Source organism: Pleuronectes platessa, chromosome 9 (genome assembly GCF_947347685.1).
Source record: "Pleuronectes platessa chromosome 9, fPlePla1.1, whole genome shotgun sequence".
In the NCBI taxonomy this organism is placed as follows: Eukaryota; Metazoa; Chordata; class Actinopteri; order Pleuronectiformes; family Pleuronectidae; genus Pleuronectes; species Pleuronectes platessa.
In genome coordinates, this window is record NC_070634.1 from 11,820,190 (window position 1) to 11,880,654 (window position 60,465).

Below are 60,465 nucleotides of genomic sequence, written 5' to 3' on the forward strand. Positions count from 1 at the left end.
GGGAAACGTGAGGGATTCAAATGTTTCTTTTTCAATTCGTATTTTGAACAAAAACGAGAAGTGAGGATTGAACCGTGGGAACCTGCTGCCGCCTACAGGACATCTACGTCACTACAGCCCTCAGTAATAGTAAATAAATTACAACACTGACAGGTCCATTGAACAGGAATGGAAAACAACTTAAAAACGCTATTAAACACACCTGTGTCATTTATATTTCTAAGAAATGACGGCTGTATTTCTTCTAAAAAGAGAAAAAAAACATATTTCATGCATTTGTCAATGGGAAAAGTACTAAAATACCTCCTGTGTGTTACATTCAGGGCCTCACTACCTCTGCACAACCCATGAATTACTCTCAATAACAGAAAACAACAGTTTCAGATTTTCATAAATAAGGATTTTAAAGAATTTTATTGAAACAAAGATCAATTTCAGTCCCAGTCCCTTATGGTTTTCAAAAAGCGTGCTTTGGGTTTTAGCGCCAACATTTCACGGCTCTTCTCCCTCTTTGCTTATACAGCAGCATGTATATACTCAGAGAAATGGGGAAAAAAAACCCTATACAACAGGTCATTTTGGCACAACTCATACAGCGGGTACTCCTGTGCTGGCATTTCGTTACGTTCACAACAGTTAGGTCTCCATCGGAGCAAAAGATGAACTCATTCACAATGGATTTTGACCATAAAGGAGGCGTAATACAGTAATCATGTCAGAGTTTAAAAAAAAAAAAAAAAAAAAAGATACGGTAAGATTCAATGAGAAGTGTCTTTCTTGTTAAAGGGTTGCAGTACCGGGCTAGTGTTGATCCTAGTGACAAAAACACTGACGTCTCCTCCTGCTCAGACGTCATCAGTTCTCAGATTCAGTCTCGACCATCGCAGCGTTGTCAAAGTGAGCACTGGCTTTAATGCATCGTTTGAAATCAGAAATAAATATAATCTGACTCTTGACATTAAAAACACTTAAGCCCAGTCATGCAAACCTTATCTGAAGTTCAAGGAGCCTCCTCGGACTTCCCACAAGAAAAACATTCAGAGACTTTCCACGGTATGATATGGACAAAAGAAATGAGAATAGGAACCAGAGAATACTGCGACATGTTCCTTAGCCAACATGTGGTAGAGCGCCACGTTGGATCAGACTCAGTAAACACTTTGGTATACATGCTGATCAGATCCATGTCTCATGATTACATCAACTCAGTTGGACTCGCCTTTGCTTGAATTCTAACCCCCCCGCCAAGTAAAGACACAAAGACTGTTCATTGTAACACATTCATAAAGCATGCACTCCGATGGACAAAGAGAAAAGTGTCATTTTGGACTAACCCCCCCACCCCCAGGTAACAGCGAGATCAGGCGGAAAAAGTGCAGATTTTTCATGTTCACATAAAAAGATTGATATAAGAAATGCAGCAGTTGACTGAACTCAACTTCTGATGCAGCATTTCTTCATTTGTCTTCGGCTCCGTCTCGATGCAACACTTCTGAGAGGAGAGCTGATCCAGGAGATTAGATTATCGCTTCGTCCTCCACTGAATAATCTGACATCACATTTGAAAAGGCAAAAAGTGGTCGCACGTGAGCGTTGCTTCTCTGAGCAGGAGGGCCGCTCAGAAGATGATCAAGGATGGCTTCATCTTAACAGTCGTCGTGAATGGACTACATTATACTTTGATGAGTAGATCAAAAAAACCTGATCCGATAGGACAATGCAAACACTATTGTTATAAAATAACTTAAATTGCCAATAATAGTAACTAAAGAGATTTCAGATCTGTGGATCAAATAAAAACATTTTGAACACAATGAAGATGAAAGAAAAAGCCTGCAGATCTGAATCCCCCATCCGCATCATCTTACAATTACAGGATTCTTCCATAGCATGATGAAGAGTAGAGCTGGCCACGAACTCTTCAGACAACTGCTGGTAAATCTACTGCTACAAAAAGCCATCACAAACAATACTGGAAAGACACCCACTTTAGATCTTAGAATAAGGTGAGAACATAATAAAGGACCACTGCTGTGAACGAGCATCCTGTCATGAGAGAGGAGACTGTGTCCGCGGAAAATCTACAGCTTCGGTCTGACTGGAAAACTTTCACACGTCCCCATTGTTAAGACATCTGCACATGATTTTAGAAAAGAAGAGCCAAGCGCACAAACCTGCCACTGACCCGTGTGCATTTGGAGGCATCTTTTTGATTTAATCAAGAAGTAATATCTGCGTCTCTTTAAAAGAGGAAAAAATGATGAAAGCCAACAGGTTGACAATAAGGTGGGCAAGGCAGCTTCTGAATTAAAAAAAGAAAGAAAAAAAAAAAAACTGTCTGACATTCAAAATGTGAGGACAAAAAAAAGAAAAATAAGAGGGATTTTAAGTAAGTACTGGTCTTGAGGAGTGTCGAACAGATTCATTCCCCAGCAGTTAAGTGTTCAAAATAAATACAAAAGGAAGACAGAAAAATAAAGGTCACAACATTTGTTTCAGAATAAGGGGTAAACTGAAGCATTATTAACTTAAATCTTTCTTTACACGAAAACGAAAATTAGTTGCTTTTGGCGTACAATCAGCAGTATTCATCTCAGTGTCGCCCTTCCCTCACTCCAGTTTCAAAAGGAGGAACAAATATTTCCCCCAAGAAACTGTCATTGTTTTTGACTCGTTCAGACCTCTGTGCACAGTAAGCAGGCTGGGCTGTTGAGATCAAACACAGCCACACAACTTGTCATTCTTTCTGAACTCATTGTAACTACACAGATGGACCTGGCCACACCAGACGCAGCCCCGTTTTCAAAAAGGAGGGGGAAAAAAACAAATCAAAGGAAAGAGAGAAAAAGAGATCACATGTCCTGCTAAGTCCTCTCTAGAGCCTTTGGCCCCGATGAGGGAAATACTCCCTTCATGGCATCTTTCATAATACATTTTTTTTGCACAAGCGGAATCCAAAGTTTTCCTGTATCTGCTTGGTTTCCAGAGATAACAGGGAAACAGTGTCTAATAACTACTTTTAAAGTTGCTGTTGATCGTACTCTGCAATATGTCTCTTTATATGTGCCAGTTTGTTGTGTAGATATTCACAGCGGTTCTTGTCTTGGCTATAGTTTGGATTAGTCTGCAGGGAAAATAAAATCACAGGGTCAGAGACAGATAGATACCTTAATATACACATCAGATATACTCAGATACTTGTACCACAGAAATCAGTTAAGGGAGGAAAGTTCACCTTTTTTATTTTATGATATTCTTGAAGTATCTGATTGTGGATTGTCTGCAAAGAGAGGGAATAAATTAGTACGTATTTTAAATAACCCAAGATACTTTTTGACAAAAACTGCACGTGTGTTGTTCAGGAAACTCACCTTGTACTTGTCTGTGCCTTGCTGCAGTTGCTTGAGCTCATTGTCGAGCACCGTGAACTGCCGGGTGATGCCCTCTATCCGAGCATGCAGGCCCCGGTACTCACTGTACTCGGTGTTGAAATCGTTTTTATACCTCTGACGCTGCTCTGGAGAGGCAATAACTTTGTACTTTCTGAGAGAGGAATGAGGGGAGAAGTTAGTGAAATACCCAAACCACTAAGAACAGAGTGCAAACACTAAAGGCCCTATATTGTAGAGAGTGAGATTTCTGAATAACACACAAGGTTTTAATCCTGAAGCAGGTGCTGTAAAATTTTTGAAGTGTAAAATGCTCACAGCCTTTATTTAGAGACTGTGCCTTCAGTAATTTTGTGATGTCTCAATCTGTCAGTCATCACTTTCAGCCATATCACCAGCACTGGTCATGATCAGCACCTGGGCCGAATATCCAAACTTGGGATTTGGCTTCTCTGAGCACATGATATTAGCTATAGCTTCATTCAATATCTTTCTCGTGAATGTTTTGTTAAACCTCTTGTTAAATTACTTTTAATAGCGTTTTACTTTTTTCCTAAAAAAATCTTATTAGACACGGGTCCATCTTTAAGTGGCCATTTCTCCAAACCGAGACACAATGAAAGTTAACAACACTAAATCAATGAATTTTTTCACAAGAAGTTTTCAAGTTGAAACAATTTCATTTAGTTTAGTAAAGTGTGATAAAATAAGCATCCCAAATGTATGTTTGCAATGAACCCGTTGCATTACAGACAATCAACACTGATTCATATAGATACAGGTATAGAACATAACGATTTTTCAGATATACAAGCGTTTATTCATAATGGACATCAGAAACACTAACACTCTCACAAAGTCATACTAAACATGAAAATATGGGAAACGTGTCTGGGTGCTCAGTTTTGACTCAGTTTTGAATGTTGATGTTAACTTGTAATCAGGCACCGCTAGTTTTAAAGAACTGACAGCAACTGCACTAACTGTATGCGATAGAAAAATTATGTAACCAACTTCCATTGTTTTTTTGGACATGCAACTGCTCCTTGCATCACCCCCCAGGCTCTCCCTTCAACTCTACCACATTAACTAACATCATCACTTTTGATCTACAGAGACCTTCATGTAAAACCTATACTCACAATAAGTAGTCTGCCACCACAGGTGATGATGAAGGAATACTGGTACTGTTGCACATCCCGTTCAGACCTGAAACAAGATCAAACAGAACTATTAACGTTATTAATGGTATTTGTGTTGTCCCAGCTGTAGTGCGACTGGAAAGGAAACACCACAAAAGGTCATTCACTATTATAAGTTATTGTTGTTAAAAATGAATCTCTTAAACATGCTATCCGCTAATGATGATATCTGCCAGTTGGAGTCTATTTGAGGTAACTGAATGCATAACGGTGAACAGCAGGGGTCTCCGATTAATCAGTGAGTCACAGACTGGTCACATGATGGATCACCTACACACAGTGATGACTAAGTACTGCCTGTCCGCATGTGAAGAGCTCCTGTTATTCAGAAATCTCTTACCTGAAGCGAGCTGTGAAACAGATTTTGAGTAAATAAAGATGATTAGGGAGAGGAAAAAAAGTTGTGCGTCTGTTGCTCTCACCTGTGCTTTTCTGTGGAATACTGTTGCTTTTGAGGTTTCCTGGGCTCATCTCACAGGCTCTATTAGGCTCAGGCCCACGTTGCTCACGACTCTTCCTCTCCTTCTCCTTCTCCTTCCCTTGCTCCTTATCCCTCACCCTGTCTTTGCTCTTCTCCTTATGCTTTTTCGACTTCTTCTTGGATTTGCTGTTGGAAGATGAGAGGCTCTTGTCCCGAATTCCGTCCAGGACTGAGTGTCCGGGAGATGATGTGCTGAAGCTGGGCACAGTGAGCGCCGTTGACATGGTAGCAGCAATGACCAAAGGAGGCCATTCTGATACCACAGTTTCTTGAGAGTCACATTCTCTCCCATTGTGGCTGGAGTCATTGCTGACGTCCGACAGCGCTTCGAAGGGACGAGGGATGTCCAGCACAGGGAGCTGCTGTGAGCTGGATGTCACGCCACCTTCTGCCGTGGAAACCACCTCAGCTTGCGCTCCTCCAGCCTCTCCTCTCCCATTGGAGGAGCTGATCTTGCCATTAACAGGTGCTGTCGTAGCTTTGCTAGCGAGATGGGATATCCTGGGCTTTTTGTTGGCCAGAGGGTCTGTGAAGTCAGCAGCGGGCCGTTTCTGGCAGGAAGAAAAATACATTTTAGAGGCAGAACCTGTATTAGGGTTCAATATGAATTCAGTTCACCTTAGATTGAGCCGGAGGGGAAACTGCGAACCAGGTCAGAACAAATGAAAATTGTCTGAACTGAGGAGTGAGTGTACACACGGGAGGATTCTAGTACGAGCATAGAAAGTGGGGTCAAACGGTCTGAGGGTGGAAAAGTGGTCTAAGACTTGTGAAAACCATTGTAGATGGAGACAGGAACACAAAGTAAACAGAGTATAATAGGACGAGTATTCTCAGAAGTACTGTGACGTCTTCACAATACCAGGGATAACATTACAGGCAGGGCTCTGTTTGACCCAGCATGCGCTACTGTCTTTGGGAGTGGCCGACCCAATCACTGTGTGACCCGACAGAAGACTGGTATTCTCAAACTACAGGAGGAACCTGCAACCCAGTGATTGCAACAAGCTAAGCAGTTATTACAATGTCCATCTTCATTTTGGGCCAACAGCCAGATTACTTAATAATGTTTTTCTTCAGAGATAACATTTGTGGGAGGTAGCAGTTATGAAAACTTGTGTTTTTCTGCTCAAGAATGACAGGAGAGATTTTCACTTATGCATTTAAATGGAAAACAACTGGAAATGAATTGCTAGCATGGACTGGTTATGGTAGTGGTTATGGTAGTTTGAATCCATTTTAGTGCGGACGCGGTTTTTCTCCCTTTGCCTAGCGGCACTACCTGATTCATCAGATGTTTATGCACAGCTTTTATTTGTTTTCACCTCAGAATCTAAAAATGTTCTCAGGGTATCGTGTTCGCTCGTGTGTTTGTGTGCTGTGTTTACTGAGGGAGTGAGTGGAAAGCAAGGGGCATTCAGTAGGTGTCTGCCGGAGAAGAACCTGAGAGGAAGGAGCTATTAATAAAATAGTTCCCTCGACCTAATGGAAGAGTAAACAAAGAATAAACTGGCCTGGTCAGACTGAAAAAGAGCAGCAGGGTAAGGAATGTGAAAAATATGAATTAGGTGAAGAGTGAAAAAGAGTGCAACTATCATGAATTGTAAAGTGGATGAAATTTCCGTGCTGGTTTAGAAACAGTGCTGTGGTACCAATTCAGAATAAATCTGATGAAACTGAAATTCACCTAAAAAGGGAAACAAATCAGTTTAGAGGGAGAAAGAACTGAGAAAAAACTCTCCATGGGAAAAAACTGAAATCCCCAGACAGCAGGGAGAACCCAGACAGGAGGGTGTAGTGTCTGGTAAAAATAACTTGGTAGATATTTTTTGTGAAATGATGTGTATTGGACAATTAAAGATGTGTATATTTCCTATTATATAATTTCTACTGGATCAGCTGGAACAACTGAAGGCAAAGTAACTCTGTGACTCAGTCTATTTGCACTCTGTGGAAGAAACATCAAGCAGTTCCCAAGTCTCAAAACTGAAATGTCATTATAAAAGTAGTCACGATTAAACTGTCTGACCACGGTAAAAAATCCCTAACTTTAGTTTTAAGGTTAGCTTCTGTGGAATCAATCAAAAATCACTTATGAACATACCTGTGTAAATTTAGATTTTCGTGCACCAGATCTGTCTCTGTGTACTTTACATTAATGCATTCTTTTATTTAGAATGTATATTTTCAGTTTTTTCATTTCAAATCCTTTGGCCCCATCAAAAGATCTGTGACTCTTGCCTGGGAAAAGTACACAGATAAACCTAACTTATTTACACATATTAAACACTATTCTATAGACTTTTTTATAATTTTAACTTATCTTCTGTGTCTTTTTCTTTTCTGCTGATATTGTCTGTCATTGTCTCATCTTTTTTCAATGCTTGTGTTGCATACCTTCGCCATGATTGTAAAGCTCTTTAGCTTAACTCCTGTAGTTTTTTAGCTATGTAAAGAAATCTGACTTAACTATGTACACATATATGTATACATTTGTTTGATTTCCATGTTATATCAATGCATTTGGCTCATCTCTTTCTGGGATTATTAAACCTCCCTAATTTACTAAACCCACATCTTAGTCCAGTATTATGTGAACAGAACTTGTGAAGAAAAAAAAAAAAGGAGAATATAAATGACATAACTGGAAAGAATATAAAACTCACCTGGGAGGGCGAGCTGCTGGCCGGCTCTTTGGGCGGGCTCTCTGGTGGAGGGGCAGAGCTGTTCTGTTTCCTAACAGAGTAAACACACAGGCAAACATATATAAGAAAAAGCTTGATATGAAAATAATCTTGCACACTTGGCGTGGCAGGGACCCAACTTTATCTATCCAGTAAAGATTGGATATTTAGATCTGATCGTTCTTCTATTTCAAATGTTGCAAGCTTGTTCTTTCTAGTTTAAGCTTAAAATGCTCTATTCCAAGAAGTGACACTCAGACGAAAGATCCAAACTATGAAGCTGTCATTTTTGCAGAGCTAATTCTACAGATGCATGAGGGCATTAAAAACAAGTTACAACAGTCTCTTTGTGAGGCTGAGACGGTCGCTATGACAACTGAGTGAAGGAGGAGCTACTTGACAGAGCCGCATTTTATAATAACACTTTACACGCATGGACGAGGCAATTAAATCATTATTTAAATCCGTGCAAATTTTTCCAGCAGTTTAAAAGTCTACAGTGTTTGTCATAGAATATCTCGCATATAATTCAGCCATCTTTCTTTCTCCAAAGAAGAAAATGTGTAATCTCACAGTTCACCTCATGGTTCCTTAAGTGACAAAGTGGTATGACTCCAGTGAGAGAGTAATAGAGAGAGAATATGGGCCTGCAGCTCACGTGGGGAATTTGGAAGGTTTTGTAAAACCTGTACTTATGTATGGTTTTCAAAAGGGGATCTAGGACGTACGTACTTTGTTTGTTTCAACTCCATGACTCGTTACTAACTGTAGTATTCAGGCCTGTATTTGGACTTGTCCAGTCGTGAACACATCAGCCAGGAACTATTCCCGTGTCAGATGAGAACAGATCCTCGGATGTATTATGATGCATGAAACTGATCTCATTATGTGTCAGATAAATCTGTCACATGGCAGCAGTGTCAAAACAAAGAGTCGCGGCAATATACAGCAATCCAACCAGGATAAACAGTGTTTAACTTACAGCCAAGACAAAGTTTACTCAGTTTACAGTCACATATTGATCCAGTCTCTCTCTTTAAAGGATCATTGTGTAGAATTTAGTGACATCGAGTGGTGAATTTGTATGTTGTAGCCGAATTCCTTTCCCCTCAGTGGTCTTAAACTCAAAAAGGTTATAGTTTGTTTGCTGTAAATATATAAAGGGCCCATTCTAGGGTCAAGAAAATAACAATTAGTACAATTAAGATGATTACACACTCGTGAAAGCAACACTAAGACTATTTTATACAACAATTCTGCCAATAGATCGCTTTCAACTAATTCTTACACACTGAACATTGAATTCATTCCATGACTAACATGACATTTGATTCTGAATGTAAAAGAGCAGTTTGAACATGCACAGTTCCTGCTGCCACGGCTGATGTCACTATCAGTAGGGGGCAGTTGGATGCAACATGTCTTGTCAATGCCCCACCCTATAGTTCCAACAGGCCGTGTGTGTGTGTGTGTGTGTGTGTGTGTGTGTGTGTGTGTGTGTGTGTGTGTGAATCTGTGGTGGGGACAGTCAGATAGACAGGTGGTGGGAGCTAGGAGTGAGACAGCGGGCCAAGCGGTACAGCTAACCTTGGACCGGTGCCACCTCACACATAGATCAGCATGTGCTAGAACAGTGTTGCATCACGTGCGCTACAATCATGTAGCTGCGCTGCTGCGTGACTGAGTGTATTAGCTCAAAACTCTGGAGGAGCCGGGGAGGGGGGAGGCGGTATTAGGTGGGAGGCTATGATTGTTAGTCAGTTGATAAACTCCCAAACAAAGCTCAAAGTACAGTAAAAACACAGACTCACACATGCCTGTACAAACAAAATACAAGCACGTACGTACACAACAGAAAAGACACAGAGTGGCCAGAATAACAGAACTCCATATACACTAATGCAATACAACTTTTAATGTTGTATGTGATACTTATATGACAGAGTATTGGGGCCAACATGACAGGGAAAAAAAGAATAGCTTTACAAGATTTAAGAAAAAAATGGAAAAACAAGGAGAACCAGCTCTTTCAGGATCTCTGCTCCTTCTGAATCCAATATCGTGAACCAATCTCATTGTAAAACTATGAAACCCCTTTGAATAACACACAGATGTATCAATCATTAAACAGTCGACCTCTACCAAACATTTCGAGGCAATAGACACAATCTTGTCCTGATGCTTATGATAATTTAGTGCTGATGAGTCAAAATATATTACATTATTCGTGAAACTTATTCTAAAATAAAATGCAACTCCATGCTCCACATTCCTCATTTTAACGCTGACTGATCTTCTCAGATTCCCCATCTAAAAACTATTGCAGCCTCAAATTATGACTATTTTCACATAATATAATACAGACTTTATTCTCCTCTATTCTGCATCACACGTATTATTTCTTCTACATGGCCCCAAGTCTGTTGCACGTACATGGATAGAATTCTAAAAACCCAGTTCAGTTGTCTAGTAAGCACAAAACATACCATAAAACTATGTGAGCATCAGTCTCAACAAGAGGGTAATTTCAGGTAAGGCATCACCATCTGCTCGAGCAAGTTCTTTCTGTTATTCAATTTGAATGACCCAGCTGCCCTTAGCGTGCACCATAGGTACATTTGAGCTTATCATTGAGTGTAGGAGCCAATCCTGAGTCCACTATGCAAACACAGTTTAAGCTCAGAGCATTGCTGCCTGGTCTATATATAGCTAGCTGGGGGCTTGCTATTCCTTAGCGTCCCAGATCCTGAGAAAACAAATGTTTCTACTAGGAAGAGGGCTAGAAACTTTTACCGTCAACAATTACAACACTTTGACAAAATTAAGTGAAGGGACGACATGGACACCTGCCACTCTCACATAACACAAAAGCTGGTAACCCAAGTTTTGAGCATCCATACTTCGGTACATAAGTCATGACAGTGGGGAGAATACGAGTTTCACATATCTCATATAAACCATTATCTCATAATCGTTTACGTACAAAGATATGGCAGAACTGTAAAGGCAGATTTCCCGACAATGTCTGGCAGCTGTATATTCACCCTGTGGCCTTAACACACCGCAGTCAACACAAACGAGGAAACACAGTATGCAGTGTCACACTTACTCTACAACACACTGAGTTATAGCATAGGAAAGGTCTACCCAGTAAAAGCTAATATAATGAAAGAAGCAGATATACTAAAAACAGCCGTCACTTTAAAAATCAGCTATTGTTGCTCTGAAGCTAAGGGACATAATGCTTCTGGCATGAAACATCTCCTGAAAAGACTTTTCATAAACGTTGCAAAACAACATCCCAACACTGAAACTTAAAATCATCAGTAAAAATGAGAACTATTAATTTCAACTTTTGGCTGATAAAATAATCTTCACATCTAAACAGCAAGAAATCCTCATAACATATATAGCAGCAAGGTGACGTGTGGGTTTTTAAAGTGAGGGTGATCCACATGCTTGACGTACCTAAACAAGATTCTCTTGAGTATCTGCTGATCTTCTTCCGTGTAGCCCGCCCAGTCCTTCTGAATTTCCTTAAACAAAAAGTCCTTCAATGTGAAGGTGCTGTCTTTCCCATTCAGGTTTGCCACCTAGGTAAATACAGAGAAGCGATGGGTGAGTTTACTACTGATGACTGAAGGTGTGTGTGCTATAGTTAAGAGTGTGTGCGTTTGTGTGGTGAGACCTGTTGCAGGAAGCTGTCTAGGGAGTCTTTGTCCATAAGTGAGAGGCCATCTTTTTGCAACCTCAGGATCAGCTCAGGCTTCTTGTAAGGCTTGAGGCCCAGCAGGTGTATGAGACGCTCTCGGAGTGGCCGGTTCTGAATTGCCCCTTTCTTCAGAGCACTGCTGGAGATTATGACGGGCCGAGATGTTCTCCGTGATGGGGCAACGTCTGAGAGGCCAGGTGCCGGTTTCCGTATCTGAACCTTTTTGCCTGAAAGGAGTTACAGGGGAGAAGTTAGAGCATGTAAGGTTGGCACATGGCTGATACCACTGTGATGGCATTGAAATATATTTTCTATTGGAAATCTGAAATTTGTTATTAAATATTTGTCGAACATACAATATTTAGAGGTGCACTTGTATGCACTTGTTATGTATTGAATGTGAATGTGCAAAATTAGAATAACATTTTAAGAAATAACATTCTGGCAGAGTGGAAGAAAACAAGGAGCAAAAGAGAGAAACATTTTGGCTGAATGGTTTTGAGAGGACATAAATCCTTCTCAAGTAAAAACAAGTTAGTACAGATCACTCTACAGTTGAGTTATGAGTTGTGCTCAGAATTTCTGCTAATGGGAAACCTAACTGCTGGAGGAATTGTGTGAAATGAACTACAATCTACCAATGAAACAAACGCTTTGGCTGAAAAAGGACTCAAGTGACTTTGTGGTAGCGAGTCTGGCAATGGAGCAAACTTCTCCTTGACCACTATATGACACTATTCTTATGTTACATGCAGACTTATAAACTTTCCTCTTCCTTTTAACATCACACACTTTTCAGTTTCTTCAAAATAATTCATCTGTAAATGTGAAATTATGAAATACTGTATGTGTTGTTTGACTTACTGCTGAACAGTGAATAGGCTTACAGTGGACGTCTTTCTTTGCAGGCAATGAGGCAGGGTCACTGTGGTGTTTTTAACACTCAACACGATATGTTTTATAGTGCAGCTCACAGAACAAAACAAAAAGGTCAGGAAGTTGACGTGTTCTGCCTGGAGACAGAAAGATGATCAGTGTGTATGTGGAGCATCGTGTGTTTTCAATAAAGGTTCTTGTTACATATACGAGGCACTGGGCTGAGCCTCTGCCATTCAGCCATGGAACCAAACCACCTGTCTGGTCGAATGGAGCAGGGACCTGAGCCATTAAGATGTTTGCAGGGCACAGGAAGTACTCCACTTAAAGACATTTACCATTGAGAACGCAAATGTCCGAGTCAGTTGATCCAGACATTTTCTGAAACTGTTCATGCCAGGCCCCTCGTAAAATGTCTGTATAATGTCAGAGAGTGAGCCTATGTGAGAATACAGCGGGAAAATAAGAAAAATGCTCTTCAAAACTGAACAAACAAAAAGAAAATAAATATCTCAGGACGACAAGATGAAAGAAGGGGAAGATGTCCACTATGAGAGACGAGGAGATTGAAAATCTTTCGGTGATACGAATTGATGCCGATTACGAAGTGCCATGTTATTTCCACAGCGGAATTCATCCATTATGTCCGGCCTCCTTCATGCTCTACCCAGGTGCCAACCCTCGGCTGAATGTTCCAGACGCTTTCCTGTTGTTGTGAATGCATCTGACCTGGACAACACACCTGCTGTGACATGCTTCGAAGTTCAGGTCTGAGAATGACTCATATGTCGACTCCCAACACTTTTACGGTGTTGAAATAGAAATATCTTTTCCATCACCAAAAACCTGACTTGCTGAATACTGGTGGTCCGTGACTGAGAGAACGACTGATATCATCACGTGTCTGCATCATGTCTCCTCACCTACGTATCGGCCCCCAGGCTTGATGACGATGGCACTCCTACTGCGAGTCTCCTCCTCAACCTGAGCCATGTTCTCCCTGGCCTTCTGGTAGGAGTCGTCTTTGGCACACACTGTTATCTTGTCCTGGATGCATCCCAAACAATCCAGCTGAATGCTCCCTTCACTGCCAAAACACAAAGAGGAGAAGTTGAGAGGAAAACGGGGATTGAGTGACTAGAAGCTGGAGGGAGAGAATAGAAAGGTTAGAAGGGAATTGCTTTTCATTAAGAAGGTGCTGAATGATTTAGATCAGTTATTGAAGTAGACAGGAAACAAACCAATACCATGCTATATTTTAGACGACACTACTTCAAAATACTGAATATGAATGCACCAATACAGTTCACTCTCAGTTTTAAGCTTAAATCACTCAATACTGTGCATTCATACGAGTTCAATTAAACATCCTGTTGGCATTAGTATTTTAAAAATGTTCATCCGACTGCGAGTTCCCACAGTGAGACTTACTGCTGCATCAAAACTCCATTCTTTCCTGACTTTTTCCGCTTTGATTCTCCACCACTTTGATTAGGTTTTTGGCAGAAAATGAGATGGTACAGTTGCTAGAAACTGAGCTATTTCATTTGGGTTTTAGATTGGACCTCAAGGTTGATTAGGATCCAGTCAGGGATGCGGCTGAACTCCACCTGAACCACTTGTTAAAAATATTTTCAGAGCGACAGGGTCAGAAGCAGTCAGAGGAGCAGTGGAATCTTGCAGCTCTTCTTTTCTCTTTCTACTTCCTACTGCTTCAAAACACATTTCTGGTTCTCTGATTCACACAGTATTTTTATACATTTGTTAGTCTACAGTAAATGTCAGAATTAGTTTAAAGGGCCCGATGCATGAAAGGGAATCACATTATGAGGTGGTGTGTCTTTGCTGCGTGAACCACAGAAACACTTGTAATAGCAATAGCAATAGCAATGTTTCTATTTTCAACTACTTGATCCTAATTTTGCAACTGTAAGGAAACTAAAAATATTATTTGTAAAATATTGGGATAATAATGGGTGATTAAAGATGATTAAATGATTTAACATTGGACGTTGTCTTTTCACACTTGCTTTATTAAATACAAAAATTGAACATGTGTAATGCATATTTCCAATTAAAGGCTTCTGGTTGCTCATGTGTTCATCTGTGTTAGGCAGAGAGGCTTGGAGACTTACCTCAGATCCTGATTATGTTAAACGCGTGGTCTGTTGTCAAAGAAGATTTAAGTTTGATCTTACAGTTTGTGAATATGTTTCTGAATAAGAGGAAGTAGTTGCACATTAAGAGTGAAGGTGAGTGAGATACAGTGTTTTCTCTCACCTGGTGATGTACTGCTGGATGCAGTCAAAGCTTCCCTGGGGGTTGTCTCTGCCCACATTCGACAGGTAGAACGTAAACGTATGCAGTTCACTGGTATTTTCTGACCGTGGTATTGAAATTTTCTGTTGAAAACACAAAAGAAGAAAGGAATTCCCAAATGAAAACAGGGTCAATGAACTTTTAAATCTACACGGTTACATTTAAGACCATTTGCTTTTTATACCTGAATTTTACACACACTTTACTTTTCAGTCAGCACAAAGAAAGGAGCAAATCCATTCTAGATTAAACATGTTTTTCTGTCTGATGCATTCAGTGCTTTAAACAAACATCAGCACTGCACACCTTATAAACGAGGCCATGCCGAGACAGAGCAGGGAGTTGGCCTGAGGCATTTTCTTCCTGGCATTAAAAACAGTGAAAACCTCCCAAATTGCAGCCGAAAGCCACTGCGTTCTCCTCTTACAGCTCAAATCTACGAAGAGAGTCTATGAGCTGCACTGTTTTCCAAACGTGTGATTGCAGGAGCCACATGTAAATTACTGTAGCAGAAGAGCTATGATAGGTATTTCTGCAGTCTGTGGCCTACCAAGCGGCTCTGCACATCCTATTCCACCCCCATAATTACCTTCCTCCCACACTACAGGTGTTGCTTTTCGAAGACTCTGGATGAGGTGGAGTTAATCACAGTCAACTAGCTGCTGACTTCCACAAACCATTTAAATGACACCTGGGAGGAAGATGCTACCTTTGCGTTTTTAAATACATTTGACACTATAAAGTTTAGCATAGGCTGAAAATGGTGAACAATGTATTACAGAGCAAAGAGGCATTAGTAATCTTCTTAGAGAGAAAGCACTGGGCGACTCTGAAACTTGCCCTTGCCACTTTTCAATATTATGCCACCTTAAAATAGTTTTGACACCCAATTAGGGTTCACACTTGATTTGCTATGGATAATGCAGCCTTAGCACCCTCTCTTGGAAATGAACATCTTCCTTACAAGCTCAAACCAAAGCCATAATGGGCAGTGTAACGTTTGCCATGTAGCTGAACTACATGCTAGTTTTTGTTGTTTGTCAATTCATGTCAATGGACAGCTAGAATGAAACCTTCTTCTGAAGTTGCTATTTAGCAACTATAACATCAAAATTATTGCTACTCTTTTTTTAAAGTGTGCTTGCCGCAGTGGCACTGGTCCCTTGACATTGGCACTGGTCATCAAGATGGACGACATGAAAGCTGCCAAAGTTTGTCATCAAGATCGGATAAGCGAGTGTTAGTGGGACCACAGCTCCATCCCTGATCACTTCTGCACAGGCAGCATTAATATAATTATTTTAGTATGTAATTATTTGTACTGATCAATATATCATTTAAATAAAAATTGGATTACATCAGTTTGTGTATCAGCACTTTTTGAAAATTTTCAGCACATTTTAACAATAACACTGATAACAGTGATAATTTTGGTCTCCATCATTGTGATACAGAATTTACACACCATGTCATCTCTACAAACTCATCATCAGAATGTGAATTCAAGCCTGATTTAATTTGACGAGTGCTGAGGAAGAGACTCTGACAGTAAGGCCAGGCAGCCTAGTTGTGTCACAGCCAAGGATGGTGCATGACATCAGGAAAAGAAACAACCTTAGCATAGACCCTGGTTCAGGTGCTTCTGACCAGTGAGAAGCTTGATGAGAGCGACCTAACCTACATCACCACTCCGGTGACTCACTGACTTCTACATCAGGGCACGGACTGACACACGCTCATACAGGCAGCTGTCCTTTTATTTGCCTTCCTGGAAAACCTTTCACGACGTGTTCTGCACTTTAAGGGAAACACACGGATTCGGAGTAAAGTCAAACAGAATGGAACAGTGACCACTTTCTGACACTTTTAGAAAGCTCTGGAAGTAAATTTCCAGCTCCTTAGCACCATTGTCATTTCAGAAAATTATTTTAAAAAGATTTGAAGCCGACCAGCTACAAGATGAAACAGGACCATAAAACATCTGATTCGTAGCAAAAAATATGTATAAATACTAGGGCTGTGAAATGATTAACATTTTTAATCAAATTAATCACAGGTTTCTATGGATTAATCATGATTAATCACATTACCGATTTTCTCGGAATATTTTTGTGAAAACAAGATTTATGACATTTAACTTTTCTTTTGTGCTGCAACTCAGCAGTTCTTCAGCAGTTATCATTGCTTTTCCATATGGAACATTAATATAATCTTCATCCTAAACAATATTCGGGCTCCTTAGCCATTGTGTGGTTGAATAAAACTTTTTTTTTTTAAATCAAACAGAAATTATTTGAGCTTCTTAGCCATAGGATGGTTGACATTTTTTATATTTTTTGTCACACAACCATTAACCACACCATGATACAATCTAATGCCTCTAAAGGCCCTCTTAGCTACTTGTTCTTTAGCCAGTTGGTGAGGCAAACTAACTTGTTCAAATTCTCTGACAGTAAAGCTGACCGCTTCTTTTGCACAATGTGTCCTGCGAGTGAGTCTGGTTTGGCGCATTCCACTTGAACGTCCCTCGCCGACCAACACATGCTTCGCGTTGCGGTGGTTAACGCCGGGTTCACGCGCCGCGTGAAGCGCCGCGCATTACTAATCAACTTGAACGCCGCCGTTCAAGCGCCGCGCATTACTAATAATATCACATACTTCTGCTGTTATCAGCCTGCAGTAAAAACGGCATTTAATCATTTTTTTCAAGCATATACTTACTTGTTGCTCCAACATTAAGCAACAGCGTCCCAACATGTGTCTTTTTTGGTGTTGTCTTTATACAACATATGCTGAGAATCAACAACTCAAGTTACTTCTCCACTTCAATGATTAATTTAATGTCATCCATGTTGAAGAACTTCTCCGCTGTTAGCTCCGGTAAATGTCGGGTGTCGAGGGTAAATTACGTATTCTCCACTCAAGCCTATGTGGAGAATACGTAGCCCCCCCCCCCCCCCCCCTCTCTCTTTTTATCTTTATGACTGCTTGTGTGGCTGTAGTGGATGGGCAGAGGGGGACATTAAATAATGTGGTTGGTAAAAGTGGTAAAATTAAAACTCCAAGACAACAGAACGTGAATACAAAGTATGGGATGCATATTTGATCATTTATATCATATAAAATATGTCATCTATATCGTTTAAAATCATTTTTCAGTGTGTTTCCTGTCGCGATACGCTCGCGTCAAGCGGAAAAAATAGACTCGACGCCGAAACGATCGCTTCACGGCGCTGGGCAGCCGCGGCACAACGCTACGCTTCAGCCTCCGGTGTGTTCAGCGCTGCGGTTTAACATGGGAGTGGATGGGAGCCAGAGGATTGGCGCTGCGCCTACGCCTCGCTTCGGTGTCGCTTCCGCGTCCGGTGTGAACCCGGCGTTAGAGCGGCAACTAGTGCAGAGGCGGCGGAATTGGAAGGTCCTTCTGCGCATGCGTTAAATGCGTTAAAAAAAAAAAACGAATTAATCCTGTAATTTAATCATAACGCGTTAACGCGTTATTTTTCACAGCTCTAATAAATACACATTGGAAAAGGGTAGAAAGGCACAAGTAAAAGTGTGAACATAATCTTTTAAGATTGAAGAAACTACATACATACATGTCTCATAAACCATTGCAAAAAGCCCTTTCCAACAACCTCCGGCGAGCTTCCTCTTGGATTAAACCTTCTCCCGCTTTGAACCCTTTTCCTCATCACTAAGAAACCGCAGCATGGTCGAAAAGGGAAATCAAAGTTATTCCGTGGAAACTTAATATTGCACCAAACCATCTGGTACACATTTCCATGGCAACAGCGAGCTATTACACAAGAGTATTGTGGGTAGTGTAGTACTCCTTGACATCAGGAATAAAACATCATTCTCAGAATGCAGTTGATAGCTTACGGGCTAAGCCCTCTACAGGGGCACATGACATTGCTTCACAATCTCGTAGCTTGTACTAAGTCTATCTTAGATGGTCACAATGTTATGGCCGATAATGAAAATCTCTTTGCAGATAATTAATGGGATTTCCACTTTCAGAACAACACTGAGCTTTATTAATGAGTGTTCTCTGACCATGCTCTCTTTCATTAGTGTGTCTCAAGACACACTAACATTTTGGTAGAGTTTTGACTGTTGTGCTTGGTTAGAATGGCCAGTTTCCAAGCCACCTCCACATATCCATATTCATTATTGTCCACCTCAGGATAACAAAACATGCACTACCTCTGCTACAACCTACCTGCTAAAGATACAAATAATAATGAATCAGAGATCAAGCAGCCACTGCTATCATCAGAGGAGTAGATTTAAATATACCGGTCACAACAACATCTCCAACATATTCACTTTCCTCTCTGCTATAAAATGTGGTTTCGGCAAAGAGAAAACTGATTATTTTTTAATCATTTAGCTCCCTGCAGTTAAGTGTTGAATGAGGGTGTTAAAAGCTGTTAAGTGAATAGCTATGCCCAGTTTCAACCACATTATAAACATTTTTAAATAAATGTTTTTGTGGGAAGAGGAGCGACAGTGATAGAAGCTCTACGGAGCTGGAAGGCATCTACATGTTTAGCTGCCAGCTGGGACAATTTGAAACCCTAACTCAGAAATGAAAGAGGTAAAATAAAAGCCACCAAATGGCTCAGGCTCAAACTTGAAAGTGTTTTAAACACAGCATAAAGATAATTTACTCATCCAGTGTTGAGAACGGCTTCTAAAGAAAATGCGTAATCAGGAAGATGAAAGCCGACACACCCTGTTGGTTGTTACTTAGCAGAGATTCTCTCTTGTCTGACTTTGAATTTAGACAACACAACTGTGTCATTGTGCACTCTGTGTGGACGTTGGTGACGAGCTATTTAATAATAAAGTAATGCATTGTTGTATTAATGATTTGATGCGTGATGAGCACTCGTGAGATTTTCATATTGGAAATTTTGAAATGTTTGTTTGAGATTTATAACATGATCCTACTCTAACAAAAAGTAGAAATGTCAGGACAATGTGTTCATGTGTGTGCATCATTTTAACAATCTCCTAAAAACAAAGATATTCAGTTTAGAATGGCACATCTGCTCAAGTATAAGAAAATTGCAATCTATCATTTGTTGACAGAACAAATGGTAGATTGAACAGGGACTAGCTCAGAATATTAAAAAAACCCAATTACCTACAAAAATCAAAATAACTGGATTCAGGACATCAAGCAGATCTGACGGTGAAAAACAATGGGGTCCTTGCACTGTCAGTGCTCAGGCCCTAACAACAATGAGTACCATACCACTGCTAAGGCCCAACAGTTCCCAATACCACATTTAAATCCACCAGATCTTAATTCTTTCTGCACCAAAATGCACAAACTCATAAATATCAGTAACATAAACAAGTCAGATTTTATTTTATCAGAATTCATCAATTATTCCCTGAGAAATCAATCAAAACATATCAGGATTGGTCCCCTGATCTGGATCCGCACCTACGTACATTTATTGGGTTCTCTCCTGACACATACCACATGCTTCCACCAAGTTTCATGGTAATCCGTCCAGAAGTTTTTGCGTAATCCTGCTAACCAACAGTGACAAACAAACGCAGACGAATACATAACTCATTGTTGGACATAATAATCTAGGAACAAATACTTCTGTGCACACATTAAAGAGCATTGAGAGATTTCTTAAAGACGAGGTGAAGGGCAGGGAGTGCAAATGAAAAACATACCATCTCTAAGTAATAATCCCATTTATGCAGCTTCTTCTTGTGGTGGAAGTGGATTGTAAAACCACCCCCTCTGTGTTTTGCAGGCCGCTAGCCTCATCTTCTCATTCTACACGGTATCAAGCAAACAGTGGCTCTTTTCAGGCTGGGGGTCGCTGAAGAGGACTGACCCCCACACACTTCAGCCAGACTTCTGTACAAGGCCAGGGAGGAAGCGGAGGAGGAAATAGATATGAACAGGGAAAATCAGAGACAGAGATAAGACCCTGACAGGCCAAGAGAAGTTCAACGATTTAGTGCCGACTGATTAAATGCTTTTCTCCCACTGCAAAGCCAACAACCAGCTGACCCTTGACATGTATGGGTGAGCAGGTCCGACATGTAAATAACTCATCCTGCTGTCCCAAAAAAATAATGTGGCCAGACAGCACAACATCCATTCATCCATTATCTATCTACCTTTTGAGAGTTGCGGGGGAACTGGAACCAAGCCCAGTGGACAAGGTAGCAAGAGGCGGGGCGCAACGTTTACAGGTCGCCAGCGTGTAACAGTGCCAACATTCAGAGATCAGTTTACACAGAGACCATTCACACTCACACCTAAGGTCAATTTAGAGTCTACCTAACCCCAATCTTGGACTATGGGAAGACGCCAGAGTAGCCGGGGTAAACCAAAAGAGAAGATAATAACTCTACAAAGAAAGACTCCTGACGAACTGAGATTCAATTTCCATTTGCATTGTCAAACAATATATTTTGAAAATGTAGATAACATCTGGTAGGAAACAGAGCCTGGGACAAAAAAACATTTTAGTTTCAGCTTGTTTGGTCAGAAGTCGTCAGTAGAAGGAAATAAAACTGGGGCAAAAAATACCAAAAAACTAAACCAATGTGATACACGCTAAGCCAACATCTGCATATAGCACAGGTTGATCGCTGTCAGTGGCGTCAGATACTGTAAAATATGCAGTTGATGTTTAGCCACATATACTCTACAGAGTGTCGACTTGGGTTTTCAGAAGCGGAGAACAAACAGCATGTAGATCGACAGACGGAGAGGGTGTGTGAGAGTGGGTGAGAACAAAATGTATAGACCAACTCTGTTTATTCATTGCCACAGGCCAATTGTGCAGCGTTAATAAAGGAAAGAAGCATGTGTCTCCCACACTCAACAACACACAAACTGCACATAACAACAGAAAGTCATATCAACAGCCAGAATGGCATTAGCAAGAGAAATAATACCAGAGCGTGGATACAGGCCACTAGGTCTTTCTGTATCAGACACCTTTTATAAAGCCACATGTCTGGTTTTATTGGGCCACTTAAATTCTGAATCCAAGCCTGAAGGGAAATACACCTCACAAATTTCATATGCTTATTCTCCTTGAATGTTTTACTCTCTAGCAGGTGCTTCGGTGTGTGTCTGTGTGTCTGTGTGTCTGTGTGTCTGTGTGTCTGTGTTAGAGCTCACAGAGTGCTCTACCAGATGAATGAATATGAATGAATGAATATGGGATGTCATTGTGACAGCCAGGCCATCTGCTCTGTAATTTAGCCACTTTCTCATTTCTGACTAGCATTCTTATCTCACAAGCAACAGTTTTTCCTCTGGAGTGGGCCTGCGGCCTAAATAAAATGAATTACTTTGCTTCTGGCAGCCTAGAATCATCAGATAAAAAACATCAGTTCTACCAATTGAATCGAGCAGCTGGCAAACATGACTACACATGAACCATGTGCATGTACACATATGCATGTGTTCTCACATTTCAATGTATGTTAAAAAGAATGGTTACGTAGAGCTGATCCTCTTGCTACAATATTCATAGAGCATGATTATCAAAAGGGCTTTGCTATTTACACGTCAACTTCCAGAGCAGATTGATGTTCACAGATCCTGGTTCCTATCCTACACTAATATATTGAAGGCAGGAGAGTAGCATTACGCAAATCAGAACTACTGAAGGAGATTGTCATAGATGTAGTTGGAAAATTAATTACATTCCATTATTATGGAATTGTTTTAACTCCAAAACAAAAAGATACAAAATAGAAGGCCAGCTTAAATAATAAACTTTTCATTGTAAAAAGGTGCTTGTTGTTTTTTAAGGATATTTATTTAGATATATATATATATATATACACATACATACATACAAATATGTATTGCTTTTGATGAAATATATATTGAAATCATTTCAAAAGTTGTTAATTTGCCATACGTGACAGGTAGTGCTTTATGAATATGGGATATACAAATAATTTGATAGATTAATAATTGATTCATTTTATTGTCCAGTCTTAGTTCATTCTCAAAAACCTGTGTGTTTGTATTAAGGAGAAACTATGGACAGAATGAGATGCTAGGCGATGTCGTACTACTGCATAAAATGGTTCTTCAGTTGTCTGAATGAAGTGTTTGCTTGTTACTGTATAGTGCGATGCCTCAGACAAAAGAGCAATATGTTCTTTTAGGCAGAGCTGCAGCTGTATACCTGCACCAGAAAGTAACACTCAACCACATTTCCTACAAGTATTATTATTATTGTTCCATCATTATCACTACAATAACCCCTACAAGGAAGTAAAACAAGTGTTTTTTGGTTGACCGTGCTTTAGAGTTGCACATCTTTTGCAACTCTAAAGCTTTATGAGGAAGAGCTTCAGTATAAACAACACAATGACTCTCCTTTGCTTTGGAAATGGAGAAATGTGCACACGTCCAACCCACATTTCTCAGTATTGTGCCAACCTATGCTGGAGCTTTATATATCACATCTGATGACCTATGATAACCTGTGTGTCACTCTGTGTCACTGTGTGTTGGGTCACCCCGACACACCATAACATGCAGACATTGTAAGAGTCTGTGTGTGCGTAAAAGGAAGGAAATATAACAGTGGCTTGTGACAGTCATGTCCACTAACAGCCAATACAACGCTTGGACATGAGGCAAATCGCTAAATGAACCAGGCCACTGGATTTGTTTCCAAACTGAAACTTTTAACAGAGCAAATATGAGCATGTCTGACTGGGCAGGCTCATACATGCAAACCCAGTGTTTTGCACAAGCACTAAGCGGCTCCTCACAGAAAATACTTGTGAGCATGAGGACGCTAACTGTCTGCATGTGGACATACTGGAATCCATGTCAATTCTGTCATTGTGATTAAGAACCAGCTTTCTTTCAATGATATAAGAACATTTCAAAATCTAATTCACTGTACTTGCTAGCCACTAGTGCAGCTTAGAGGCCAGGCAGGCAGTGACAAGTAGGGGTAACTTTAGCTACAAATAACTGCAGAGACGTCTCTTCTGTTTTGATCCTGTTCATTTATTCTCTGAATACTTTCCTTGCATTACGACTAGCGCTTCATATTGGTGATAGTAAAAGGAATTCGGTTGACATTTCACCAGATGGTGTCCAAAGACAACCACGATGCGATAGGTCACCAACATGTAATCAGCAACAGAGAGCCGGCTACATTCCCGTTTAGAAATTACAAAAGCCTCAGTCCACAATATTACCATCATAACATGTCAATCAAGAAAGACTACAGACACAAAGAGATTTATCCTTTAAAATCCAAGTTCATCATCAGCCAAGCTTCCTACAATAGACAGGAACATAGCTGTGTTTTTTTGGAAGAAAAAACTAAAACTAGCTTCCAACCAGTGTTAACCTATAAAAAATGTTTTAACATACATTTTTATTCAAGTAAACAATACTGAGGGTGCATGCAATTGGGGGAGACTGTGAGGGAGAGAAAGATGTCTTACCCCTTGATTTCCATTAAATCTGATCAATGGTCGCGATGACAGCACCTATAAAACACAGATAAAAACAGCAGTGTTAAATCATTTTCAAGGTAAGTACATTAGAACATTTCATTAAGACAACTTTCCAGATAACGTCTTGTAGGTTCAAATCCCTAGAGTAATGAACTTCATATACCAGAAGCTTCAACCATTCGAAGGAGGAAAAAAAGCTAAGAAACTATCAATTTCCTGACATCATTGTATTAGATTTAAGATATGTTTGTGTACTGGAATGTCAATTGATAAAAACGATACCGATATGTCTCTGAAAGGTTCATATTGGGTGATTTTATAAACTGATAAATCTGTCGAGCTCTAATTTCAAATATTTAGTTTCAGTATTTGAAATTGAGTGACTCAAACAATCAGCAGTATTTTAGTTCTCGAAGAGAAAATTCTTTCAGAAAGTAATGGAAAGAGGAAAACTACGTGGAGGTAGTCAGGAACTTAACAGTGCTCCAGTTCTGGTGTACAGGAGCACCAGAGTGACAGTTAGCTTTGATTACTGTAGCGTTTAAGTGGCAGCGATAAGTTAACATTTATGGACATAAAAAAAAAAAAGAAAATTAATTTCTAACGTGCTGCTGCTTTAGAGGACTAAATGTGATCAAGTGAGAGACTGTGACTAAAAGGTTCAATGCAGGACAATCCTATCAAAAGACAAAACGTGCTTTGTATTCCTGCCTGAACCCTGACCCTGAGACACGCATCATGCACACAAAGACTGGTGAGCTTCTGTGTGGCTTCATTTACACACACTTCACATCACAGCATTCACTTTACTCACTTACAGTCCAAATCAGTGTTTGGTGTCAAGTAGGCATTAAAATATGAGCTAAGTATTCTTCATCACATTATCCCCAAAAGTATTACTGTAGGTGAATAAATTGTATGTGAAGTAGGGCTGGGCCATACGAAAAAAAATGTAGCACGATAATTTGTAATTTCACGATTTAAACCAAATCACTCTGTCATTTCTACTTTAGATGGTAAAAAAGATTAGTGGTATTTCCTGTCTGTGCTTTCGACCAAATTTGCCTAGCCCCAATGTGGAGCATTGCACGGTAAGTGCGCACAGTTTGGGACATCTGCATGAGGGTCGGTGCCTACCCTTGCGGACATGGGTGGATGACATTTATATGATGAGGACCACAGTGGACTGGCAGACTTGGTATCTATGAATTCGCCTTAGCGTGATTGCTGGGCCTTGGCGGAGGTATACCTTCTACTGAGTATTGATATGTATTTGATAGATATGGATATGACAGGTAACAAATCGTTAAAACAACTGGACGTTGTCATTATGTGGTATGTGCTTTAACCATTAGGCCACAAAATGTGTGCCACGGTCAATGACACATTATTAAGTGAATCAGTACCACAGTTATAAAGCCAGTACATGCTATAAAATGATTCCCTTAATGTAATCATGCAATCTAGGTGGGAGAGACACAATTGTTCAACACATTGTACCCAGATTGCACCGTTTAGATTGAGCAGAAGACTTGCAGCTTATTTATTTTCATAGCAGCCAGCCATTCGTAATGACATCCATAGAGGATATGTCGGTAAATGAATTGATTGGGGTCACTGGGTTATAAAAAGCAGCGGTGACATTATGCCAATGCGTCGCTCCATTTAGGTACTGCTGTACTGTGATAAATTGACTTGAGCAAATGGATTGTGCTCATGTCGCACATGTGGAAGGCTGTGTAAATATTACCCAGACTTTACTTCCAGAACTTTGCAGCCTTCAGATAATTCTGCTAATCCTTGGTGTTGCTAAACTTGTTTCACCAGCTGCATGGTTACAACACCTTGCCAGCTAAGCCTTCACCAAGTCTGGTGTAATAATTGATTGCATTCATAGCCCAACAACTAAGCTGAAAATGCCGGATTCTTTCTAAGTAGTAGCATGTTCAATAGCTTCTGACAAACCCACTCATGTTCATGAGGTTGTGTTTTTATTGATGACGTAGGAAAGAGGCAAACCACTGCTATGAATATTTTGTGAGCAACAAAAAACGGTGTCAGTTTGTACTGAGCTCTGAACAGTCAAAAGCTCCCGAGGAACGTCCGACCCTTCATGGAGCCACACTCCCTAGCTTCCCCCTGAAATGTTTAACACAGCACCAGTTTTAGCACTTCCAACCACCCTGTACCCCTCCCCCACCACAGTGCTGCGAGCATAGTGCTACCCTCAGCCTGTTCATTTGAATGAGCTGCTGACATGTCACTATTTTCTGGGACCTGAGCCCAGAATGTTCCACAGAGCTAACCTTAGGGACAGAGTACGGGTCCCGAGCGTGGATCGATGACAAGGCCATGGATGTTCTCACACACTGCCAAACAGTGATAGAATGGGGATCAACTGGACAGACGCAGCTCATGATAAAACTGAACTGATGGAAATGTTGTTCTTACGACATAAAAGCTTGTCTTCATATTGTACTTTGCCCAGCATTCGACACTGACCTGAAGTTCTCTAACGATATTTTGTGTGCAAATAATTTAACTGCTGCACAACTTAATAGTGATTACAATTTAACATGATCTGGAAGTCTTTTGGATCAGTACAACACACTTTATCCAAATTTCCATCAATAACACAGTCACTTAAACAAAGGATTTTATGTCAGGATTCCAAACTTGAGAGTAAAAGTTCCTTCTTTACCTTAGAGACAACAGTTGACAAGACAACCTCACGGTGCATTTAGAATTCATAATGGGGCTTGATTGTATTATAGGATCTTCAGCAGTGGAATTTCGCCCAAGTTGTTTTGATTGCTTTGCCAAAAAGGTGTCCAATGCATTATTCTAGACAAATGAACGTAGACAAGTAAACTGTGAATTGAGTTTAAAAACCTCCCTGGTCGACTTGGTCAAGTTCAAATCTGTGCAGCAGTTTAATTGGGTATTAAATTGACAAGTTAAACTACAAACCATCTGGAAACCTTACAGAGAACATCCAGAACACCTAGAGATCTGTTAATTTTATCGGGCCTGGGGAAGGACGGTGTCGAATTTGGTGTGATTAAACTGAAGAAACAGGTGACCATAGCAGCAGCGGCGGTTGGCCTTCATCAATGTAAGTGACGTCACAATGACAGCGTGTTCATGGCAACGACAACTGATTCTTCTAATCAGGGCTGCGTACTGACTCGAGCTACACTGAACTTTGAATAAACAGCTGAACAGCTCTTTGTAGAGCAGCTATGGCGAGGCTTCAGTGTCCTGTGGACTGACTCCTGCAGCCGGCCTTTACTTGCCACGGCTCAGTTACTGCTGGTCACTTTTACAGTTTCAGAAAGAAAGCTGCAACCGGCATCACCACAGCCCATTCCCAACAGGCAGGTTTAGAATGAGCACTGCAAAAGCAATTACAAGATGCTATATTATGACAATAGTTTCAGTGAACTTGAATTTAACATGTTAGGATTTTATCTGTGCAAGAACCTAGCTGTTAGTCGTAGAAAAGGACCAGTCACTTAATACGGGCTTAATAGATCAAGTTAAATTATTTCCCCACAGTGTAACTGTACTCCTTCGCTCATGTTGCAATGCCACTGGGTTTCTTTGTTTTTGTAGTAAATGCATACAGGAATAGCCATATTCAAATCCCTATGGGTATTGGCCGTGGCACCCAAATTGTCATGTGTTAGGTTACATACGTAGCTGTCATAATGATGGGATGTTCCACCTGTCTAGTATTTCAGAGGTGGAAAGAGCACAGTGTGCTATGCACTTTGCAAGTGTGAGATGGTACCGAGTGTACCCACTCTCAATCTTAAGTGTGCATGCATCATTACGGAGTGTGCCCAGTGTGTGACACGTGGCGTAATAGTCTAGTCTTTAAAATAGCTGTGACAGAGGAGTGTCAAGCGAGTATTTGAAGTGACACAGTTTTCACACAGGCTTAATTGGACCTACTTGTTGGTGTATTTAGTTGAACTGGTTCTTCATTGCTCGAAAGAAACCCTTTGAGGTTTATAGTGTTTTCCATTTCATGACTGCTGAGCTACATTTGATCTTATGCTTGAAATTACAAAACACGTTTCTTTGTTTTTGCACCACTTGTTGGTTGTGCGGAGAGGAGCAGGACATTTTGTTTTCAGACAGGAACTGCGAAAAAGTTCAGAAAAATTTTGTGCAGACATTTTGCCTTACACATATGAAGAACGCATGAAAACACAGGATGGGATTGTCTTGGAGGTCAGACACGTTCACAACAGAAACATTTCTTTGCCAGGGCTGACGTCTGGGTGGGGCATATAGGAGGCAGAACATTACATATATATTGCACCACAGAAACCATGTGTTTTTGTTTATAGCACATTGAAGTTGATGGGAAGCTACGGAGTCAGCTGGGATAGTTATACTTGCTGAAACATTCAAAACTATTTGCATTCGTCCAGTTTAATGTCCAGAAATTGTTAGGGTGTTAGAAACTTCAACAGCACACTAACCCTCTTTTCCAGAGATTTTCCTGCTGTATTCTCACATGGGCTCACACGGATATTGTACTAGGGCCCAGGCAGGAAAAGTTATGTTAAATGTCTTGAGTAAGTGACATTTACATTCTCACATAGAGCTCCTCCCAAAAATTTCAGGAAATGGCTTTCTTTCCTCTTTTTGGGTAAGCTAAGCTCAACCATTATTTGTCCAGTTACTCCATTTGGTATTTTGGGGTTAAACTTAGTTCATGATAGTTTATTTTATGAGTCTGATGTATAGCAATACTGTTCAGTGAGACATCAATTGAAAATCCCAGTAGTATGCTTGCCCAGTTCCCTCACAAAATAACTACTGCCAACCACTGTATGGTGTTGTTGGCTACAGTAACATTTCTGTTTAATGACACCTGAAGTCTGTGAAGGAATACATCTCTGTTGTTTTAACAGCTTCATCCAAAACGCAACATGAGACCACTGTTTTCACAATTATCTGTGTTTGAAAGCCAAAGAGTGTGGACAAAACATTATGGTTTCACTTGGATGTGCCACCACTGAAAGTTGTCATCAGCTCCAGTACAATTTAAAAAAGCACAAAATGTGATATTTAGCAGAAAACTGAAGTGAGTTTGACTTTTTTCCCCATCATATAAAAATAATCTCATTACAATCTACAGCAAGGTCTCTTCTCAAATCTATCTTTCTCTGGTCAGACAAACATTGGCACCATTTTTTACCTTGATTTAACAGATGCTATGTTCCCTATTACAGTCGTGATTATTACAACTTGCCTCATGATTTGTTATTGGCTGCCATTTACATCTTGTATACATCTCTATGAGATGACAAAAAAACTTTTGGTATGAATATATAAAGCTAGCTTTTTTGGAGTCTCATTTTCTGGCATGACATAATAAAAATCTATTAATTCAAACAAAAATTCAATGGCAAAGTGTTGATAGAAAATGTTTTGTTTATAAACTTTTCATGTAACAGAGCAGCTTATAATCCAAGCAAAGAAGTCCAGTTTCATTACTGGCACTTCCAATGGCTTTAGGTGAATACTCCCACAATAACAGTGGCTCATTACTCGTGCTGCTTGAATATTCAATTGCTACAGGACTTAAAATAAATAATGTAGCCAACACTTGTTTCAACCATCTGTCATTTTGAAAGAGCCTGACATATAGTCTCATAGATGGTGGAAATTAGTGACAAAAAAAGTAGCTCAATGATCATTGGATTCTGTCAAGTTTGATAAATTGATGAAGCAGCCATTCAGACATCATGTCTGGGCTTTGATCCATAGTCAATATTCAGTTATATTTTTTAACTGATGAATGCTCAGGTATAAAAACAGCTATATGTACAAGCTCCAGTAAATACTGTTCACTTGTACCTGTTTACAGGGGTAATATTGCTCCAATAATGGTCAACTAGCACGGGCACCAAAACAATGTTTGTTGACCAAAGATCAAACCATGACCTGTGCTTTGACCAATTTCTTGAAAAAGAAACTGCAGGTCAAAGAATCTGCCCCGTGTGCGGTGACACAAGCTTGACACGGTCACATGTGTCAACGCTGCCACAGGACGGAGGAACACTATGACATTTGGAGTCATATTTGGCCTTAGTGGTTATGGTCATCCCTTGCAGCGTCCTGTGACCTGCTGAAACTGGGGAGTCAGCATTCCTTAAATAACCATCGCACTGGCACAGCCTGACCAGCTTCAAGCAACATAATCCCCACCCAGTCTCCATTACTTCCCATACCATTCCCATAGGGGTAGAGGCAGGGGGTAGCCAGGAGCCAGGCACTGTAAGCTGACCTCCTTAATAAACCCTATAGCCTGCCACCGCAAGTACTTGACTGAGTATTGATCCATATCTACATGTAAACCTCAGGCATTCAACTTATAGTCTCACATTAAAACCTAGATGCTTTCAAATAATACGATTTTGTAGAGGGTGTCAATGTTTCATCCATATACAAAGATAAATTCCAGTAATCAAATATCTGTCTATCTCTCTATATCTCCCTTTATCTACTACCCGCCGAACTGATAACACACCAAAGTCAGATGTACACCCGTCTACAAACCCAAAACTTCAGGTTTAGGTAAAAGCAGCCAACATTAGTGGAGACAGGACGTAGCTTGGGTATGTTAAACAAAAGTCTTTGGTGTGCTCCCTAAATACAGTACCAGCCAGTAGCTAGTTAGATTTACCTTGAGCCTCGGAGTACTCACATGTTCTGCCCGTACCATTGATTACAAACCCAAAATACTGGATGGCGTTAAGGTGCACAGTTATGTCCCTAACACACTAACACCTGCTAACATCTACTGGTAGTTGGTTACCTAAATTGTACAGAAGACCTTCAAACGTACAAGGGATATTTAACATCTCGTCCTATATTGTCAATGCCATTTGAAACCAAAACTACCAAATCATTTGTAGTCATTGTAACAGAGACATTAATGTTGGTTCCGACTTCCAGGCAAGAAAACTCCCTTGGTCATTTCTAAACCACACAATTTAAATATGTCCCACTTTCAGCAACTGTTAAATGACAGATCTCAACAAGCATGACAGGTTTATTGTTTCCTTGATTGGCTGGCCCTGGCATTATGTAACACATAACAACACTAGCAGGAACTAGCCATTGGTTTACTTCAAGAGCTTGTTATTAAAAATAACTGGATTAAAACTGGCTTTATTAAATGCATCCCATTGTTCATTGACAATGATCATTTCTTCCAGAGCTTTAAATATAGATGCAAAACATAACCAACAGCTCACAACAAGATGAGTGCCACGACTGTGATGCATGTCCTAAAGAATTTATTCAGGTCATACCTACAATTACAACCACTACCTCACCAAAAGAAAAAAGATGTGACATGGGCCAATTCAAAGTTTTAACAATCACATGGGACTACTTGTATTTTCAGAACAAATGACAGTTCCAATTCTGTTTCGCAACAACAGACATCCAGAGACAAAATTATAAACTTTTATCTGCACTCCCCATAACCTCCAGCTTGATGACGCTAGAGTAGAATTACTTATTTCCTTGCTTATGTCACAGCCTACTAAAAAAACAACAAAAAAACACGAGTCTCTGGGCTGATAGTCCCACTGCATAGCTCCAGTTCACTTTGTCCTCAGACGACCAGCGGAGGAACCGGCTGACAGTCATGTCTCATACAGGAAGCTCAACTATTGCTAGTGGCTGACTGCTGTTCCACTACAGGAACACAGTAAGAATGACTCAGTTTAAATAACATTCTTGGAACTAGTTTACATTGCAGAAACAGATTTGCAGCTGGGCCAACATTTATCATTCAGTCATCTTACATTGGAAAAAATGTTCACAGACTTGTCTCTCCAAAGTAGCATAGTAGTGACTTTCCAATAAGTCTGTTGACAAATAGAGCCTAACAGTTCTTGTTGCGTTGATATTTTGTAAGCTTGATTCGATAATTTATCAAAGCTGCTGTGCTACATTACACTGGCCTGGAGCAGCGTCGATGAACGCAAGTGGTCAAGGGGCACGACCATATTTGTCCAAGCAAAACTGGGGTCATAAACATGACTGATTACTGATTGTGACCACACCACAACTTTTTCTTCGGAAGGCTTGTGTCATTCTGTAGCTCTCTTCCGCTTCCTTTATCGAGTTCCCAGCTCACCCCTACATTTGGGTGCCAGCCAGTGTTTGAGTTATGAGGAAGCCTCAGCTCCTCCTGAAGTTACCAGAGCCACAATGAAAACAATATAAGCTCAAGTTTGGGGTGGTGGGGTGTCTGTGCTAATAATTAAGCCCTTACAATTTGATTGACAAATTACCTTCCACATGACAAAACTGTCACCAAAGCTCAAAGCTTGTACAAACCTTACACCGATAAGCAACAGACAAGCCACTTTTGAGTGCAAGCATAACAATAATATCTTTTGTCAATCTATTTTTGCACAAATGTGCTCCATATCACTGGTGTTTTTCATTTAACCATTGTGTCAATTTTAACCTTTAACTTTAGAAGGCTCTGAGCACTCGTGAGTGAAGCTGACTAAGGAGACTCCCATAATGTAATGTATACGCACATGGAATTAATTTAGACACGTGGCACACCTCCACATGCTAACTGGGTCAGATGGGTGGTATGATGTCTGCTCATCATCTGTCAGTGTGTGAAGCTAATGTGACTGGGTCACATCTAAAGCTGTTAACTGTTGTGATCATGGTGTGTTAATGCCTGTATGTTCCTGGTGTGTGTCTGATACAAAAATATAACCTGTACTGTTATATATAAAAAATACGGCCCCATGAGATTTGATAACAGATCCCCCAAAGTTGTAACCACAGTAACACCCCCACCCCCTCGCCACAAAGGGCCAAAATGTGATTTGAACAGTTGTGCCAGCTAAGGTGCAAGCTTCTCAAAATGCTTCTCATCGATCTACTGCTCTTAACACACGTAAAAACAAGCACTCGCCTCTATTCCATCCTGCATCTGATTACCAAACATCTAAGATCTTATCCAATAGTGAGTAAGGGCTTTAACTTCAATACGAGGGGAAATGTTGCTGAGTGCAAAACAACTAAATCCGGTAGCGAGCCTCTCTTTAAGACAAACGTTCTTTAAAAGGTGCATCTTGATCCTATAGCATGATCTCACAACTTGCCTCCTTCGTCATACGTGTATGTGCCGACAAGCAACATTTCTTGTTGTTAATGCAGTAATCATCACATTGGCACATGTTGAAAATGAGATTTCATAAGGATGTGCATTTAATGCTCCTTTGTGGAAAATAAACGATGGGGCTACGGGTGGGCCACGATCTACCCCTCAAGGAAAGCCCAAGTGCCAATACTTAACACTGTAGAGGCAGAGATGCTTGAGCTGTTTGCGTGTATTGTCCTGCCTCCTCGTGAAAAGAAGACTGTGCTGAATTACAATGAATCTAAATGATAACACATTGGTATAAACCCTTCTGTTACCATATGATTTTAAAATGTTTTGCCAAAATCACTGTACTCTTCCCACTAGTCCGGGCTCGGGGAAGAAGCTATCCTGAATTATAAACAATGCTAGTGGAATATTAGTAAAAAAAAAAAAGTGCAACAACTCAGCATGATGCCACAATGTGCCATTGCCAAAATGTCATATCGCTCTATATCTCTAAAAGGACAAAGGCCCCTTGTAAATATAAAAACATCCAGTAATTTACCAACTAACTCTAGCTGGAATGACAAAAGCTTAAAGAGTCCAGGGGTCGCCCCAAATATTGCCAATTTCATCCGTGTGACGTAGCTCCACAGTTCCCTGTCACTTTTATTGTTCTGATTTATTGGTTGCAGTTGTGCTGTGCACGGCCACTGGAGCTGGGGGATAAGGCCCTTTCCTCCTGCACGGCTTGCCAGGTTTTCCCTGTCAAATATTTATAGACGCTGAAACATTAGATGGCCATCATCAGACCTACTGCTCTCTACACAACAAGCCAGGCCAGTGAGGCCACACGCCACCGGGAGCAACAACAGTACAGAGATCCGAGCTGGACATGACGCGAGTTAATGAGTTGGATCTCCAGATAAATAAGTTTGCAATAGTTGTGAAGCTGCGAGGTGAACGTGAGCCCTCGGTGGCGGGCGGGGGGGGGGGGGGGGGGGGGGTGGGAGACAGGACTCAGGTGAATAACACTGGGTACTTTTCCAAATTATTCACCACGTTGTCATCCGGCTTTGCTGGAATTAAAGACCGGACCATCGACATGTACCTTTAATGAGGTGGTGGGTACGGCTCAGACATTTAAAGTTACCTCTATGTGAGGCTACGTAAGCTAGCAAGGTCTCCCTGCTTTTTTTGACAGCTTTAAACTTTCTGGAAACATCGTTCCTCCCAACACAAGTTACTCCATGTTTCCTGTTAAAATGACCACGGACGTTCACACGAGTCAAGCGAGGAGTTCAAACTGTTGTAACAACGAAAACAAACGCAGCGACACGGTGAAATAACGAGTGGAGCTCAGGCTCTTGTTAAATAACTGGGTCGGTGCGGAGCGACGCCAGTCTGGGTGTAGCTCCCTAAAACAGCCACCTAACATCCAACAAGTCACCCGGCCAGAGGAGAGTCGCTGGCGGATCAAGTAGACGGTCCGCAACGCCATAGCTACCCCAGCAGCCTGCTGCGGGCTGTGTGCGGCGGCGTGACGGCAGCCGCATCGGGCAGGGAGGCAGCCTGAGAGCCGGTGGGGGGGGGGGGGGGGGGGCTGACTGACCTCGCTCTGCCTGTCACCGAGTCCTCCGCCCGGACAGACCTGTACACGCAGAACCGGGACGCCGCGGTGCCGGGGACAGCCCGCTTACCTTGCCGCTCTGGTAGCCCTCGAAGGCCCTCAGCGCGCTGTCAGTGAGTTTAACGTGGAAGACGGAGACATTGCTGCCGTTGCTCACTCTTCCACAGGACAGTCCGTAGCACTGCTCCTCCTTCAGCGCCGCCATCTTGCTGCCGTTCCCACCACGCGCACGGACGCGCTCTGTTGTAAACCGAGAAGTCCCGTCGCTCCTCAATGAATATTCATGAGGAAGCAGCCCAGCGCCAATGATGTGGCCCCGTACACACGTATACACACGCGCGCGCGCGCACACACACACACACACACACACACACACACACACACACGCACACGCACACACACACACACACAGAGACACACACGCGTTAGACACACTTTTAAAATCATTACTTAGTAAATGTACTCTTGATATCAACAGTCAAATGATTTATTTTAGCGCGACAAGTCGTCGACTTAAAAAAATCAATAATTTTACTTCACATTTTAGACAACACGTGAGTCAATGTGTTTCAGATGCCATTATATATCCCCATTGTATTCTGTAAAGATGTGCTGTAGTGATTAACGGACGACACAACATACGTGTCTCAAGTCATAGGGAAACAAAACGTTTCTCATCAGTGATGATGCGGAGGAAGGAGGAAACAGGTCATCTCGTTACGTCAGCGATACGTCAATGTCTGGAAAAAAACCACAGTTCGGGAATATCCATCAACCTCGGGAATGTCCGCGTGTAAACAAATACAACCGTGTGACTGTAAACACTGATCATCCGTGACATGTCAAGGACTGGTTTTATCTTAATGTCTTCAAAACAAATATGAATATGCAGTGATTATAATAGAGGATGTGTCTGACTCATACAGACATTACCGCTGGGTACTGATATTGATTAAAGCTCCTTGTAGGGCAATACAACTATATCAATAATTATCACAATGTAGTTTTTATCAATAGCAGTATGACAAGTCATAACTTTCTGTATATATTTTATATTCCAAAACAATTGGGACGAATTACAGCTTTTATTGCATTTAGAAAACAGTCTTGTACATTGTATTTCTAATTTGATCTGATTTATACTAGCTTCTGTTTCTATTCAGATACCTTTTCCATGCGTCAATTTTCAATTTCCTCTACAGAGGATCAATTAAGTTATATATTATAGCAATATAGTGCTTATGCATTTTGCAAAGATGTGTAACCCATAATTGATCAACCTCCTATTTGTATGTTTTTCTTTTTGTTGAGTTCTTTTTATTTTCTGCTAATAAAGAACTCATACATTATAAAATGACACAAAAAGGAAACCACAGTTTGAGAACAGAAACATTTTTTTTATTGAGATAAATATAAAATTAACAAAAGCAGGGAATGCAAGGTTTTTATCATGATCACTTTGTTTTATGCAACTTTTGGCTCTGTAGAACTGACTGTACACTGAAGAAGCCACAGCTTTGGTGTAATCACATTTAATAAATGTATGAGCTGCTCCCCCCACAACCCGACCCCGGATAAGCGGACGAAAATGAGAGATGAAAGCAAATAGCAAAAACAATCTAATAAATAAACAATCATAGGATTATAATTTCAGGAAAAACGTACAGGCAGAAAAATGTAAGCGCATAAAGATGGAAAAAAACAAACACCCAACATGGAACTTGAGGGTTCATCCTTCAGCATTTGGTCTTACTCATCAACAATTTAATCTGGAATTGGATAATAAAAATAAACTATCCTTGAGTATCAATAACAGACATTATACAGATAAACTTCACATATCATTTTCTGCCTCTGTTTTAAAGGTAAAGCTGCAAACATGAAATGACTCATTTCGGAACGCTGAACATTCAGTGCAGTATATCTCCACTAGCTGACACTTTAAAGTACTTATACATGAGGGACAGAGTATAAATCATTGGATTCTAATCAGATGACCAAGTTCCATGGAGCTCAATCAGGCCACTTATCGCTTTGAGTTGTCATCAAGACTAGAAAAATGTCATAAATACAGACAATTTACCATTTAGCTGTGTTGAGGCCAGGTCTAACAACACACTCCTCAGCCAAAATAACCATCATGCAAACTCATCAAAAGACCGAAAACTTAAAGTAAGGTAGTGTATTCTTGTTGATAGTTGTAAAGGTGTCTCTGTTTCTCTGGTCACTCTATGAATGGTCTTTTAAGAGATGGGACAAACTAGCAAAGTATCGTCCGGTGTGTGAACCTCAAACAGACCATCTGCATTACACAAAGTTGACATAAAACTTCGTACCACAATTAAAACAATTTGAAATGTTAAGTGTTAACTGCACTATCTGATGCTTTAAAACTATAGCATAACTTTACTGGGAAAATATTTTATAAATAGCTTTTATGTGGCATCTACAGTAAACTATATCAATTTCCAATATCAGCTACCAAAGACAACAACAATGGCAGCAACAGAAAAAGAAAAAAAAACAGTGTGTGGCAATGCAACTGATATGCATGAACATCCTGACGATTGGAAAGAACATTTCCCATATGCAAATATCGATGTTTAATTATTCATCACGTTAAACTTCTCAAACATAGCAGAGAAACGAGAGACAGTGAAGAAGGGACTGACCCGACTGGCATTTCCACCCACTTTGAGCAAAGCTAAGAAGGCCCTGCCAGATGTGCTTCTGTGTATTGGTTCTGACATTGCAGGGGTCAGACTTTCACTACAGGCTGGGTTCAATTTCTAGCAGCTATGACAACGGATAGCGCTACACCCCCGATAGCTACCGCAGTGGCACCAAATAGCCATTTCCAGCTGAGACCCTAGTGAAATAAAAGGAGAGAAAGAATAGAGAGTGCATATTAAGTACTTTGAATAATTAAATATTGAATCATGACAGCCGGAAAATCAGCCAACTTCTTTCCTATTGTTTTAAGTTGTGTCACTGCCACTTTTTACTAGGTTTAACCGAATGAGGGATTTCAGTCATCAGACGTCCAGATCTTATACATGTATTTTCAGAAAAACAAGCTAAAAAAAGAGTCCCTCCTGTTGCTGAATGTTGAAGAAATGCAGATTTTCTCCTTTAACTGCTCTTTTCTGTGTTTCACTTTTCATTTAAGTCATTCACAGGGTCTGTTTTGGCGAGGAAAATTCAGCTACTGGTAAAAACCTTTTGACTGATGAACACTGAAGGAATCCTAGATGAGCTAACGTTAGCAGCAGCATGATAAACGGCATGCAGCCCTTTAAGAAGCCCAGAGTACGCGCAAGAGAAACAGCTTTATTCATTTCCCCCCCTAAAATATCATAAAACTGAAACGACTTATTTAACAAAAGAGAACACCCCCAAATGAGCACAAACACGGCTACCATTGTCACCCAGCTAATGGGAAACCCGGAAATTATTCATCTAACTTGAAATATTCATCACTGATGGTCTCTTTATTACACAAAGTGCAATTTGAGGACACGTCCCTATCACTGCAACAGAACATGCATGACAGTGGATAAGTATCACGTGATGATGGACACAGATTCAAATGCTACATTTTTTTCCCACACTTTAAAATGTGTTTACTCAAGGAATGACTGAATTTCTCACCCATGAAGACTTGGCCCGGTGTTTCTGTGTGCCGCTGTTGCTACTAGTGGGGTTACCCAGCATCTTCTTATACATGGCCTGCTCCGCTCCTCTCTGCTCTGAGTTCTTCTTCACCAGCTTGGAGAGCTCTGCATGGATCGTCTAGACAGGAGAGGAAAATGATGAGTAAAACATTAACACAAATAGCCACTTCACCCGAACAACCAAACACCCCAACATGAAGAAAATCCTGCTACTGTAAAACCAACAAAGACTGATTAACTTCCTAATAGAGGCCACCAAGTGATCAGACGTTAAAAACACTATGGATGAAGCTTTGATTAAATGCCAACATCAAAACAATGTTTGTGTTTGTTGTTCTTTTGTCGTCTTACAGGAAATCACAGGTTTGCATGACAAAATCAGGCCATTTAGCCCATGTCTACAAACATTATTCCAGGATATGGTTCAGGTACTGTTGTAACAAATTTCTCAAATCTGAGTCACTTCATTGCTCTTAAGTTTTCGAGTGACTAGGCAAAAAACAGCTTTCAGAGAAAACTAAAATATTTCTGCTTTGGAAATGTGCCTCAGATAGACGGAAGGAGCACCATTACACACAATTCACAATAACATTGAACCAAAAGTCATTTAATATTTGAGGGAGATCCGGTAATGAGTGGAGAGTCGGTGGGAAAGTCTGTACCCTGAGGATTTGTCTGTTCCTATCTACTGCTAAGAGTAACATATACATTTACAGCACAGCGTTCAAGCAGGGAACCCGTGGCGAGTTGGCACACACATTATGCAATCAGCTATCCATCATAATGACCAAAATGACACCACACTGACTTGTGTTCTCAAGGCTGGAATAAAGTAGGATAAACAAACATTTAAACATCCCTTCCTAACAGCCTCTGTGCTGAGGCATCTGAGGCTATCTATACTGGAACTGTCAACTCTGCACGCCATTTCAAACAGACAAGAAACAACAGATAAATTAAGTCTCCATCAGAGTTGAAGATAGTGGGCGAACAGCTGACACCAATGTAAAAAGGCAGACAGCATGTCTGTCAGAGATTGGAGACGAGAGATAGTGTGTCATCTCGTCATGCCAAAACTCCTATGACTGTTTAAGACCGCCTCTTTGATTATAAAGGGAGCGTTTTTGTATCGTCACTGAAGCACACCCACTGTTCTTGCTGTTAGAACATGCAGTTCCACTTGGAGACTTTTAATTATTTTTAGCACAAAGACACATGCCCATTTTAAACTTTAAAAAAACAAACCTAGATATGTGTTGAGAAAGTTGTAAACATAGTCCTTCTTCAGACCTGGTGGTGACCTCTGCCACTGGTGAGCCTATCAGCTCTGAGTACCCCAGTTCACATCTTGTATTAGAATGTGTCTCAAGTGACCACGTGTGAGAAGATCACTCCTCCCCGTATTATATGCAAATACATATGTATGCCATGTCTGTTTGTAAAGAACGAATTATGTTGTTGACAGAAAGGCCTGTTGTCAATACATTTGTGTGTGTGTGAACTTTACTACCTCAAAAAGTGTTGTTGTGTGGCGATGGTTATAAATAATTCATTGAATGATCAACACTGAGTGTAAAAATACATTCAGATCATTACTTTAACTTTAGTCGGTCAGAGGATGACACCTAAGTAGGTGGTCGTTACAATCAAGCTATGAAAAAGAACGGTGTCAATATACATCCAAGGTATGCAAACAATTCTCAACTACACACGGGCCAACAATTCAGCTATCGAATGAAGTTGCAGTATTAAAAATCTTAATAGTGCATTATATATATATATATATATATATATATATATTTGTACTGCGTGTATGGGATGAAATGTGGTGGGAGAGCCATGTGCAGGTTGACAGATTGGTGTGGGACTGAAGTGGAGGATTCTGGGCATGAACACCATGCTGCTGCAGCTTACAGCTAATCTAAGAGGCCAACGCACTCAGCTGAGTTTGGCCGAATTCTGCCAAAGAACTGCATATTCCCAACTCCATAAGCAGGAGAACAGGCACAGAGCCTGAGCATTAGTTATGGCTGAGCTGCAGGGCAAACCTATTTACAGCAACAACATGAAAACAGATCCTCTGAAATGATGAATCAGCAGTCCACCTGACCTTGCAATACAAACTAAGTGGTGAGATATTTGACCTCATGGCACCACCTACTGGTCGTAATACTGAACTGCAACTTCTCTACAATCAGACCTGTTTTACCATAACTTGATGAGAAGAGGCAGAAAAGTACCTTGTTGCTTGGTTCCAACTTCAATGCCTTCCTCAAAGTTTGCATGGCTTCTGTGTATTCACCTTGCAAGGCCAATACCTTGAAGGAAAACACACGTCAATAAAACAAGCTACCAGAGACTAACAGGAGATAGAGTAAAAACACAAGGAACTGTACCTTGCCCATGCGGAAAAGTGCTTTTATGTTCTCTGGCTGATGGGCAAGAGCTGAGACACAAGATTTAAGTGCCGCGTCATAGTGGTCCAGTTTCAGCTGAGAGGCAGCCATGTTGTTTAAACACTTAACTTTCACATCCATCAATGCGTCCTCCTCCTCAGGAGTAATGTCAACTGCAGCAGAAGCATCCACAACAAAATTTGATAAAGACAGGTTTCAAAAAGGACCACAGACAAACAGAAGCTTGTGAGTATAAACCCAGTGTAACCAGAGTTACAATCTCTGCATTATTAAAATGATTGGAAATTTGTTGAATCATAGGGATTTTTCTTGCCTACCATTTCCCACTGGTAAGGTAATAAAGCAATAATCCCAATGCCAAGTATTTGAACAGACATAAATAGTTATTAACTTATCAGTAACTCATGATTCCTTGACCTGCATCTCACCTTTGGAACTAGACTCTGTTATCTGCAGGGCAATACTATACGAGTTGACAGCAAAGGCATAGTCCCCACGCTGATAATGAACATTGCCCCTCTCTCTCTTAAGGCTGGCAAGGGCAATCTTTTCTATAGGGGCCAGCAGCTCCAGGTCTGGAGCATCCGTAGATTCCAGCAGTTCCACTTCTAGGGACAGCTCCGCATTGGGAGGGACCTTGGGTTCAAGTCTGGCAGGTGAAATAAACACAGTTGATTTCAGAGAGGTCCGTGACTGGATAACACACACAGAAGTCAAGAACAGAGCTTGTAAGTAAAGCTATGTTACTTTATCCAAATTCAACGAAGCACATGTTAATATCTTGATATTTAAAAGCAAAACTACAGCTTGTGTGTATATTAAACCCCTTAATGCCAAAATTACATTAAAACACACTTCTAACCTCCCACGGGGGCCATATGCATATTTTCCATCTGTCTGGATGAGGGCCTTCTCTCCCATTTCCATGAGCTGCACAGTGAGATCAAGAGCCTGAACAAAGAAAAAACCATACTTTCATCATGCATAACCTAGATAAAAAGGTAAAACAACTCTTACATACTTTCCTATACTATTTGTAGCTAAAAGAGAGAATAATTAAGAGAAAAATGAAGGCGTTTTTACCTGAAAAACATCACCGTCTCCCAAAGTGAAATGTACGTCAGACTGCTCCTCTACCAGTGTCCCATCCTTCAGGGAGGTCTTCAGATTAATCTTCACATTCTGTCCTTTATGTGGCCGACTGTTTCGCCCTTGCCCGGCCTCCAGGACTTTTTTCTTTAGCTGGTCATTACCTAGGGAGAGATAATGATCAGTAAAGTTTCCCAGGTCCTCTGGTACGGGTCAGTTCAATATTATTAAGTGTCAGACAAGAACCTTTGGTGAAGCAGCTTTTAACCTGTGGATCAAATTGTACCTGAAGACATGACAACAACTGGAAGATTTGAAATACTTAAATGCAAGCTTAAAATCCTATCTCTACAGCCTGGCTTTTGTTTAAGTATGGTTTTAACACATTATTCTATTGAATATATGTTTTAAATTTCATTACATTGTATCTGACTGTTAACATCTTTTGTATGTTTTTTTATCCAATTTATGGTTTTTAATTTGACTATACTATTAACTATAGCTTTTCATAGTTTTTTATAACTTTACAAAAAAGTCTATTTGATGAAATCTCCTTATCAACACAGATTTACTTGTTTTGTCTATTCTTTGGCTCATAAGTCAATTATTTGACCGACTGATTGACTGATGTCCATCATATAATCTAAAGCACTAGTGACTGTCCAGTGACTGTGGAACAACCATACGTCAGTAGCCTGATTCAAGTGCATCATAAGACCTTTGTTACAGATGTGGAAACTGTGTTAATCTGATCAAGCTAAAATTCCATCATCAACATTGACTTCACAACTTTATTGAGGTGTTTATATAACATACCTAAAACGTCCAGCCATTCCTCGACTTGGCCTGGGGGATCCGGATCTGTGTCTTCGTTTCTCTCGTCTGACACATCTGTGCTTTTCCCCTTGCCTCCTCCAGCATCTTCCAGAGGAGGCGGGTCGTCGTCAATGTCTTCTTCGTCCAACACTTCAAAGTCCTCCCCGCTGTCTAGCAACGAGGTTCGTCCGTTCTTCTCCGCTGCTGGTGAACTGTCATGGTCCTCAGAGAAGTCCATCGTCTCCTCTTTGTCAGCCATTAGCACAACTCTGATAAACAAGGCGAGCAACTTTGAATATAGAGCACAACCGGAAGATAACAATAACCATTAACGTTATGTATCTCACTCCTACTATATTATATCACTGAGCTTATTACCAAGCCAACACAGTATCTAAGTCATCCAAAAACCACACAGAGCTGAGTCAACTACAATCCTCATTTGTCACAGATTAATACACGATTAAAACTACAACTCGCCTGCTCGGTGTTTCTGCTGCGACAGTATAATGTGACCAACAGTAAGTAGCACCAAGCTAACCTCGCGCTTCCAGAAGTTTCTATCAAGTTAAAGGGCTGCCACCTCCTCGGGCGGCTAACTGGTTGCTAACAGATGTTAGCATCAGCTGTGTAGCCAGCTAGCTAATGTTAGAGTCCGCAAAGTGCGTGCTTTGTGTTTATTTGAGCAATGAAAGACTGCGCACATCGCCGTCAGACAGACATAGTCCCCCTCCCGCGGTAAAGCCCTTTATGTGGAGAGTAAACTGAAGGTTACCTTCAAACACGAGTGGTTATGCGGAGGCTTGATTTGGTCCCGAGCGGTCTCCCCCACCAGCTTACAGAGGTGAAGTCAGTTTGATGTTGGCCCAAACACGATACCGTCGAAGAGTGTGTACTTTAATGATACCGGCGTCAAACTGACTTCGTTGGCGCGGTGTCTACCTCACCACAATTAACTACTTCCGGTTCACTTTGAGCTCCTCTTCCTTTGTGTGACCTTTTCACCTGATGGATTAATATTGTAGACAACCACACCTTCACTCCACAGTCAGGAAACATCAGTTCAAATATGAACTCTATTCAAACAGGCTTGGTAGCCAATCCTAGTTTATTTAGAAAAAATATAATATAATATATTAATATGAGGAAATTGTATATGATACACTACTGAATCGTAAGGTAATATTATTGTTATTATTATTAAGTTTTAACCTTGTTCTCTAATGAAATGCGATCATTAAATTCCTTTTATTTTTTCCACATTATATATATATAAAGTTTCATTAGTATTCCTCCCGAGGAACAATTTACGATTACAAATCAAAACTGAATGATTCTTCAAATAAAATCACCTAGATTTATAACCGTTGCCACATAAAGGGCCATTGATCTCTGTTAATTAATATAAAATATATGTAATATATGTAGATCATGTGTCTTCCAGGAAGTATGTCTCCTCGGGATCATCATCAGACCTCATTGTTTGCAGTGCTTAAATGTTTCCTGATGAAAACTGTTTTAAGCAACAGTTATAGCACTTCGATCAAGTCTTAATGGCTAAATGATGCTGGGGTAACTGGGAATGTTTTGTTTTGTTTTGTACGATGCAACCCTTTATCTACATTAGTAACCTGCATGGCATTCTATTGAGAGAGTATCTCCACCAAGGCCCAACAGTCCCTTAATGAAACCACAATTAAATACACTAGATCCAGATTATTTTTTGGGTCTGCACTAGATTGCAAACCCTTATAAATGTGTCGTTCCCTGTAACATGACTTTTTTTTTTATCAATATCCATTAATTGTTCCAGGAGAAACCCACGAAAATGTAGAGAAATGTTATAGGAAGTAAAAAAAAAAGAAGTATATATTGTTTTTTTTTTGTCGTGCACTGCTTGCTGGTTGTACATCAAATTGCCCTGGAAGGATAGTAAAGAGTTTCTTTTATGGACAAATTTAGTTAATCACAAGCTGCACAAACCAAGCAAGAGCAGCAGAGGAACCCAGCAGCCAGCAGGGGGCAGCCTCAGGACATCACATGGAAACAAGCAGCAGCAGACTGCTTGGAAATTAAGCAGCAAAGATTCAGGGATTTGTTGTTGTTGTAGATTCGTGCAGTAGTGAGGCCTCACTTGATCTGTGCATGAAGTGGAAGTCAACCTGAGAAGCTAAACTTGAACCAGGACATCCAGAGGGGGACAGAGAGACAGCTCACCTTCAAAGTAAAAGTTCAGGAGGCTGGAGGTTTGATTTAATTAATGAGTAATGAGTGACCCTTACTCCTTGTGCTAGTTGATGGGAACAATATGTAATTTATTTGATCACCGAATATAAACTAGAAAGTTTTGCATGAATTTTCAGAATTATATTAAATTAAATGTGTCCCTCACTGTGATTCTTGTAAGGCGTCAGAAGCACAGGTTTTAAACTACTGGGTTTATCTCTAACAATAGGTTTTTAAAGCATGTTAAATCATCCTGTATCTAAAATCCCAAAATATAAAAGTTACTTTTAAATAAGGCTGTCCAATATATGTAGTATCAAATACAGTGGTTTTCTCTGAAATGTGTATCAAAAGCCGCATAGAATGACACAGACACACACACACACAATCATTTGTCCATCTTCTTGATGTGCTTAGTTTCTCATGGTAAGGACCAAGCGGTCTGGCCTAGGTAGTAGAGTGGTCGTCCCTCAACAAGAAGGTGGGTGGTTCGATTCCCACTCTCCCGCATCTGCATGCCGAAGTATCCTTGGCAAGATATTATATAAAAAAATAAAATAAAATTGAATGAATCCTGTCCAGTCTGCTGCTGCGCAGGATGAGCGCAGAAGTGGACTGCACAGAATTAATTTAATTGTTTTGATATATTTTTTAGTTTTATGTATATTTTCTTTTCTTTGTTTTTAAATTTACATAATGTAAGATATTGTGCAATGAATTGGTGGTTGAAGTCCTGCCAACACGACAGCCATCCAAACTTTAGCAGTTATATTAACATTAAGGATTGGATGACCTGCTCATTGCCATGAGAAACTAAGCACAGGAAGAAGATGGACAAATTGCACCTGTAGACTTTTCGTTTGTCTGGTCGTGATACACCTGTGTATCGATTGTTGTGGAGATCGGTACAGGGGTCTCGGGGCACCGTTGAGTCATTTTGCCACGCCCCTTGAAAACTGAAATTTTTTGTAAGAATTTAAGCATGTTGCCCTCAAAAGCCAAATCATTTGCCTGACAAATAATAATAATAATTATCCTTACAATTTCAGTAGGGCCTCACTGTCTGTCAGTGCCTGTCAGTGCTCGGGCCCTACCAATGCACTCCAATCCTTTCCAGGTATGTAGCTGCAGCAAGTCATTCCATGGTAACACTTGTGTCATTGGCATAAGCTGTCAACTTCAATAAATGCACACAGATAATAATTATTATTGATTTGTAATCAATGAGTGAGTGAGTCTTGATATAGCCTAAGGGAAATCAAAGTAATGTCACATTTTCAAAATTTTGAAAATGATGCCTCCATTAGAAATTATTTTTTATAGTTGAACATGACTGAAATGATCACTTGTTACATTGTATATAACGAATCTGTGTGCCCTGCCTAGATCAGGGCCTTAAAGCTGAATAATAATTCAGGGGAAGAGATTCAAACAACAAGGAAAAATCAAATGACATTTATTATTGATGCATTGTTTCTTTTTTGATAAGCAAATCATCTGTTTTTCTTTCAGTCTAAAGAAACTTTACAATATAAAGAAACATACAAAGAACATCTTTATTACCTACACAAGACACCTAAGTCCCTAAGACAAGATTTTGAACTATCCTACCATGAAATACAAAGCAAACCCAAGAGACAGACTGCTTCATATTGAATACTGCCGTGTCATCAGAAAGGACCATGAACGGTACAGGAGCATCATTTATATTCCCTTCCCCCACCCCACCCCATCCGACCAGCAAATCTTCCTAATGGTACAGTATTATACATCACAATAGAAGTACAGAGATGGCCAACGATCGATATACACAGAGGACTGAGAGAGGATCAGTGAGAGAGCTTCAATCTATACGAAGCTATCACGGGAGCAAATAGCAAAGGACACAGTATTACTTTTTTCTTTTTAAATCTATTGTAAATTTAAAACAAGTGTTTTTCTCCTTTCCAAAAGTTCTTAAATTGATAAAAATCCTTCATATTAAAAACTGCAATATGAGGTTGCATGTTTATTCTCGTGAGAAAACGCCCTTTAGAAAAACGATTCTGATCAATTGCAGCCATTATTAACATTTAAACTGAAGCGTATGGAGACGAGGGCAGAGCGAGGACGCCGCAGCTCATTTGCTTCACTCTGTCCTGTCCTCTCTCTGTCCTATCTTCCCCCCAACCAAACAAGTCTTTAGCATACAGTCTGCATTTATTGTGTTACTGTCTATACATTTCTTAAAATGGAAATTTAGCCACGCGAGCCAAATCGCCACCGCATCTGATCTCTGTGAAAAACATGGACAGTTTTATTTATAATTTACTTTCAGCTGTATTCATTGGTAGTGACTGACATATCAAAACATGTCAATGATATCAAAATGCATTATACAGTATTTACAGAAAAAGAAAAAGTAAAGAGAAAGGGAGAGAGGTTTTGAGGGAGTGAGGGATGGGAGGAAAGAGGAAAAGAAGGCAGGTGTGTGTCACTAAATTGAAGGAACACTGGAGAGACCACCCTGTTGATCTCTGGGTTCAATCTGTTCACACTGATATCAGAAAATTGATAAGCACACCCCATTCACCCATAGAGGCTACACTGGTTGTTTAGTTATTGTTGGTTTGAACACAGTATGTGCTCCTTGAAACAGTGAGTTTATCAGGCCAAGAGTGCAACACAAACAGAAAGTAACAAATTAAATAGTGAAACATGTAGCCAGGCTTCTCTTTGTGTGCAGATTTTATGGGCTTTAAGTTTCTTTTCTTTTCCTAAATTGTATACATTTAAAAAAAAAAAACCCACAAAAAATAGAACTAAATCCACCACAACAGTATCTGATAACTGTTCCTCTTCTTTAGAATAATGTGGCTTAATGGCCTGTTAACGCCCGTACGTACATCATTCTGCTCCCATCAGCAGCCCTGCTACAGCCGTCCAATCCTCGGCATCCATTATCCGACACGTAAGAGACTAGCTGAGGGGACAGGTCGGTGGAGCTCCGAGGAGACGTTTATTTAGCGTGGGTTCAGAAAGTGGATCATAAGGGATCTGCGAGTTCAACCCAGACTCAAAGCATGAAAGCCTCATGATTATCTCCCTGACAGTCCAGAAAAAAACTGAGAGGAGACCAGAATGAGTCCTGGGAGGAAAACAGAGCCACTCGAACGAGTCCACATTAAATGGCTGAAATCAAATGACGTGATGAAGGGGGAAGAAACCAAATTTCAGGATTCACAGACAACTTGTAAATAACAAATAATAAAACAGCCACAATACAAGCTATTGTTGTATTTACAGACGAGACAAAACCCAGGATCCACAAAATGCTGGCACCTGTCAACAGACACCTTGAACCAGAAAACAGCAATTTGTTGTGACTGTGTGGAGCGTTTTAGCTGGGATACAAAAACTTCTGTATTATAATCAATTATCACAATCTCTCTTGGTTTGATAGTTTATGGAAAATGCTGCTACAAATATCTGGAAGGCAAAGACACGAGCTACAAGTTCGGAAGGAACTTTAAAAAGACAGGTACATCAAATGAGACGGTGACAAAAAAACAAACAACAAATAACCTAAAATCATGTAAACAGAAAATCATTGTGCATTTTTTCGAGTGTGTGCTTATTCTGTCATTGTTGATGCTGCTGCTGAGATAAAATGTGCCCTTTACAGGAAATCATAACTACATTAGTAGGATAATAATCAATTATGAAAATTATAACAATAATATTATCATCATCAACAACAACAACAAAATACAAACATTTAATGAAAACCATTCTTGCCCCAAAATAACATCATCAGTTCATCTTTTTTTTCTTTTTTTTTAATATCATTCCTGCCACAGGAGTTTTTGCACAAGGGTTTATGCCCCCGCCCTGTCAGTCAACTACTGCATGCCCTCATAAGGGATGATCAGCATGATTTAATAGAGTGGTGGTAGATGCAATGGGGGCATCTTGATTGGGCTGTCATGACAGCCATTGGGGCAGGCTTTGCATTTGGGAGAGATGGGCTTGGAGCAGGTTGAGCTATCACTGTCCAAGGGCCCCTCGCTGGGCCCGGCAGCCGAGGAGAAGCGGCGAGGAGACCCTTCATGTTGCTTGGACGCCGTTTTCATGTTCTCACACCCATTTTGCAGGCGTTGGGATGGGGGGCCTTATGGGGAGTCCTGCTTTCCAGGGGTATCCTCAGGTGCTGTGTGGCGCAGCACACCGTCCACAAGGAGGAGGAGGAGGAGGAAGAAGAGGAGGAGAAGGGATGGAGGGAGGAAGGAAGGTAATGCAAGATGCACCGGGGCAGACGGGAGAGGGAGATTTGGATAAGGGGGAGATGAAAAAGAAATAAAATAAAATAAAATAAAAAATAAAAATCACACACTCATCGTCATGTTGGGTGAATACTGTAAAAAGAGAGAGAAAACAGAGGGAGGGGAGAAAAGATAAGCCAAAACTATATTAAACCTCGTTCACTACCCAGTTACAGATGAAAGCATGAACCTCTAACTAAACTAAATGCCATGTCCAGTATCAGCAGCCATGACACTAAACAAACAACCCTTGCTAATTTACGGTATGTCAGTAAATCAGCAGCAAGCAGAGCAGAGTCCAGCCCAAGGAGAAAATGTTAGGGGGTTTCAGATCACAGTGAAGATACTGTGGCAAAATGTCAGTCTCACATTAATCACTATATGACAATCCCTCCATGCGTCAGAGAAAGCATATGATGTGGTTCTCTTCCATGCTCGTGTGCATGCATGTTGTTGTACTGGAGTTAGGTGAAGCTGGGAACACGACACTACGCGACTGACCATGGTACCGAATTCAGCCACAGAAGCTGATTTAAAGATTGGATTTTGTGCGTTAAATTAACGTTAACATAATTAGGACCTGCCTTAACATATTTAAGACCTAGAACATAATATTTTTTACATATTTAAGACTATTCAAATGTTTTCCATGCTACTTCCTTAGTTTCCACGCCAACAATCGTTACCACTTGCTGACCAGTGGCACCAAACGACAAAAATGAAATATGTCGGATAATCTATTTGATTTCCTGAGCAAGGCTTCTCAGCTCTGCTACAGATCTGCACTGAGGGGAGATTTTTGAGCTACCAAAAGATTTTGTATCACAAACACACAAATATTTGCTAAATCTCCAAAGAAAGATGACCTTGTCACTGTAGACTGTTTTCCACGGTTTAATAATTTCTAATGTAGTCAAAAGAAGAAGTGGTTCCACATAGCTGCTCAGTCAGCTGTTCTTTTTTTAGTTTGAAATATGCCTTCATTTACTCAGAATACTGGCAAATTAGTCTAATTTACGAGAGTCGAGAACCAGACAGCTTAGTGCAAAGGATAAATGTAGGATTTGATCGCAGTCGGATGCCTTTTAGATTGATGTGAGTCATATTCAAAGTCTAGTTTTGTGAAACCAGACCCACCACAGACAGTTGGCACACAATGCAGTGGTTTGGGATTTAATTTTGGAGCCATCACAACTTTATCAAGTATATTGATTCCTTGTGAGTGGATAAATCTGAATGTGCTGCTCGATACAAGTGGACATTTTTGCAGATACTCTAATCTGCATAAGTAAGTGACTCAATACTGTATGTGACTCTCTGCCTCGCCACAGTTAGATAGCATATTCTCTGTTTGTTCCCAGCTTATAATGTTTGTTGACACTCACACTTTCACTTTGGAATGGGTTTAAAAAGTTGCCTGCCATCTCGCCGTCATCCCGCGGAGTGCCGGGGGGATTGTTCATGCCTGCCATGTTGTTGGGAGAATTCTACAACATGGGAAACAAACCAATAAGAAACCAGGACTCACAAACAAGCGCACAAATAAGACGGCCAACCGGTTAGTTCGTCTTACCTTTGGCAACCCATCCATGTCACCGGAGCCTGTGGTGAGACAATAAAACAAGAGGAACCTGAGTGATTGTAACCGTTAGCAGATCCTCAGCTGCTAATTTAACATCACTCCAGGATATCCAGCGCAAACAGAAAGACCCTGCCCTCTCACTGCTAATGGCCTTTAATTGAGCCATTTGTTTCAGATACAGATGAGCAGCAACTCGGCTGGCTTCACTGGCCACGTCTCACCCATCTACAGGATCAATTGCCCTCCTCACTGCCCCACTAATCTGTTTTAGCTGTGATCAATACTAAGAGGAGCGAGAACACTTCCTCCGTCAGTCACAGGGGGGCAGAGTCTTACTTCCAAAAGCCTCTGAACAAACTCCGTACAGGCTACACACACTGGACATTATATTCAACTACTCACCTAGTGACCCGTTCATATGATGCTGCTCCATACCACCCATTCCCCCCATTGGCCCGTCAGGACCCGGTCCCATCGGGAACTATTCAAATAACAAGAAAATTCACGGAGGTCATTTATTTTTGCTTTTTTTCATGCTTGGAAATGAATTAGAATCAAATGTACAAATAAAAAAACTGATGCAATTTATTATGATTCAAAACTGATCCAACCCATGTGACTCACATTAGGTCTATTTCCACCAGGGCCGATGGGGTTCATCATTGTGTAGATGTTTTCACTCGAGTTTGTTGAATCTATGAAGAGAAAATAATTGGATGTTTAAAATCAGGCGAATGTAACACATCTTGTTCCAGAAATACTTATATTGATCTCTGTCTGTATCCAATTGGTCTAAAAATGTCAAACAATCCAGTTGGTTCGGGGGGAAATGAGAAATAATGAGCTGAGGCCACTGGAGGGGCGCTGTCTTTCACTGTGTCTGACATTGTTTCACTGTAATTTTGTAGTTTGTTTATTTTACAGCCGGACAGAACCCAGAAATGATCTCTTTTTTTTGGCAGAACAGGACAGAGAACAACTGTATGTTACTTTAAGTGCCAGGACAAAATGACGGGGAATGTAACTCTCAGTCCATCTCCAAAACAATCAGACCAAGTTAGCAAACAGTGCATGTTGTATCACTCCTCATGAGCATAAGAGGGACGAGTCGTCCTTGATCAGGCATTAAAGGTAGTAAGTTGAGAAGAAGCCCTGATATTAACATCTCAATCACAAATGATGGTCGTGTTTATTTGCACATAGAGCGGAGAAGTGAGATCTGATCACAGGTGGTCACAGGAGACACATTCAGGACACATTTTACTGTCCGGTGTGATCAGTCGAATTCAACCCAGACCACGTTGGTGATTGGCTCTCTCAGGACGCATGTTAATACCAGGTCTGAACAGAGCCACAGAGAAAAAGAGGATTACGAAATTGAAAGAAGAGAGATAGATAGGTGTAGCATGTGCAAAGTGGTGGAGAGAAGTTGCCTGTTAGATTCCCTGAATGTACTTGTTATGTCGTGACTGGACTGGAGGGGGGGGGGGCAATACTGAGTGGGAGGTGTGCATTTTTGAGAGAGGTTTTGGTGTGTGTCTGTGTGTGTGTGCGCCCAGAGTCTTGGCGACTGCAGTGGAAATATGTTTTCCTCTACCGGTGTACGTGTGAGCAGCAGCGTTTTGTGCAAAAAGGTTGCCCCGGTAACGGATCACAATAGAGGTACGTATATAAATAATAAATAGTGGACACAAAAAGAAGCTCTCCGCAGGCCGACAGGAACAGAACGTCTACAGGCGATCTGCCCACAGTGCTTTGTTAGCAGCGACTCCTCCACAGGGACATGAGAGTGACGGGTCAAAGCGGAGACGGATCAGCTGATCGCCGACAGACATGCCTCTGCTTCTCTTTCAAGCTGTAACTGTCTTCACTGTGAAACCATGTTTTGCAGAATGTCCCTTAAGCGGAAAATAGTAGCAAAAAGTCTGATACCAAGTCAAAATTTCCCATGCATGTCACATACTGAATAATGTCACATTCAGTGAAATATTTTACCTTTTTTTAATGTTTTAAACTCTGAAAAATATTCCTAAAGGCTCAGTTCCTGCAGTATTTAAAGCCCTATTTCTGCCTGTCTCCCAAAGAGAGACGTGTCTCTGACAGCGACCGGGTTTGATGTTTCTGAGACAGAGCCCTCCTTCAGTGAGCGCCGGATAAAAGCAGAAGTCAGAAGGGAAAGTGAAGTGTGTAACTCACCTCCGGGGCTAGGCATGATGGGAGTTCCTGGTGGGCCGCCTCCCCCTGGAGGGCCCTGAGGGGTGAAGAAGCGAGAGGAAAAGGAGAGAAGTGAGCGCTGAGTGCATGTAGATGGCAGCGTGCCTGTGAGATATCACGGCGTGAAAGGTAATATATGGCCCGTGGTCGGACACGATTCCGATACTTACCACGTAGTTGCCTGGAGATGAAGATGAATATGCTATCTGTGGAGAGAGCAGATGAAACAGAACATGAGACACGGTTACTGTCAACACAGTCATACGGACGACTAAGACGTGAGAGAGCGCGACTCACTGAGTTTGAGTTGGGGTTCGGCCACGGACCTCTTCCACCAGGACCCCTGGAAATGCAAACACAGGGAGAAATGAGAAGCTGGTACTAGAGTGCAGCTCGGGCCACGATCTTCTCACCGAGTCCGACCAAAACACGAAAAGCATTCTGTTTTTCTTTGTCCAAGCCGGAGCTTTATGTTTTCCCTAATTACAGTTATCATGTCCCCTTGAGCCTTTTATGTTATAAGAAACATTTCGAGTATAATAGGCCGTCAACGCCGTGACAATTAACCTAAACACTGCAGGAAAAAAAGGTTTGTGATGTCACAAACCTAAAGAACCAATCCTGTCAACTTGTGGGTGAGGCTCAGTGGCTGGAAAAGGCTCCTCAGCTGCAGGGTTTGGAGTATGTCATTTTGTCTAATAAGCTACTGGAGTGAGACTTCAACAATCAATTACAAAAAAACAACCTAAAACAGGCTCATCTCTGTGAGTAACATTTGTCAAATATCATAGAAGTGTGTTTTGAGTCTACTAACATGTTCATGCCGGGCATCCCTGGCCCCATGGAGTTCGGAGGAGGCCTCATCCCTCCACCGTAGTTCTGCAGAAGAGAGGAAGACACGGTCAGCGCACCTGCTCCCTCTAAATGTTTGAATCTTAATGAAGGTCAGTGGTGATCATGTCTCCCACTAACTAGTGTTTAATTATGCGCTTGTGTGGGTTGGCTGGAGTGGGCTGTGTGTGACGGTGGACAGCTGTGTGTGTGTGTGTGTGTGTGTGTGTGCGCGCGTCTGTATATGTTGTGTGTTTCTGCTTGTGTGTCTCTATGTGTTCTTGCTCCCCTCTGTGTGTTTGTTTTCATCGCTGCCCAGCAGGCGGGTTTGGCGGGTGCTACATGCCTGAACTTGGGTGTGTGTGTGTGAGAGAGACAGAGAGTATGGGGGCAGGCCAGAGAGCAGCTCCACTAAGAGGAAGAGTTTTGTTCAGCAGACGATTACACTTGTCGAGCAGATGTCACACCAGCTGCTGGTGCACTAACTGCCAAAGTCACCGTGCCAGGGTGGCACAGAGAGGGGCCGGGGGGCACAGGGAGAGAGAGTGTGTGCGTGTGTGTGTGTCTTTGTGCGAGGTGATGTTGGAGCAGGAGGTGGTCGGGTGCAGAATGAAGCAGCTGTCTGGCGATGGTGATTCAAATGGAGCTGTTGTTTAAGCATCTCATGTATACACTGAATCACATTGACGATGATCAAATCGATAAAAGGAACGCAGCAGTGGTCAGACTGTCTTGGTGGCGGATCACTCAGTCTGAGTCCGTCACACTAGGTGGGAGACGGAAGGATTTCACATGAAGAACAGGCGTTGGCTCTGGTCCGAGCCAAGCTAATCATCAAAGCGCTCCTGACATTTGAAGGCAAAAAGTTACGAGCCTGGCACAACCAAGACTTCTCCTCAGCAGAGGAGACGGATCATGCGCATGCAGTTTATAGGCTGCTGGTTGGACATTATAGCTGCTTTTATGGCGGCTCTGAATGAAGGGTAACCAAACATTGGGTTTGTTCATAAACTGTCAATGACCAAATCTGTGTGTGCAGCAGCTGCAGAGTAAGTGCAGAGGGTTGGAAACAATAAAGGACACGAGCCACTGTCACGACTCGCTGTATTCTCACACCTCTTTGTGTTATAATGTGTACGAGTGAGTCATATGACTGGTGCTTACCTGGGGACCCATCCCTCCCATGCCTCGGGGGGGATTCATTCTCATTGGACCTCCCATGTTTGGATGTCCTGTGGTGAGACATGGAGAGCAACTTGTTAGCACGACAGCACTATTCACATCAGCAATGATTGTAGAGCTCGCTCAGAGACCGGCATGAGACTGCACAAGTGCAGCTTCTCTGAAACAACACTGCATGTTCCACTCTACCTTGAGGTCTGGTGGGGTCCAGGCTGTTTGGCAGGAGAGGCTGTGACCCGGGGATGCCCCCAGGAGGCTGATTTGGCATACGGAGGGCGGGCCTGGGGCCACCTGGGTACCGTGGAGACATGAATGGCTGCAGGAAGGACAGGGAGAGGATGATCATTAGTTATTATTACCTCCACTAAAGAGGTCATGTTTTCATGACCTTTTATTTGTCTGTTAGTTTGCAGCATACACAAAACCACTGGATGCATTACCAAGAAACTTAAAGGAAAGATGTGGTATTGGTCAGTTTCTTTAAGATACAGTTTTTTGCCATTTTTAACAAATATTTCAAAGGAATAGTTTTAATGGATCTTGGTGAAAAACATATTACGGGACTGAGTGTATGAAATTTGGTGAAACTATTGGTCCTTGGCTGTGGTATGCACTCTTCTGAGTTCTATTTATTTCTGTAATTAGTTAAGGATGAAATACTTCTTGACAAGCAGGCCTTATAATATCACAGATGTATTTGCTCTTGCACTAGGGTTATGTCCACAAAAACATGCGAAAGATTTCCTCTACTGAGCGTGAAATTTTGCATCTAATTAATGAAAACAGAAGCCAGAACCAATGAACTCAATAACAAAAACAGTAATGTCAGAATTGTCTTTAAACATTTTGATTATGAAGAATCTAAAGATGATGTAATCTACAACATTTGCTCATCTGAAGTGCACAAAAATTTAATAAAGTACGGTTCAGAATTGCATAAAGATATATAGACGATATCTATTTATAGAGACGTGTGTAAAGTCAATACCACATCTGAGTAAATTATATAGAAACAAAATAATGCACGAAATAAAAGATACACAAAGCACCACAGAGTACGTTTTTCAGTATACCACTGTTATTATCAAATTCAAGCTTCATAACATCACACATAATGTACATCTGCACTTTGCTCTTTTGTGTTTTAACATGGACAAATATTAATTTAGTTTTTTCATGGATCTTCTATATTTAGGCGGTTTTGTACAGGTAAATACTAACGATATTAGTTTCCTAAATAAAACCTGTACCTGCAAAACCAAATCTGTCCAAACACAGAAAACCTTATTTAATAAATGGCTCACTGCATCTAACCTGACCCCTCTTGGTGTGTTATTATTGCGGACCGGCAGGGGGAGCTATTGTGTTGAAGAATAATGCACCGTTGAAGTTTGGTTGAAAGAGGGGGCTTGCTAAGTTTTGCTAAGACCTCAGGTGGTAAAATCCATTAGGGTGAAGGTAAAGAAGACAGATAAGAGGGGGAACACATGAAGGATGGAAACTTTGCCTGGAAAAAACAATGTGGGAGCGCGGGAGGGAGGTGGAGCAGAAAAAGATGAGAGAAACATGACAGTTGGATGGAAGAAGGAGTACGAGTAGGAGCTGTTCTGCTTCTTGTACGTTTCCCTGTTTTGTGCTACTGCCCGTTTCCCCACAGCGTGTGTGTGCATGTGTGTCACCAGACAGCAGTGCTACAAAAATACAGCCCGCATGGATGGTTTGATTCCAAACTGCGAGAAGCTGAAGACGCCACGAGACAGATGTTTGAGCACGGAGAGGGGACGAGAACAGGCTGGCCGGGACACACACAGTGCCAGAGCACAACCGGTGAATAATGTAAAGCGCCCCGGACAGATGGTTTTCACATTTACCTGTGAGAGTGCGCTGCTGCAACTACAAATGCCCACAGCCGCGGAGCCATATTTCTCTGTCAGACGATGAGATTTAATTGCAAAAGTCAATGCAAATATTTTAGTATCAAGGGGAAACATGCTGATTTGAATGTGGATTGGGTGAGAGCTGTGTGCTTTTGTCACGGAGCATGAACAGCAGAATAATGCTTGTGTTATTATCTTCGCCCGGTGGTAAGCGCAGCACAAATATATGACAAGATGAGACTGGTTTTCACTGGTAATTATATACTCTCTGTAATGTTCTGGACAGGTTAAGATAATGACGAGGAAATGAATGTAAGTCTATGTAAAGTGTCTGAAGGTGACCTATGACAGAGTGTGTGTGCATAAGTGGAGAACAAGTTATATAATTGTAGTTACCCCTTGGGGTGAGATTGGAGAGGAGACTTACTACTGTTTTCTTTTTTCTCTCTCTCTCTCTCTCTCTCTCTCTCTCTCTCTCTCTCTCTCTCTCTCTCTCTCTCTCTCTCTCTCTCTCTCTCTCTCGACCATGTTATTGTAGTGGGCTTGTGCACAAAGAGCTGCACAGTGTCAGGCTGTGCTACAATATTAATGGTCTATTGATGGACTATGGGATGGTGAGTGCTGGGCTGAGGGAGAGCCGAGGCCCTCCAGATGCACCTCCGCTCCTTACAGCTGGGCCAACACCGCTAAATTATTCATCCAGCCTACCATCGTGGATGCTGCCTGTCCTGTCTGTTAGCACAACAACGACCCGTGCGCTGTTTGTACACTGTGAGTGAGTGAGTGAGCGTTGTGGTTGTAGGAAACGTGTGAATAGATACTCTGGCATCATCAACTTACTGGCATTGTCTCCATTTGTTTATTTGTTATAGTTGTATATTTGTTTATCATTATTGTATCTTATTAATGGGGCCCTATGTTTAAAAAATTGCACGTCCCACTCAAGTGAAAGAACGTCCTTTAAATGGACATTTCCTGGACTGTCACAGTTGCTACATAGGGTTACAATGTAACCACTACCGCCACTGACAAGGATGATCTACTGGGCTTTTTTTTTTACATTATTATTATTATTATATTGTGAATGTCTTCAATATTGTATTTGTGCTTTGGTAACACATGTAAATGCCAAGCCCAGCAATGCAATTGAAATCGATATGGAGTGAGTGAGAAGGATGGAAGGAAAAGGAGGATGGAGTTAACGTTTGTGTCTTACCTGTCCGTGAGGTCCCATCATGGGATTACTGGGGTTGTGTGGGGGAGGCTGTGAGTGAGGGGAAGGCTGAGATCCTGGTGGACCCTGGGGACGAGAGAAAGACAGAGAGATCTCAATCTACTGCACAGATACTGGTGATCTGCTTTAGAAAAAATTAAATTAAACAAATTTACAATATATCCCTTGACAGGGTGAGCACTGGGGTTATTCATTAGAAACACTGTGGGATATGAGATTTAAAAGGAAATTTGTATAGTATGGGTAATAATTTGCAGGAGAGATTCATAATTTAATCATTTGTAATTTTCTTAAGTAGAGAGCAGTAGTCCACATACAGTAATTGAAAGCAACATTCGTATGATATGCCCAAGTACATTCTCACATAAATTGAAACCTGCAGTTATACATGTTTCTGACAATATTACTGAAACAAACGCTTCCATATAAATAATTATTTGCAATAGTTGTTGTGGAAATGGTTGAAAACATTTGCCAGTCAAGCTGAGAATCAACACCAAACTCCTGCCATCTCTGACTACTTCCTAGCCACAATTCGGTTTTACCCGTCAGTACGATTATATTCTAACATCGCTCAACACAATCACACAATCACACAACAGAAAACCACGAAACACACCACCGGCAAGTCAGGTTCAAAACGACATGACATGATACCTGACTACAATGACACTGAGGAGAGACAAATGCATGGCTGCATGGAAAGATGTAACGACTATCTCACACAAATATTGAGCAGACGTGTGTCATGTGGCAAGAAACCAAAGTCCAGTGAGATGAAGATGCTGTTTTTTGCCTGCATAGTGTATGAGTGTTTACATTAGGGTCATCCCTTTCAATCGAAATTAAAACCTTAATCGGAACATGATTGAAAAGTTCATATTAAAAATGTTAAAATTCAAAATATACAGTCAAAAAGCGCCTTAGACTGTTCTAAGTAGTTTGCCTTGTGTTCCAGCAGAGGGCGCTCACCATCAGTTTGACCTGTTGCATGGAGGACGCTAGCTAGCAAAGTGGTTCCATACCGTAGTATACCGGAAGTATACTGGGTTCAGACAGCAAGGTAACAAATTAAGATTAGGCTGCTTGTTGACTTTGTCCCATGAAACTACGTTTTTCAAAAAATCTGTCAGTTCATCTGTTAGCATTCCACCCGGGAGTCAGCCGAGGAGGTGCCACAGACAAGCAGAGCGGGAGCCATTGGATATCATTCGAACAAAATGCATCATGGCAAATCCATTCGACCTAGACTTTTAGAAAAACAGCTCTTATGAACTCTGGTAAATTACTGTTACATACAATATGTCTGCCCCCTATTGGTCAGTGTCACTTAATGCAGCTGTAATAGGCATTCAGGGAGTAAATGTAGCATGTCCAGACTAAGTGTGTTAATAACACAATATCTCTTCTGATCCATCAATAAGGAGTGGATGTAAAAAGTTTTTTCACTGACATTTGCAGACGCTCACATTGATTTCCATGGGCAGGAATTGTTCATTTTCCAGATGAGGTCTGATCAATGCAGGAGGTGGACTTTAATCAAAGTTCAGTTACAATTGTGTAGTTACGACAAAGTATATTTCAGGTTGTTTTCCTGTCTTGTTTTTTAAATGCTGATGCTCGGTGCTGCTGTCCACCAATGGAAGCTTCATCCTGCTGCTGGTTTTCCCTCAACAGAGAAGGGCCAAATATTTGAGCCCAATCAAACAGTATTACAGAACAAGACAGAGAAATGAGACCCAGGCTGAAAATAACAGAAATGATTCTGTCATTTAAATGCACTCAGACTGTCACTGGTATGTGAACCGCAATTTCAGTATGTGGGTAAATGGACCCTTTCCTGAGTCCCTCAAAACAAACAGTGGTGATTACATTCAAGTTAATTCAGTATCAGAGGAGTGTGCGACCTCTGACCTCTGTCTCTTCCTACAGTAGCCTCACATGACTCCAGCTGCAGCAGTCGCTCCAGCAGAGATCTACCTGAACATCACTACAGAGGGAAGAGGACCACCCACTGTCAGACCAGGCTTATCTACGAGTCTGTCAGCGCCTCCGCCAGGTACTCTGCTATAGTGTCACATTA

At 41.1% G+C, this 60,465-nt stretch overlaps 3 protein-coding genes across 4 annotated transcripts; all 3 read right to left on the minus strand.

Moving 5' to 3' along the window:
- Positions 1-395: 395 nt before the first annotated feature.
- ell (elongation factor RNA polymerase II) lies at positions 396-35,197 on the minus strand. Its single transcript, XM_053430186.1, has 12 exons — positions 35,010-35,197; positions 24,150-24,194; positions 14,625-14,746; positions 13,268-13,431; positions 11,445-11,695; positions 11,225-11,349; positions 7,739-7,808; positions 5,014-5,623; positions 4,532-4,598; positions 3,372-3,543; positions 3,236-3,280; positions 396-3,124 (listed from the first exon to the last, which is right to left on the minus strand). Exons 1-12 carry the CDS (start codon positions 35,142-35,144, stop codon positions 3,020-3,022), a joined length of 1,911 nt encoding a protein of 636 aa, XP_053286161.1. The 5' UTR covers positions 35,145-35,197; the 3' UTR covers positions 396-3,019.
- Positions 35,198-36,315: 1,118 nt separating this feature from the next.
- On the minus strand, positions 36,316-43,904 carry fkbp8 (FKBP prolyl isomerase 8). Of its 2 annotated transcripts, none has more exons than XM_053430765.1 (9): positions 43,711-43,904; positions 42,936-43,204; positions 42,114-42,283; positions 41,893-41,981; positions 41,459-41,679; positions 41,010-41,182; positions 40,854-40,931; positions 38,591-38,731; positions 36,316-37,808 (listed from the first exon to the last, which is right to left on the minus strand). In XM_053430765.1, the coding sequence occupies exons 2-9, from the start codon at positions 43,192-43,194 to the stop codon at positions 37,722-37,724; spliced, it is 1,218 nt and encodes a 405-aa protein (XP_053286740.1). In that variant the 5' UTR covers positions 43,195-43,204; positions 43,711-43,904; the 3' UTR covers positions 36,316-37,721. The 2 variants fall into 2 exon arrangements, with proteins under 2 accessions (XP_053286740.1, XP_053286741.1); XM_053430766.1 differs by lacking the exon at positions 43,711-43,904 and adding an exon at positions 43,416-43,572.
- A 4,846-nt stretch (positions 43,905-48,750) lies between these two features.
- LOC128447852 (single-stranded DNA-binding protein 3) lies at positions 48,751-58,445 on the minus strand. The gene is made up of 12 exons (XM_053430232.1): positions 58,365-58,445; positions 55,461-55,587; positions 55,254-55,321; positions 54,073-54,137; positions 53,556-53,601; positions 53,429-53,464; positions 53,241-53,295; positions 51,669-51,739; positions 51,447-51,525; positions 51,036-51,064; positions 50,848-50,949; positions 48,751-49,555 (listed from the first exon to the last, which is right to left on the minus strand). The coding sequence occupies exons 1-12, from the start codon at positions 58,383-58,385 to the stop codon at positions 49,526-49,528; spliced, it is 729 nt and encodes a 242-aa protein (XP_053286207.1). The 5' UTR covers positions 58,386-58,445; the 3' UTR covers positions 48,751-49,525.
- Positions 58,446-60,465: the final 2,020 nt, after the last annotated feature.

Excerpts from the sequence above, each read along its gene's own strand:
- ell (XM_053430186.1), bottom strand. The coding sequence starts at position 35,144 with ATGGCGGCGCTGAAGGAGGAGCAGTGCTACGGACTGTCCTGTGGAAGA. Across the intron at positions 4,599-5,013 it reads TATTCCACAGAAAAGCACAG|GTCTGAACGGGATGTGCAAC; the intron begins GTGAGAGCAACA and ends ATCTTGTTTCAG. Across the intron at positions 3,281-3,371 it reads AAGGCACAGACAAGTACAAG|ACAATCCACAATCAGATACT; the intron begins GTGAGTTTCCTG and ends CTCTCTTTGCAG.
- LOC128447852 (XM_053430232.1), bottom strand. The coding sequence starts at position 58,385 with ATGATGGGACCTCACGGACAG. Across the intron at positions 53,296-53,428 it reads CATCTCCAGGCAACTACGTG|GGCCCTCCAGGGGGAGGCGG; the intron begins GTAAGTATCGGA and ends TTCACCCCTCAG. Across the intron at positions 51,740-53,240 it reads CATCATGCCTAGCCCCGGAG|ATTCAACAAACTCGAGTGAA; the intron begins GTGAGTTACACA and ends TTCTCTTCATAG.
- fkbp8 (XM_053430765.1), bottom strand. The coding sequence starts at position 43,194 with ATGGCTGACAAAGAGGAGACGATGGACTTCTCTGAGGACCATGACAGT. Across the intron at positions 42,284-42,935 it reads GGAATGGCTGGACGTTTTAG|GTAATGACCAGCTAAAGAAA; the intron begins GTATGTTATATA and ends ATCTCTCCCTAG. Across the intron at positions 41,982-42,113 it reads GAGACGGTGATGTTTTTCAG|GCTCTTGATCTCACTGTGCA; the intron begins GTAAAAACGCCT and ends TTCTTTGTTCAG.